The 52,926-nt window shown below is 37.9% G+C and overlaps 3 protein-coding genes across 8 annotated transcripts; 1 reads left to right on the forward strand and 2 right to left on the reverse strand.

Annotated features, from left to right (window-relative positions):
• Positions 1-1,980: 1,980 nt before the first annotated feature.
• On the reverse strand, positions 1,981-23,245 carry si:ch211-137a8.2 (uncharacterized protein LOC777613 homolog). Of its 4 annotated transcripts, none has more exons than XM_026924027.3 (13): positions 23,000-23,245; positions 15,537-15,782; positions 15,199-15,349; positions 14,630-14,812; positions 14,145-14,282; positions 10,406-10,600; positions 8,918-9,140; positions 8,569-8,681; positions 7,748-7,799; positions 7,268-7,425; positions 5,290-5,439; positions 4,816-4,880; positions 1,981-4,075 (listed from the first exon to the last, which is right to left on the reverse strand). In XM_026924027.3, the coding sequence occupies exons 2-13, from the start codon at positions 15,767-15,769 to the stop codon at positions 3,859-3,861; spliced, it is 1,878 nt and encodes a 625-aa protein (XP_026779828.3). In that variant the 5' UTR covers positions 15,770-15,782; positions 23,000-23,245; the 3' UTR covers positions 1,981-3,858. The 4 variants fall into 4 exon arrangements, with proteins under 4 accessions (XP_026779828.3, XP_026779826.3, XP_026779825.3 ...); XM_026924025.3 differs by having other exon boundaries at positions 5,290-5,472; XM_026924024.3 differs by lacking the exon at positions 23,000-23,245 and adding an exon at positions 20,869-21,206 and having other exon boundaries at positions 5,290-5,475.
• A 5,340-nt stretch (positions 23,246-28,585) lies between these two features.
• On the forward strand, positions 28,586-30,469 carry dharma. Its single transcript, XM_034310756.2, has 3 exons — positions 28,586-28,954; positions 29,338-29,519; positions 30,255-30,469. The coding sequence occupies exons 1-3, from the start codon at positions 28,636-28,638 to the stop codon at positions 30,321-30,323; spliced, it is 570 nt and encodes a 189-aa protein (XP_034166647.2). The 5' UTR covers positions 28,586-28,635; the 3' UTR covers positions 30,324-30,469.
• Positions 30,470-30,486: 17 nt separating this feature from the next.
• Positions 30,487-47,996, reverse strand: clip3 (CAP-GLY domain containing linker protein 3). 3 transcript variants are annotated; one of them, XM_034310755.2, is made up of 14 exons: positions 47,847-47,996; positions 44,841-44,992; positions 44,513-44,652; positions 41,384-41,477; positions 40,294-40,455; positions 39,591-39,709; positions 39,223-39,459; positions 36,007-36,142; positions 35,634-35,780; positions 34,820-34,954; positions 33,926-34,049; positions 33,630-33,694; positions 33,125-33,197; positions 30,487-33,015 (listed from the first exon to the last, which is right to left on the reverse strand). In XM_034310755.2, the coding sequence occupies exons 2-14, from the start codon at positions 44,968-44,970 to the stop codon at positions 32,958-32,960; spliced, it is 1,620 nt and encodes a 539-aa protein (XP_034166646.1). In that variant the 5' UTR covers positions 44,971-44,992; positions 47,847-47,996; the 3' UTR covers positions 30,487-32,957. The 3 variants fall into 3 exon arrangements, with proteins under 3 accessions (XP_034166646.1, XP_034166645.1, XP_034166644.2); XM_034310754.2 differs by lacking the exon at positions 47,847-47,996 and adding an exon at positions 47,730-47,818 and having other exon boundaries at positions 30,487-33,012; XM_034310753.2 differs by lacking the exon at positions 47,847-47,996 and adding an exon at positions 47,730-47,804.
• Between the last annotated feature and the right edge of the window lie 4,930 nt (positions 47,997-52,926).

Here is a 52,926-nt window from a genome sequence, read left to right on the forward strand (position 1 = left end):
AAGCCACTAACGTGAGGATGTGAAGACCAACATGTGCCAGAGCATGCTGCTGTAAACGTCATGCCCAGGTAGGTCCATGAAGAGATACGGCTACAGTAGCTAAGCACTGACTTACTATGTACCTCTAACCATGTGACTATGTGAATAGATGAGATAACTAAGCGCGCATCATATAGCAGCACAGGCAGGTTTAAGGGGAGAAGGGGCTAAATCTCTATGCTGTGGTGCTGCCAGCTTGAAACATTCTCACAAGATCCATTCACATAAATCAGGACAAGGAGCAGAGCAGGAGGGGGGACTTGGGGGGAGCCAAGCTTACTGTCATTGTCAACTCAAGAGCTTGGTGTAGGGGAATTAAAGGCTGCTTACTCCCTCAGCAGAAAGTCAGCACATATACAATATGTTCTAATTCAGATTTGAGACATCCATGAGCATTTAGACTGAAAATATTCACTGTTGAAATGCACTCTCCTTCTTTTTTGGGGAGTCATTTAGGTAATGGCACTTCCATGGGACATTAAACGGTATAATTAGGTTTCTGCCTCACTATGTGAAATAGATGGCACTAGAATACTTCGTTCTCATCCAGCCCATGCAGACAGACACTGGCTATAATAAATGAGTTTTGTATGTTCACTTCCCCCTTTATTTTCTCAATCCATTTTTTCAACCCATCCGTCAATCCCAACAAGATGAGATTATACCAGGTCTGAGATCTGACCAAAGGAAGGTCTGGTTAACTGATGGTCACTGAGCTGATGATATGCACCTGTTTAGATCCAGTGAGCTGTGATTATAAAGCGGTATGGCACCCTGCCAGCTGATTAAGCATCTTTTCCTGTTCCTGTTTTTAACATGTTTAGATATTTTATATCCCAGTGCTCTGGTTGATGGCCTGGGCTGAATGCATGACTCGTTGACCTTTTATAGATTTGCTGATTGGTTAACAAGCCCCCAGCTATGAAGGGTTAACTGTGACACTGTAACACTGAGTTGCAGCTGTTATGGCCATCCAAATGTTTGCTGTATTAAAAGGGATGCCGTCCAAGGGATTTCTACGTAATCTCTTTATGTGTGCACAGGCTGTCAATCCTGATCACTGTTGTTGTTGTGGCAGGGCTCTGCTGCATGGGGGGGAAGCGGGGGGTGTAGTCAGGAGCCAAGGTCCCGGCCAATGGTGATCCATTTTGTCGATTAGCACAATGCTATCTCATTATGTTTATTTAGTGCCTCGACCCATTGGTGCTGGCAGAGAATGGAGACAATGAAGCATCCAAATAGGACATACTATCAACATGTACTGCAACAATCGAAGTTCCTAAGATTTTTAGTTCAAGGAGAGGGGACAGAACTGTCTTTTGACTTGGGCTTTGGGAAAAAATGTGAAAATCCACACTGGAGAAGCATAAAACATTCTCTTACAAATAAGCATGTGGTCACAGATAATTTCAGTGCTTGTATATTAAATGGAAACCAGGGGATTTTAAGGTAAGAATGTGCTACCTGGTCATTTTATTGTATGGCTGGTAAACAAAATTCCTCCATCACAGACATGTCAGAAAGGAGGGAGCAATGCTTCCTAATCAGAGTCAGGTTTTCTTAAATCTTATTTTTCCTAATTTTCTGTTAAATATTCACCAAATCAGTTTCTAACTTCTGTGTTCACTGGAGCAATGAGGAGCTGCATGTGTTTATGAACTAATTTTGGTTACATAAAGGGTAGTGGTGCATCAGTTATTGTTGATATTTAATTAGAAACCCATTACTGCACATTTCGCTTTGGATACGTTTAATATTTTATAATGGAAAATTTATATTTATATTTTATATATATATATATATATATATATATATATATATATATATATATATATATATATATAAAATACAGAAAGCAATTTTCCTTATAAAAAGCGTTTGCAGTTGCCATTCTTCCATCTCATCACTGACATTATAATAATTAACTTTATGGTCTACATGCACACTCTGGATTTTACTCCCCACATCTTTGCATTTATGTGTGAAAATACAACATACATACACACATTTTCCCAGTTCAACTCCAAGTAATGGATAGCTATGAGGTTGAAAGGCCAAGTACAAATTCCTCCAGTTAAGAATGTTTATGAGCTAATTCAATTTGAAATGCTCTTTGCAGTTTTCTCCAGCCGTAGCACAAAACACTTATTCAATGTGTTTACTAACTATATCCCCCAAAGAGAATCACATGGTGCATCACTCCACATCACAGCCAACATCACAGCCATGGTTGTCTTTTTTTAAATTTATTTATTATATTTTGAATGTAATATTCCCAAGATGCAAATGATATTTAATGCTTCGGTACATCTCCACAGTACAGATCTTGACTTTAAGGCAGTGTAAGATTTCCCACTGAAGTTTCCCCCAGTCATATTTTTCATACTGCAGTATAATATCCAACAAATCTAATTCCTTGTGATTTGGTTCCAGGCTGTTAGCATAACACATACTGCTCAAAACATCTAAGGCTTTGTTTATATAGGCAGTCCAATCTGATAATTGTCTCATTTTTCCTTGAAATCTCAACACAAAAAATCTGATCTTTTCAGTTCCTATTTATCAGATTTGTCATTTTCAGCAAAAGCTCCTAGGCCGAGAGCTTATCTAAACACACAAATTCACTTGAATCAGGTTTAAAAAATAGATCGGGAAAACCAAATCCGATATGAGCCAGCAGTTTAAACATTATGTTAGGCCTCTCAAATGTTTCACAGTAAAGGCTACATTAGGCACAGCAGGAGGCACAAACCATTACTTGTCAAAGTTTTTGAATTTGTACACAATATAATCGCACAGGCACAAGGTTTCACCCAAGTGCTTCAATTTCTCAAGTATCGGATCTACCAGAGGAAGTCCTGTCCATGAGTCTAAAGTGGACGTGTATTACATAGCCTGATAGCAGTTCCAAAGGTGAATGTTTTGATGCCTCATACCAAAAATGTAGCAATATAACAGAAATAAATTATATTTTGTAACTGGGGAAAGACTTTTAACCTTTACCTATGCATCATGGAATACTGTGAAAACCAGTCAGCAGTTTCTCCATATCTGCATCACATAAAGGTTACCCCATTATCTTCATCATAACCTTTCTGTTCTGATTATAGATCTAAATAGTGAATACCTTTCTACAGAGAACAGCAGCACATCTTTAAGTCATTTAGTTGAAAAAAAAAATCAAGAATCTATTCTTTAAATGCTTAGTCAGCTGAAATCGAGCCCAGGATTGTTACAGTTTATGGACTTCATGGTAAATATGAAACAAGTCTTACGATATGAACACAAGTGGTTTTGCGTCTTATGTCAGAAATCTAAAAACCGCCCTGCAGATTATGCCCATTCTGGAGACAGTGGTCTCACAAACAGTTCACAGCACATACTACAGTTTAATATACTTTATTTATTTTGCTTCTAAAAATATTAATAAATAATTTCTATCTTACTGGATGAAATGGTAGTGCAGTATACAACTCTTCAATCCGCATATTAAGACACTGAATATTTATAATTCCAATGATTCAGTCCTGTACCGAACCAAACCTTTATAATTAATGATAAAGCCTATGCTACTGCCAGGGATATATATCAAAATTGAATGATATGCTCTGAGCCAAATCTTTGTGTCCTCAAATTCCAAAGCGCTTAATAAAACCTGTTGTAATGTGTGAAGTCTTTCACCCAAACTCTGTGCAATTTCTTCAGTTATTCTTTCAGAACCCATGGTTGTAATGTCTCCAGGCTAGTGTCCCTGGTGCTCTGCTTTAACATCTCTCAAATGCAGCAGGGTTTAGGGTACCCGGTGTGTCTCTGCAGTCCTCAGGTTGGAGGGGGTCCGTTGACATAGCACAATGCTAGGTGGAAGGAATGTGCCAGGGAGTTGGAGCGGTAGCATCGGTTGTCCTGGAACACTGAGGGGGGCCAGATGACCAGAACCACAAATAGGGCTAGCAGAATGCAGAGCAGAGCTGGGGACTTCAGGACCTCCAACAGCTTTAGGAGACTTGGTGACCAGAGGTGCTGTTCACTGTTGGCACTGAACAGAGGAAGAAGCAACATGAAAAAGCTGCGGATTCCAGTAATTCTACAAAATGATCAAAATAAAAAATGAAGTAGCTTTCAGTTGATACTCTATCCTTGTGTTTCACATTAAGAGGAGACTATTTATTTAGACACTACATCACATAAAGCTTTGCCCCTTCAGAAACAGTTTGGAGGCTTCGTGAATTTTTAGCATTCAGTTTCTAGAAGAAATCTAAATAGTCAGGTCTGTTACTGATGTTTAGTGATTTGGCCATGCTGCAAGTTAGAACATTTACTAGTTTAATATAAAGTTGAATTGAATTTTTGGAGCAAAATGGATTCATTTCTGAAGAAAATCATGACTTCACTTTATCAAATTATTCTCATAGCACTTTGTCTGTTCAGCAAAGACCAACTGAAAAGTGCCTTTTTCTATGATTTGTAGAGAAACTCAATATGAGATTAGAATCAGCTATGGACATAAAATCCTGTTTGTTGTTCAAGAACCAAAACTAATAAAATGACAATAGAATCAAAGAGAATATCTTCTGTTCTTGAAACGAGACTAGATGTACAGTATATGTGCACACAGTACACTAGGCACAAACATGCTTGCTTACACACACACTCTCTCTCACACACACACACACACACACACACACACACACACACACACACACACACACACACCTACTAAAATTAAACAATATACTGAAATTCACTTCACTAAGATCTGGCAGTTAAAATGCTCACCAGTGTGTCTTAGTGCAGCTGCTGTCCTTCACTGAATCACTGGAGTTCAGTCTCTCCTTCATACACTAGTGGAAGTAAGAGACAAGATTGTAATGACAAGATGGCAACTGGTGAAAATGAGAGACAAGATTGCAAAGTAACCCCACAGGGGCTCGGCTGTTTACGAGCAATTTGCAATCAGACAACATTATGAGCGCAATTATATACAGATGGTTTAGAAGTGCAAAATATATAAAATCAGCTGCCTCGAACGAAAGGAGTCAAATCTGCTACACTCTACTAACTCTATATTTAATATCTAAGTGCAAAAAGGCATTAATTAATCAGTGATGACCTACAGCGTTATTGCACTCTGGAAGAATGAGGTCACCAGGTTCAGTAAAAGAGGAGATAAACAACCTGTGCGAGGGGTGCGGTCTGATGCGTGGGGAGGAGAGAGAGAGAGAGAGAGAGAGAGAGAGAGAGAAAATACACCTGTGGATTTGGGTAACGTTTGGCAGAGTGAGATCGAAGGTCACATGACTTGGTGGAACACATGTTATTAGTGTGCGGTGAGCAGGAGTGCCTCTTGAGAAGCACATTTTCCAGATAGTCAGCTTCCTTCACCTCCTCCCCCTTGTGCTCCTGCATGGATGGCGATGAATAAAAGCTTGAACACTGCTGTGAAGATGGACACAAAGAACAAAACGCTCACAGTCACAGTGCTCTCAGAGACAGACAACAGAGAGCACATTGGATGTGACAGCATCTCTTTGCACCAAAAAGTAACCAAAAACAAACAAAACCTGGCTCAATTAACTAATGAGGGCTTATCTCTCTTTTCTCCACGCTTCTTCTCTCTCTCTCTCTCTCTCTCTCTCAGACCCACACACACACACCTGACACCCACCCACCCACACACACCCACACACACCCACCCACCCACACACACCCACACACACCCACACACACCCACACACACCCACACACACACCCACACACACACACACACACCCACACCCACACACACACACCCACACACACACACACACACACACACACACACACACACACACACACACACACACACACACACACCTGACACCCCTTACTTACTAGTGTTTTGGCCCATTGCTGTGTGTTATTTTATGTTTGTGCCCACAATTACAGCAGCCTTTTAAAGAGCCAGTTAGTGCCACAGCTCTCCTTTCCAGCCATGTAAAGCTGCCAATTAACTGCCAGCACTGAGAAATTAGGAGAGCTGCTTTGAAATTGAATTGGCTTCTCACTTGCTGTGGTTCTTCCAAGACTTCAGCAAGCAATCAAGCCTTTGCATCAGCACAACAAATTCTTCCTAGGAATTTTCCCCCATCACTTCTTCCAGCAAATGTAATAAAAAAGTAGTTTCTTTCAGACTGCTTAATTAGGGGATTGAAAAACTACTCCAATCCCTCCTTAATTATTTTCATGGTGCCACTAAAACATGGCTTCCACTTCATATAAACCATTATAAATTACAGTGTTTACAGGCAAACATGAGTGATGAGTCATGCATAAGCACATGCACAAAAAACAAGGCGGAAGAGACCCTAATAAAGCACAGGCATATTGCTCACATGATATGGCTGTATGCCTTACTGTAATGTGATTTAAGGAGAAATCTCCATCTGCATTTACAGCTAGACTGCAGTCTCTGCAGCACTGTGAAATGAAGCACACCATTGACACTATCTGTGTGGACCATTCTGAAGTGATAAAGCCCGTACTGGGGCCTTTGAAGGGGGAAATGCCCAGGGTGAAGTCATATTGAACTCAAGTGCCCAAAAACAGTTACTTCAAAGGGCCTTTTTTTAAACTGTCATTACTAATGGGACCAACTAATGGACACTTCAGATTTTTGTCCCATCATTACTCTGGTGGTAGGGCAAGTTCAAGTATGAAGCATTACCTTTACATTTAAAGCAATAGTAAATTGCAACTAAAAGAAATGAAACTGCCAAAAATAGTGCTGCTCTGGTATAGTGGTACAAGTTACACTTTCCATTAGCAACTCATAGCTTGTGCATTTGTATTTGTTTACATTTGTAAATTAGCTTCAAAAATCAGGCTAAGTTAACTGTAACTGGTAGCAGTGTGGGACAATTTTCACTGCTTATTCTATTTAATTATTAATTTGCAAGACATGTTCCTGTTTAAACAATAAACATGTTCTTGTTTAAATTAATTATTTATTTAATTAATTGCTTAAACTTTTATCAAGACTCTGAAAAAACAAAGCCACAGCCTGGCTTATAGGTATATCAATAAAACCTTCACAAGGACAACAAAATTGGATAATACATTATACAGAGTATATAGGCTAGGGGCTATAGCGATAATCAAGCTTACTTTATAGTACAGTCTTGTCAAAAGGAAAAAATAAAGGAGAAATAGTCAGGCTGCTGAAGATTTTGGTTGAGTCTGTGCATGATACCTGTGGTGTATGCTCTGTCTGGACAGCTCTAGAGCACAGCCGGGGTGTCTGGACCAGCCAGGCACTGACACGGTCAGATTTAAAGGTGATAGGCTCAGGGGAGTGCGAGTCTGGGGTGGAAGTCTTCCAAAATGAAGCATACAGTGGCCTATCAGCGTCTGATAAGACAAACAAATGTTACATAATGGGGAAGCCTTTGTGTAGTGTGTCCTGGGATCTGTTCTGTAAATAGCTATGCTTCAGACATATATACTGTTCAGGATATAAATCCCAAAATGTTATACTATAAAATGTGCAGGATGGATGATTTTAAATGTAATACAGCAGTCCAATGCAGCATGATCTTAGATGAGAAATATGATGAACCACTTTAGTTAGATTTTAGCGTTAAGGCCACAATGAGAGCAGCGCATAACAGATAGCTGATCATGTCTTAATCTGTGATAAAGAGTGGGGACCAAACTGAGGGCATTGTCTTACCTGGCACAGGAGTCTGGGGTGGAGCCATACCATCTAAGCTACATTCAGTGACCTGATGAGTAAAACAAGTGTTCAGTCTCATTTAAATTTTCCTGACAAAAATATGTATTCTTCGTCGTGCAAATTACAATCTCTAAGGAAGGTGCACGATAAGAATACACATTTTAATTTTCTATGAAAAGGCTGTGGATGCAAATACTACAGTTATTAAACAGATGAGATTTGTAGATTTAATTGATGCTTACACCGTCACTGAAGAAACAGTCAAACACCTCATGAAGGTCAAGAAATCATATTCAAGGTCATAAAATTTAAATGTTTGGTTCAACAACATTCTGTTACACTCCATCAGATTAAATTACATGCAAATGACTGAAAATGTCAAGGAAAACATGCAAGAGGAAGTTGTGGTCAGGAACATACTGTACACAAGATCTCATTCTATCTGATGCCCACACATTTGGATAAACAAAGCCATAAACACATGATGCATGCTGGACACACAAGAAATGCATAGATGCAAAAACACAAATACACGCACCCACCAACAGCCACCCCCACACTGCTACACCCACACCCCCACACCGCCACACTCCCACACACACATTTTCTTTTCAGCATGAAAATTCAAAAGCATGCATCCTCATAATTTTGCAATTCAACTGTGTTTTTTACTTCCCGGAAAATATTCAGACATACATTATGTCAGTATACATTACCATTAGATTATTTAGTATCATTGACTAACTTTGGTTTGGCTGTACTCAGTGTAAGTAAAAGCGGTTACGTCAAACAGCGGTCACCAAGTACAGGAGGCTCACCGTCTGTTGAATACATTTCTCAGTAGCAGCTGGATGCGACTCTGCAGATCTCAGGTAAGCAATCCTCCTCCTCCAAGGATCCTTGGTAAGGAGCGCCTCTGTGCTGTAAACCCCTAGGAATGAAAGATAATCTTTAATGTCCCTAATGCTTCAACAAAGATATGCCTCTTGATTCATATAATTATAAACAATAAATCCTGTATGGGGGATTATATTATGCAATGGGCCTACAAAACATGAAAATAGATTATTAAAGAGATTATGGTGCAACACAACATAAAAATCAGACTGACAGAGCAATCTGAAACGTAATTTTAGATTCATTTTGGGCATTGCTCCCAATATCCACCTGCACCAGCACTGAGGTAGGAAGAATCCGCATCATTAGGGGACATGGAGCCTCCAATGTCCACTGAGGGGTCCCACTCCAGGACCAGCTGCTCTGGGCAAATCTGAGAGGGGTTACCCTGAACTGGTGGTGCAAGGCTGTGGTCCTTAACACTTTCTTCATCCAGCAATGTCTCAGACGGACAGCCAGAGTCTGGACACAGAACCCAGTCCTCCTCAAACACCTACAAAAGGAGAGAGACTTAACACCCACACTTCCTGCCTCAACAGCACTTGTGATTCACCATTTGAGGTCAGAAATTCTTCTTAAGAAACCTATGGTTTGCCTTAGGTATATGAATAAGCACCACATTTGAGAATGACTGAAATTATTCCCCCGCTAACTAACAACCTATACTACATGTACAATATATACATAATCCTCAAATTCACTTTTTGTTCTCCCTGATATACACAGATATATCCACTATCTTCGCACCAGCCCTCTTCCCTCTCTCTGTCTTCTAGTACAAAGCAGAAGAATTCCAGCACTCCAACTTTTGTTCTTTGGTATAGTAATATTTAGGCACTTCCTTTGTTTTAAGAAATGTTACCATATTAAGCTCTTTATAGAACAAGAGTTGAATGGATCTGACAGCCCACATTACAAATTGTGAGAGAACATGGTAAGGGTGAATAATTTAACCATATAAGACTGATTACATTATTCAGAAGTTAAAACCCTCTTTAATCATGCCGACAATGTTTTTTTTCTTCCAAAGTTACGTTTTAAAACGAATAGCTATGATGCATGGTTTCACTCAAGTATTCAAATAACCACCCATCCAAACACTGCTCCAGTATTTAGCAGACAAAATCTCTCACGAAAAAGCTGGAAAGCTGTGGGAAACACACACTACCAATTCATTACTGGATGTCCGGTGTGTGACACCATAACCTTTACATGCCTGCTGTAAAGTGAGCATCAGTGCAGTACATTTTTAGCATGATCTGCCTCAGCCTACACAGACAATGGCCTACACAGAAAACTTATTCACATAGACAGTACATGCATTGTACAAGGCATGCTTGGCTACAAGGCAGCTATTTGAACTATTCATGGATGCATTCATGAATTTTTACCCTGAGTGTATTAGGACATGTGACATTATGAATCTTTATTGTTATATAATTGTGGTGTATTTGCAAAAATTACAGGACAACTTGATAGAGCACAATTACAAATTTGGAAATGAATTCGATCAAACTTTCCCAGAACCTATACATTTTTTATATATTAAAATAGAGACAATAAAATTAGTTGTAATATACAACACAGGGCAGCATATAAAAATATCTCTAGCATCTTAAAGATCCAAACATTATTTCATGTTTACATCAACTGTTCATGATACTAGCCATTACCCTGCACTTGAAATTTCAGTTTGACTCTTGAGCCAAATAATTTTGTAAATGTGTGCATTTGTGAAAGCAGTGTGGTATTGCTCACCAGCCTCATGCTAAGAAGGCGTGTGTGAAGACGACCTAGGCCCTGGAAGACGCGAGCACAGTACAGGAGCAGATCCTGTAGTTCGCTCTCAATGACCTGGGCATCAGCTGGCTCACTTCTTTGGATCAGCTCTTCCCCTTGCTGGAGCAGTGCGTTTAGCTGACCTGCACTTTCAGCCACTGCCTCCTGGAAGCCCTGATAAACAAACAGATGCACGCACATATAGTTCATATAGTGATGTGAAGGTATCCCACATATTAGCCCTTATATGTCAAAGGTCAAATCTGATCACAAAACAAGCATATGCAAATTCCACTGACAGTTTCTTTGTTCCTTAAGTTAATCTTTGGTGTATTTGTAAGATTAAACTCATGTCTGGCTGGTGTGTGTGCAATATGTGAGCATAACATTTTAACCTGAAAAATGTTTGTGTATTCTTAGTTAAATAAGTGAAATCAATATCAGCAGCATAAATATTTATTGCAAGTACAGTAATAGGCCTGGCAGACTAATAAGAAAAACAACAAATATTAATAACCATAACACCCATGCACCCATCATATTAAAATATATGTAAGTTACTTTGGTGTCAATATGTAATTTGTGAATTTTAGTCAGAATCTTCAGACATAATACCTTATACTATAAAACCATACATAATTCATATTAGCACAAACATGGCAGACACCTTTTTATTCATTTTGGTACTCAGCTTTAATACTCCAGTGCTGGATTGATTCCATTTTTGTATTTTCTTATTTGTTCTTCTGTTATATCATTTCAGCATATTCCTTGAAGCACCTCCTCATTCAAAACTTTTGTAAGGCTTATCACTATGTCTAGCACCTTGAAACATGATGCAGCCTCTGGGGGTTCAGGATGGGAACTTGTCTATATTTATATTTATTTATATTTGTTGCTCGAGTTTTAACATAAATCAAAATCTAGCCTTCAGTGGAGTTCATATAACTACACCTGCAGGTGAAGTTGGAAGCTGAAATCTCTCTGATTTCAGTTTTAAACAGGAAAAAAAACAAAACACTGAGCACACTACTATAATTGTCTATATACGGTATGCCTAGTCTACATTACATTACTTGTATGTGTAATGTGTAATATATATATATATATATATATATATATATATATATATATATATATATATATATATATATATATATATATATATATATATATATATATATACATACACACACACACACACACACACACACTTATTATTTTTGAAGGCATTACAACAATTCTTTTATGTAAGAGAGGTTGTAATGCCTTCAAAAATAATTAAATAAAATGTTTCTGCATAAAAGTCAATATTTGGTGTGATGACCATTTGCGTTTTTTTTTTCTTTTTTCTTCCTTCTTCTTAAATAGTAGTCCCAGGTACAATTGGTGCAGTTTTATAAAGAAATTAGTTGGTAAGTTTTACTGAGCATCTTGCAGAATCAGCCACAGTTCTTCTGGAGACTTTGACTGTGGCACTTGCTTCTTTTTTTGCATGCAAAACCTGGCAGCCTTCATTATGGTTTTCTTTTTGTCTGAAAAGTGGTCTCTTTTTTTGTGTTTGGTAATATGTTGCTTTCTTTACTGACATACAAACAATTTTCTGTAACTATTTTTTTTTGGTAAAGTAATGTTTGGAAATCTAAAATGTTTTTACTGACTCAATAATGCAAAATTCATAAAATAAATATCAATAATAAAATTTGTACTAAACAAAATATAGGGTGCCTAAGACTTCTGCAAATTACTTTATATACTGTATATAGACATACCGTACATAAACAATTATAGAAGTGTGCTCCAGTGTTCCCCAGTTTAACACTCCTATGTTTCAACTCCTGCAGGTATTTTCTGTGTGTGTGTATATATTATATATATATATATATATATATATATATATATATATATATATATATATATATATATATATATATATTATATATTTTTATTTTATTACTTCTACATTATTGATTCAGTACAAAAACATTTTAGAATTCCAAACATTTAATTTTGTGCTGGAAAACTAATCTTACCGAAAAATGTTTGTATCCCAGTAAAGAAAGCAGCAGATTACATAAGAGACACTTTTCAGATAAAAAAATCATAATGAAGGCTGCTGGGTTTTGCTGCAAAAATAAGAAGCAAGTGTGACAGTCAAAGTCTCCAGAAGAACTGTGGCTGTTTCAGCAAGATGTTCAGTAACACTTACAGCTGATTTCCTTATAAAACTGCACAAATTGTACCTGAGACTACTTTTTCTTTTTTTCTTTTTTTTTTTAAGTGAAAGATCGTCACACCAAATATTGACTTTGTTTCATTTATTACTGTTTACTGCTCTTTATAGCATTTTTTAAATGTAGAAACATTTAGTTTCATTATTTTTGAAGGCATCTTTGCTCTACAGCATTTCTTTTCATGTGCCTAAGACTTTGGCACAGTACTGTATATATATATTTATGTGTATATGTCGATCACCTGTAAAGTGAATTAGCATGTAGTGACACCCCCAAAACTCCCAAAACTCCATGAAAGTTCTAGTGCACAGACACCTGGGAGCACAAAATGAACAATGTAAAGGCTGAAAACAGACAGACCGCTATGCACAGACAGACCGGCCCATCTGCCTTTTATATGGTGGCATTTCTTTTGTCATAACTGAATGAATTAATTTATGGGTTTGTGTTGGCTCACCTTCTTTACTTTTCATCTTCTTTAATTAATGCCAATAATTCAAAATGACTGGTTTTCATAATTTTTTCCCCCCAGTGATACTCTTAGCACCTGACCTAGTGAACTAGCATGAGGATGTGTTTTTAATAGACACTTCAAAGCAATTCTATAAGTTGTTCTGAAGAAGGGTGTCTGTTAAATGCTGTAAACGTAATAAAAAAATAAGTAATTTAACTATGACAGCATATTCCATGTATAAAAGTGCAGTAATTTATGCAAATTATATGATTTGAAGTTGATCAAGTTGAAGTTTATATTAGTTAGTCTTCTTATTCGTACATTTACACACACTCGAGAGCCTGAGCAGGATATGAAAGTTTTTCAGAACTTGCGAGATTTTCATGAATACCAAATTCTTGTGTAATTGCTCGTACAAACAATTTACAAATAAATCTGTTTGCATCCAGCCTGATAAATGAAATCCATTGTGTATATTATTACTAAAACAAAGGCTCACTAAAGACAAACTTCTTGCATCAATCTTTCCTACACTGAAACTGTGTAAACAATTGATTTTGTTTTATGTCAAATTTTCATTTTCTTCTCACAGTTTATGCCATTTTTGAGGATAACATCTGCACTTTCAGCAACCTGAGATACAAGCAGCTCTAACTCAGCTTCACTGAAATGTTGTATTTTCCCCTTCCTCCTCGAAACTGTAGCTGTAGCTTGCTGAATGCGTTCCTTTTGTTGTCTCTCACAAAATGTGCATAAATTAGGGCATGTTTCATATAACTTAGATGTACATGATGGTAAATTGGGGTGTGTTGTATGCATATTGCGTTCAAATAGGGACTCATAAGTGGGAGCTTGTATTCATGCAGCTGAAGTTCATTCATCAATTGTGCTCAAATCACCACTCGTTTTGTTGTTTCATGACTCAGGCATAGGTTTGCTCAAACACTGCGTTTCAGTGTGCTTAAATATGTGCTTGTTTCTATTAAACTTTGGTAAATAAGGGCCATTTGGTGAAAAAAATTGGGTGTACCTGAAGTTGTCGCATTTTGGCACAGGTACTCATTTCAGAAAAATGCTCCACCTCAGTCAGCTTCAGATCCAAGTCAGCCAGCCAGATGGCCATTTCTTCTCGCTGCCTCTCAAAGTCCTCCCACTGGACCACAAAGTGCTATAGGAAACACAGGCACATAGTCAGTACTGCAGGACTCTGACTGTCCACATACTATTTTATGTAGTACAATCAATGTATTACACCTGAGGGAAAAAAGGAATTCTTATCTTTACGGAAATGTATGAATCTGACACGGTTAGACAGAGATTAGGCTAACAGCATTCAGAGGAGACAGAGGCTAAAATGTCAAACAGAAATGTGTAGTAAAAGATAGACATAGTAGAAAGTTAATGAGATTAAAATGGGGTTAACCTGTTCTTAAGTAGTGGATTTAATCAGGCATTTAGAGGTACATGTATCATTTTACATTCATCTCTAAGAAGAGGTACTGGAGTCCTATGTACCTTCAACCGACGGCACACAGTGTCCAAAGTGGTGCTGAGCCGGTCCCAGCGCTGACTGCATTCTTTGGTCATATCTATCAGCCTGGTTTTCATAGATCCCCTGAACAACCCCAACAGGATGCTGCTTGTCTGGCTCAGGCTGTCCACCTGGGCCAAGCGCAGCCTAGCCTCAGTGCGCAGACTCTGAATAAAAACACAATATGAATGGAAAACCCACCTAGGACCAGCAAATAAGGGTATTTTTGCATATGAATTTGGGGAGAATCATGCGGGTGAGCATGGATGTCAATGAGCTCTTGCACTCACCACTGCTCAACACTGCATGATACGTGTGCCATGATTACGATTTGGGATCATTTAGTTTTACCGCAACTGATTCTAGATTTTTAGGCTTTTATAGTATTAAGTAATGTTTGCATGTGTTAGGATATCTGCCTTCACTGCAGACTATGTCAAAATGTTTGCCAAGATTCTCTCACCCAGAAAACTGACACTGAGCTTTTTATTTCTGTGGTCAGGTATCCTCAGGTAAAAATGTTGGATTAGTATTAGTGTGGTGGCTATTTCACCTCAAACTTCTGCAGCTCCTCTTTTGCTGTGGTGTGTAGCACATGGCTAGTGTTTGGGGAGGCAGCTGATTTCTCTGCCAATCGCAACCAGTCATCCAAACAAGAGTATTCTTTCATAAACTTGTGCCAGAGCATCCACCTCCTCTCCAATCTGATGCACAGGTACATAGACCAATGAGACACAAACTACTAGATATGGACAGATGAATAATACAAACAGATTGACACAACTGCTTACTTTTCACCATATTTGAAGCAATGTACACACAGATCATGTACTATACATGATCAATGGTCAATACATAGCATGCTTATTTCTCTAGACACAAGTTACTTACTGCACACAGCCTTCAAAGGAGAATGTGTCATCTTGGCTTAAGTCTGCTAGTGACAACCAGTCCTGTAGATCGTCATGTTCTGGGTGGTCTTTAACCAAGGCAAATGCTTCGGTGTACCGACCTAAAGCCTTTTGAGTTGTCATGCTGCCAATGTGCTTCTGCTTCTCATTATTCCCTTTATCATTTTCTGTAAGCAAAATCTGAGTGGCTTTGAGCACCGTTTTCCTTGGCATCACCCAGCGTCACCTGTTGGCAAGAAAGAGCAGGATGTGCGATCAATAAGAGGAAACTCAGAGCAATATACAAATTTCTGTGATAGGCCTGAAAATTACAAATGTGATCTGCACTCCGCCTTTCTTTTATCTGGGTCACTTGCAATAAAAACAGAGTAATTACAAGTAAGAAACATTTTAAGTGTATACACATACCAAATCTCTGCATCCCCTTTAAATAAAGTTGTCTTAATTGTCAATGTCAAGATACAAGTTTTCAATGACTTAATCTTATCACTAAGGAAGTTCTCTTCAGCTCTTATCAATGTCAATCTGTGTGCATTTCCACCGACAGATTCCTTATTCATTAATTTTATCTTTAAAGTGTCTCTATGATCAAACTCTCTACGTGCTTAATTCTGCACTTGTTTCTACGCAAATTTGATGAATATGGAGCAATGTTCTCTGTAGGGATAAAGGCTTGGTTCTGTTCTGTCAGAGAATAACAAAACAATGACGCAAGCAAGTTTGGGTTTCTAGGTTGTCTTAAGGTCTGAGCTCCCTAGAAGAAATGGGAGCTACGTTAAGACTACTAACGCTATCTAAAAAAAATCCTACTAAACTATATTTAACTGTTGGATTTGGTTACCCAGAGGTCAAAGAGACTATTCTGGCCTAGAGGCATTAAAAGGGAGCTGGGAGGAGATCCTTAAATCAAGTTCTCCTTCACTTCACAGTATGAAAGCATCAGGTTTCTTATGTTAGGTTATGCAAGGTGGAAAATCAATTTTTCATGTTAACTTTATCATAAAATGTTAGTTAAGAAGATATCTTTAGTCTTTAGCTCATTACATAACCTAGGACAACTAAGGCCAAGCAAGGCCAGCAAGGGCTACAAAGCATTAAGGCCAAGTGCACTAATAACTTAATAACCTCTTCCCTCTTCTCACCCTCCTGCATAGGGATTGAAGAAAATTTATAAATCTCACTAGTAAACAGAATAAAAGCAGGACCCTGGGAGTTAAAATGTTACTATCAACTTAGCGACTTAAAAGAGAGTTTTTTGGTAAAAAACATACCATGCACACCAGCATTACCTTTTAAGATAAATGGATACATTGCAACACTACACAGTTGACACCTCACAGCACCTACAAATTAGCAGATTATTATATTTACAAAAGTATTCTTTAGTTGAAGCTGGTTTGAATGTTTAACCTTCTACCCACAAAATCATTGTATGAGCAGATAACAATTTAGTCTTTGCATGATGAGCCTGGTGCAAAAGCTCAGACGCCTCAGATGAAAAAATGCTTCTGGACTTTGGGATACTGAACTTCAACCATCAATGCTAATAAATCAGCCTTATACCCATTACCCAAAAGAGTTACGAGGCTGCCACCTCAACCCTGGACGGGGAGAGCACCAAATAGATTTTCCTCGCTTTCATACCTCCAAAATATGCCAGACAGAGCAAGATGGGCCACACAGGGTCATGGCCTCTGTCAATCAAAAGTGCTGCACTCAAGTGTCTATGGCTAAAGTCACAGCCTATTTTTCAGCACACAGGAGAGTTTAGAGTGTCTCAGACTGTGCACAAGGCTAATCCCCTCTCTCAGTCACACCCCATGCAGGAATAATAGCACAGACTATGTCTGGGTTTATAAACAGACTTGTCTTCTATCATAACTTGGTCTCTTCAAGCCTTCAGCTCCCATCAGTCAATAACATGAAGCCATCATTTATCTGTAATCTTGCTTTTCACCTCACTCACCCACACCTCAGGTATACTCAGACTTCTGGCTCTGTTGAAATGACTTTCATTTCTCAGGATTTTAAAGTACAGCTATGCAGCAAGCATTCCACAGTGGAACCCATTAGGCCACTGGAGCGAGTCTTGAGGTGCTGGAGTTGAAAATCGAAGTCTGTGGTATTGTTTTTTTCACAACGTGTGAAGAGTCGTGGTCAAGCCTAAGAGAAATATTGAGTGCTATTATGAACATTGTCTACATGTCACTCCTAACCTCACCAGCAGGTACAAGACAGATGTTGAACTGCAGTAGTTTTTCTAACCATTCCTTTGTGGAACAGGGATGTGAACCCACCTTACTAATGCCAAAAGGTATGCATAATGATGGCAGGATGAGGCAAAAATCAGTCCTTCTTTCCCACGCTCATACAGGTCCATCTTATGTTTCAGTCAAGATTCTTCTGACATACACATATAAATTCCATCCCTGGAAATGTTTGTACTGGTCTAATGTCCAGGATAAAGGTGCTGCATGTTCTCATATGTACCACCACAAATCAGTGAGCAAAGCACACACTATGACACACCTATACCGCAGTCAACCCATTCAGTGACATGAGGACTGGTTAAAACTTGTCTTTCTGGAAAACATCCTGCACTTGCTTTGACAATTGGCCTCTTGCGCCAGTACAGACATAAATTAAGCTAACAATAAAGACAAATATTGGACCACTGTAGAGTATGCAATAGTCAAACATTATGGATACCTTATCTTTCATTTAGACAATGTCCAGGGGTTGGCTTTGCTTAAGCAAAGCAGGTGCATCTGGGTACTTTTCCATAACACAGCCTGCATTTGAATGAGCCTCAGATGAATAAACACTCACACTGCTGGGGATCTAGCCTTGGACAAAAGGTGAGGCGGCGATGACTCAACTCCGGTCTGCGAGACAAATAAAAACTAATGATGGGCTCAGTGCATCAATAAAGTCCAAATCACTCCATGACTCTTTTTTTGGTTTTATGGTTTGGCACCAAGCTAACTTTGCAGATGACTCTTCACTGGTGCAGAACACACATATATACACACAGTCAATGAGAATCTCTAACAGGGAATATCACTATTGCTTCTCACTATTGCATATAAAAATGACCTAATTACTCTGACTTTGAAACAACCTCTTAACACATGAGCTTAATGTGACTGTTCAGAAGCCAAAGATTCATTAATGATAGCATTAGCCGCTATTTTATATTTAGCAAGTAGCTTAAAACTTGAAAAAAAAAAAAAAAAAACTAGCAAAAGCATAGAGCTGACTGATAGAGCTATTTAATTAATGCTGGTGGTCATACTTCATACTTCCAATAAGCATATCCTTAACTGCATGACAATCCAAGGGCATCACAGCATCCACATATATCCATATATGCTAAGGTTTCTGTTTTCATTTTATTGATCAGTTTGTGTGTTAGAGCTTTTTGTTAGCATTTCTACATATAACAATACCAGATAGTGAAGCACGATTCATCACTCCAGAGAACACATTGCCACTGCTTCAGAGTCCAATAGCAGAGTGCTGCTACACCACTCCAGTTGGTTCACTACACTTGGCATTGAGCATAGTAATCTTAGGTTTGTGTGCAGCTGCTCGGCTATAGAAACCCGTTTCATGAAGCTCCCGACAAATAATTCTTGTGCTGGTGTTGCTTCCAGAGGTGGTTTGGAACTCTTTAATGAGCGATGCAACAGAGGATAGGCAATTTTTACGTGCACTCGGCAGCCCCACTCTAAGTTTGCATGGCCTACTGCTTTGTGGCTGAGCTGTTGTTGCTCCTAGATGCTTCCATTTCACAATAATAGCACTTACAATTGACAAGGGCAGATCTATCAGGGCAGAAATTTGAAACTGACTAGTAGCAAAGGTGGCATACTAGGACAGTGCTGAGTCACTGAGCTCTTCAATATGACCCATTCTACTGCCAGTGTTTGTCTATGGGGAGTGTGTGGCTATGTGGTTGATTTTATGAACCTGTTAGCAGTTGGTGTGGCTGAAACACCTAAACTCAATAATTAGGAGGGGTGTCCACATACTTTTGGCCATATAGTGTACCTTATTAATTGCTGAACAGAGCAATCATGCAGAGACCCGTGGATTAATATAGATTAGATGGATGTACTATATTCATACCCACTGGACAATATAAAGCCATGTAAACTTTGAAGAAGTATTTTAATGTGAGATGTACTTATATACACTTTGTGAGGTGACAGAGTACCACATACTCCTCTCTGTGCTAATGGGAAGAAAGGCAGAGGCAGCTTAAAGGGGACCAATCTGCATTTCTGGGGACAGGCTCTGAGAGGTGGCGGAGTTGGGAACCCATGGCTCACTCTTCCTCCACATCCATCCACCTCCCTTCTTGCCCACACCTCTGTCCTCCCTTCTCATCCTCTCAGAGACTGCACTCATTGTCTCTTCACTGCCACAAGCCCAAATGGGGAACAAACAGGCCTTTCTCAGTGTCCGGACAGGGAGACGAGGTTGGTGCCAGGACACCTGATCTCCCCCTCCCCCCTGATTCCCATGGAGACCAAGCTATGCAGGAGAAGATACATTGGGGAGAGCAACAAGTAGAGCAAACTCATTTCAACTGCTCCTGCCTCATGGGACCTACTTAAAATACATCATTGTCCCTTTACAGAAAATGTAGGTCCTACACTGTTAACACAGACCCTCTATACACTTATCTGGTCTAAATGCACAGCCTGAGTCTGAAGTATAGGATTGAATATCTACTTACAGTATTTATTATCAGCACATAGTCTTAATACAATGCTTTGGATTTTGCTGGAGGAATTACTTGGTTACCTGATATGTGCAGCATACATAGAGATTAGCAATTGGATGAAGACCAGAAGCAAATCAGACAATCACCAACCTAGAATTATACATTAACCAAACCTAAAACTGTAAGTCCAGCCAAACCTGTAAATCCAGGTGTAATGAAGCATTATGATAGCAAAAACATAGGTTTATATTTCTTCAATTAACTCATTCACAAGCATTCCCTGTTTGCACGGAACTTCGTAAAATGAGATTTACTGTATAGTCACAGATTTCACAAATTCAGATTTCAAGTTTTAGGTTAACTGTATGCAAAATCGAGTCACATGACTCCCACAGGGTCATTTCCAAATTACTAAAATAAAAATATGGACCAGAGAAGCAACAGATCTAGAAATCTTTTTCCTTTTTCTGTCATTTCACATGTGGAATCACTGGAGTTGTGGTTATTTCAGCTCTGCTTCTATTGACAACAGGCTCATAGCAGGTGTAGAGCTGAGGGAGAATAACTGAGCCTCATTCACCTGATGGCTAAGGATTCACTCAAGGACAGACAGCACGTTTCTCTGTGCAGAGTGTGTCTGTCTGTGACGTAGCACCGTCATACCCTGAAGCAAGGGCATTCTCTCTGGAGAGAGAGAGAGAGAGAGAGAGAGAGAGGCAGGCAGACAGACAGACAGACAGAGAAAGAGTTAAAGATCAAGTGTGTGGGTGTGTGCTTCTCAAATCAATTTAGTTAAATAAAACTAATTTGCATTAATAACAGAGTCCTAAATTGCTCAAATCACACTACCATTAAAGCCTGCAGGCAGAGCTGAATCAAACCACTATTCATCACTGAAGGGAGATATGTGTACAGCCACCATAGTGTTATGTTGGTGAAATCTGAGAGCAGGTTTTCTTTTGCCAAGGAGGCCTGGGAGTTTCATACAGCAGGCCTGAAACTGGCCAATAATCACAATGAAGTGGGTGCTCATTAGGGCTCTATTGGATGTCAATAGAACCAAAGAGCATGAACATGAAACTGAAAGGCCAATTAGTTCTGGTCTAGGACAACATTCATGAAGAGAGTTGGAGGAGGGGTCTCTCTAAAAAGAGGAGGGCAGTCTATGGAATCCAGGGTTAAATGCAAAATAATGTACCACTGTATTCTATTATTCATATGGTCATTATTACCATGTTTTCATATTTTATACAACAACCCCATGTTAACTACAAACTCTTACGCTTAAGGTGCTCATTAGAAAAGCTTTACTTACCAAGGCCTAATAAGCACTCTGTAATTCCTTCAATAGATTTAAATCAGAAGCATGAACCGTAGCAATTGTAAATATTTAATCAAACCAATTATAGAAGTGGAAATTGGATGGAATAGACTCTGACATACCACTGCTTCCTAGAGACTGGATAAAGCAAATTTGATGGATTTAGGCAAAAGCAGGTAAATGGCACTATCCTCTTGAGCCTGCATTAGCTATAAACTGTAGAGAGCACAAAAACTGAACTTTGGGAGTACAAGATTATTCAGCCATTTGAACTGAATTATTGAAAATTGAAATAGTGTTTTAAGAGCAAACCGACCCACTGAAAGGATAAACAGACTGTGGCCTGTCGTTCTGACCCTCAGCCAAGTACATCTGCATCATAATTTTAGGGCCTTCTGTTCAAAATGATCTTAGAAACTGCCCACACTATATGTTCCATAAAGTCAACTCAGTTTGGTAAACTGTATCTACTCTCTTAAATGCTGAGAGCACTGAGAGATCAGTGCAGGAAGCTTTTTATGCTGATGAAACAGCAAGATGTGACAACTGAAGCATATACAGTACAAGCATTGTAAAATTGTAATGCCTCTTTTAACTGCATTAAGATTGCTTAGGTAGAGAAAATGTATGCACTGAAAATTATCAAAGCTCCCAATAATGCAAATAGTCTCATTTCAAAGAGCCTGAAGTGTTGAACAAAGTAGAAGCAAGATGTGTTAGCAAAGGTGAAAAGTGTGCTGCCTGAAACAGTGAAAAGAAAAGCCTGAATACTGGATAAGAATACATGCAATTAATGATATTTAATGTAATGCAATCTAAAGGACATTTTTAATAGTCTTTTTTGAAATATTAATAGGTGATACATCAAAAGATATACATGAAAACGTCGGTAAAGTCCAAGTCTCACGGAATACAGTGCACTATATGGCCCTTCACTGATCACACAAAAGGGCTTTCAGCATCACATTTCACAAGCTAGTAAGAATGAATAGGCTAACAGACACCCAGCAGGCAACTAACAGGATGGCTGGACATACACCAAGGATGTCATACCTGCTTTGCCACAGGGAGGCTGTTATTTGTAAACATATGTATAGCCTTAAACAATAAGAACCGATAAAAAGCAAGAGCAGGTCGAACAACAAGCTCTAACATCAGCAGTTATTTAGAGAATACATCACATAAGAACGCCATGTGAAATGAAGGCTAATGAAGATAGAACAAAAACCGTCCTTCAGATACTTTTGGGACAACATGTTCGTGTCGTCTGTGAATATTTAAGTGAACTCTGCAGCCTGTCTCAACAGGGAACTAATGTGTCTGCTTCATGTTGTAAATATTTCTGATATTATCTCTAAGAATAACAGTCGGGAGTAAACACTGCACTTACTTGTAGATGCTCCCGACTTCCTGAAGAAGCTAATTAAGTTCCGTATGACTTGATACCGAACATAAATTCAGTCCTCAAAGCTAAATTAGATGTTACAGATCTTGGTCTTTGAATTATTGACAACACAATGTATATAAACTCCAACTTGTCTTAAGACAGAGCACTCAAACCATACCTTACAAGCACAGATAAGGAAGCAAACTAATGGGAGTTACAGGTAAGTTGAGATATCACCTGACACAGGTAGTCTGAAACCACGCCCCCAGCTCACGTGATTTGCTTGTTATCTTTTTTTTTGTGTTGTTGTTTTAGTGTTTTTTTTAAATTCCCAGTTCAGACAGAGAGTTAAAGTCAGTAGTATTTCCATAATAAATTTATTAACCAGTAAACATAAAATTTACTCGCTGACCCTGTTGTTTTATTGGCTTAAATTAAAAAGTATGGTATGATTTTCCTTCTGCGTAATTGAAACAAAAATATTTAGGCCTGTATAATTATATGACTTATAATAGTAGCCTACTATTCCAAGGAAATTTCAGTGAATCATAGAATAACTTCTCTGTGTTACAACCTGACATTTGAACATAAAGAATGAAATTATTTACAGATTATCTATAGGGACTAGGAAGGATAAGTGGTTGTGAAAAATAGACAGACCGCATTTCAATAAATTAAAAGAAAAAAAAACAACAACACATGGTCGCTGTGCACTTAATTCTTCTTTAATGTTAACCACTTAACAACTGTGTGTGTTTAGCAGGTTTTTTTCTGGAGTGCTGGATAACTGTGTATTAGTAGACAACCCTCCAAGAAGCTTTGTTTTGCTGATTAGAGAGGAACAAAGGAGAAACCCTCAGGGGCTTGCACTACTCTGTGACAAGCACTGGCCCCAAACATGGCAAGACAGAGTGACACCATTTAGCTCCTTTGATCAGAAGTGAAGAGGAGAGTGTGCCAATACACCAGCGTCTCTGAGATCTGCCAGACAACCTTCACTCATGCACCACTCACACAGATAGCCTCTATTAATCTTCCTCCTTACTCAGCCAGTAAGCCCAGAAAGTGGTATAGCTCTCACTCATTCGCTGCATGGGTAGGGATCCTTCTGTGATAATTCACTGCATCCGTCTGAAAGGATTACTCACTCTGCTCATTATGAACAAAACACACTGTAATTATGCAATGGACTGGATTTATTTGCTGTACCCACACTTTAATTATGAAGGCAAGACGAGCTCCCAAAAATGGCCCATTCAGAAAAGCAATAGCACATGTGGCCAATGAGGTGTAAAGGTCGGGAGGTCACAGGCTTCATTACAGAATGGAGCCAAAGGTGAAGTTTATACTCTCTCAATGTCATATAAAAACCAATGGTGTAGTTACATCGCTGATCAACACTATAATTAATGATATGTAAATGTTTATTGCAATCACATCCACATTGGCTGCCTCAGTGCAGTGGTGGCTCAGTGGGTAAGGCTCTGAGTTACTGATCAGAAGGTTGGGGGTTCAAGCTGCCACTGTTGGGCCCTTGAGCAAGGCCCTTAACCCGCTCTGCTCCAGGGGTGCTGTATCATGGCTGACCCTGTGCTCTGACCCCAGCTTCCTAACAAGCGAATATGGGATATGCAAAGAAAAGCATTTCACTGTGCTGTAATGTACATGTGACAAATAAAGGCTGCTTCTTCTGATTACTGATCTGGTTCAGAGACACATGCCCTGGATGATGGAGTTGACATGAAAAACCTACACATACATTACTATATGTATGGGTAGATCGGTTTGTGTAATGTTTGTAAAAGTGCATGTGTGTACACAAATGTTTGTGTTTGAGGACTGGTGTGTTTGGGAGCCCTTCAGCTATAACACAGGTGCACTGATTCTCTTTCTGTTCATGAAAAAAAAAAACCACATTCTCCAACAAAATGACTCTCAGCTTATAGACCTTTGGAGACGCCACGACAAAATATCTTTTTATTTGTTTCTTGTGCACGACTGACTTCAGTTTTTTGTATTTCGAGAATTGTGCCCATTTTGGCTTAGTGGACTGTTCGCGTGCATCTGTCTATAGTTGTGCAACCTTCCGTTGCTTTGCAACTGATAAACAATTCCAAGACTTGGTCTAAATCAGCGCATGGACGGCGGGGAAGCTCACGCGCGCTTAATATCCTCGTTAGCTTCCTCTTGCTCGCAATAATGAAATGGGAGGCACGTGCTCTCAATATGTCTCCATAACGCATCTCAGGGAAAGGCAGACTTTAATTAAAGAATCAGCCTGGTCGCTTACCCAACAGATTAAATCATGTGCACGTCATCTTTAAGCAAAGCATAAATTAACCCAAACGTGGCCCCAATAAATAAATAAACAAATAAATAAATAAGCCTAATTCATGAGCAGGGTTCTGTACATACCTATTCAAAAAGCCCCACTCTTACAATGAGTCATTCAGTGTTTTCATTGTAATTTCGTAATGGTTCTCCTTTAAGGGATTATTTTTTGATATAAGAGCTCCCTCTTCTGGCAGTGCTCTGTACTGCAAGACACCTATCACACAGGCTTTGATGTCATGTCCTCACAACAACTACTTTTCATGTTTGCAATGAGCTCAAATGTTAAATGGATGCATTAACTGATGATGTCTTATTCTGCAGTTTTTTTAGAGGGGTAATGAATGCTTTGTCAGGACAGATGATTGGTGATCAACACCCTGCAGTCTATGATGGCTTGAGACAACAGGACAGCAGTTGTCTTTCCCAGTCATAGAAAATATTTTAGCATAATTCTGAAATTGCTTGTTTCTCTTGCCTAAGGAAAATCCATATGTATATCATTCAAAACTATAAAATGCAAACCAAAACAAATAATCAGTTAACACTGTAATAGGTTGACCCTTAACACAAAAATTTGTTGTTGTACCTTTACTTAGAAGCACTCTTTTTTTTCTATCTATATGAGAGGACACTTTCATGGGACTAAGTCTGGCAACCTGACCCTCAGACTTTGACTGAACTATGTTTAAATGTAATGTACTTGCCTTTAAAAACAAAAAGAAAAAAAAGGGGATAAATCATAAAACCTTCTGCAGACAGCAGGGCAAATCAAGGAAACATTTGATCTTTAATATATTTGCTTTATCTAGGCTAAACTATTGGAATGTAGAGAGTATTATGTACAAAATAAGATGTTATATGTTGTGAACAGTTGCAGTTTCCTAAACACTAATGTGTGACACGTGATGCATGGTGGTAGCAGACATTGTCATATACATTCCTCAATATTTTTACTCCCCTTTGCATCATACTATTTGGCCTTTGGTTCTGGCTCACACTCTTGGACTGAATATGCTCTAAATAGGAGCTTTATCTTTCAGTAAATATGAACCTGTTTCTGTTTTTTATACCAAAGACTAAAGATAACACTCTTCTCTTTCCCAGTTTTTCTACATTTGTCTTAAACTTGTTTAGATGTTGCACAGTTGAATCTATTTTTTGCCATTTTTGGATTCATGTCAGGTTCAGTGAACCCTATGTTGCATGCTCAGATCAGAGCCACTGCTGGGAGCCCTCACTAAAGGCGTGCATTTCTGCTTGAAAGAGGTTATGCCTTTGCTAATTGCCTGTTGGCCCGAATCGAATCCTGACTGCAGTGGTGGATGATCATGCTCATGTGTGCCTGCTACTCACAGAAATGTGTATCAGAAACCTGAAAATGGGTCACATCAATTCATAATTCAATGTTATGCTCAGAGAGATTTTCTTTTAGTCTGCACCATGTGGTGCTGTGCTATTTTCATTGTTAGCCAGTGCTGCTTTGATGGATGTTGATGTTTTTAATGCCTGAGCTGCTGCTTTCATCTTTTACTACTACCTATTGGATAATATTGCATTCTTAATCTGTTCTACAGATCTATAATTTAGTGGTATAAAGCACTCCAAAATTATAGCCAGTGAAAGGGCTGTGTCATGATCACAAATATTTCCATCTTTTCTAAACATTCAATAGCTTTTAAAAAACTACTGAGACTCAGCTGATAATGTCAGTGTGTATTGTTAATGTAATATTTTTTATGCACAGGAATAAAGTCCATGTGGTTATCAACATGGAAACTTTCACAGGAAAGACCTGTGGTTTCAACATTATTTTTCATCTATTACTTTTAAGTTAATCTCAGTTTATTAGCATGTTTTAGAGGAAAATGGATGAGATCCACAATAATTGTCTTTAAATTGGATAGACTTCTCAATTTCTATTCAAAACAGCACTGTCAGTCAGAGATACAGTATAAACATATAACTAAGTGGTATAAGTTAAAATTATTTAGAATTTACTCTATAGCCTAATATTGTTTAATTATGCATATGATTTCATTTTAAACTAATTTTGAAAAACAAAACAAAATAAAACAAAAACTCGAGCTGTTAACGCTTTAAATAATTGCACCCTATGTGAAACAAAAAGATGGCGACATTGTCACTCACTATATTCCACCAGGGGAAGAGACTGTACTTCAGAGCCACTGAGTGCTCTAATTCTTTCAATTAATGAAATAAGCAGCAATTAGTATGTTTTAACCTGTACGAACACCCTTTACAGAATAAAACTGATAAAAAAGAACAAGTCCAGACCCCATTTATTCAAGCTGATCACAAGACTTTCGTCTATACAGCAAGTCGACTTTCATCTAATAAACTTCAGAGAAATTTGCTGCTCTTCATTCGCGTTTGCGCTTTGAACTCCTAACATCAATGCGTGACGTCATCACTCCAAAGCCCATCAGAGTCTGAGGTCACATGTATGATTTAATGCAGACCTATCTGATGTTCCACACGGTTAATAAAGTGAAAATTGGATGAAACTTTAAATTGCATTAAATTATTGACACACTATTATTTTTTAAAAGACGTTTTATTTGGTTTATTTAATTATTTAGCTCCTACAATGTATCAGAATTATATATTAGCTATATTATTTGATTATTACTATCATATCGTCGCATAGTGAGAAATAACTTAGGTTATTGCATTATTTGAATGATTCCTTATGTAATAATGCCTGACATGTGTCACCCATGAACAGCCAAACCAGGGGAAACTGTAAACAGTAACTGCACTGGTTTTAATACAGGATTGGCTACATGTAATCGATTATAGCATATAAACCATAATTATTTTGATTATGCAAACATACTAGAATATATCAGATAAACTAGTATTACAACTTAAAGTACATTTCCTCTTATTATTGTCCATGTATTGTATTTAACATTTCAGATCTCGAGATCTTTAATTAGGCCTACATATAGGCTTACTATAGTTAAGTGTTTTTAGTTTTAACTTTTCTCTTGAACAGAAAAGTGTCAAAGTAATCAAAACTTACAGAGGAAGTACAAAGGATCTCAAGCTCCTTTAAGTGGCATATCAAAAGATAATTGCCTTGTAGTGGACCTTTGAAGAACCTTTGTACTTCCACTATGAATACAGAGGTGATAATTGCCCAATAATGGAGTTATTAATCCTAACCTTGGGCTTAAGATGGTGGAGAGAATAAATATCAACCTTACTTCAGACTGAGACAGAACAGCCTGAGAGTTACCAGAACCACGATTTCATGATTAGAAGATAACTGAGAAACGAACATGGATGCATCGAAGTTCTCCAATTTCACTATTGATTACATTCTGGGGGAAAGAACAGGACCTCACACACATGCAGACCTCTCATCAGCATCGCAGAACTTTCAGGAAGAGTTCAGCAAAGTGAGCCTGCCTTCAGTGAGTGGGTTTAATGCTCAGGCTAGCGGGGTGCCAGTGATGGGTTTCCCTGCGCCCTGCCCGGGCATCTACGATACAGCAGCTTGTTATAACACTTTCCACTGCTGTGGACCTGTCACTTACTATCAGACCAACTTTAACATGGGTTACTGCGGCGGGGAGCACTGGATTCATGGCCAGCCAGGTAAGGCTTATACTTCTAATAGGAACTAATATGTTTACATGCATTTGATTAAAAAAAAAAAAAGTGCATCTCTGCTCATACAAAGTCCTATATTCTGCATATTCTATAAATTCTATACATTCTATTCCATACATTCTATTCTATACATTCCATTCCATACATTCTATTCCATACATTCTATTCTATACATTCTATATTCTGCATGTCGCTGGAATTTTATTTTAAATATTAAGATATAATATTGAATATAGCCTACCATTCTGTTTCTTTGACATAAACTAAGTTATGGATAATAATCAGAGCAATCAGCCTACATCACTCTGCTACGCATATGTTAAATCTATTGGGTCAAGTGATTCATTTACAAATTTCTATTAATACAGATTACGACAAAGAGGAAAGTCATCAGAGTCCGCAGCACAGGCAGCGAAACCGCATTAGGACAGTGTTCACCGAGAGCCAGGTGAAGCAGCTCGATCAGCTCTTCAGCATCACCGACTACCCCACTGCGGAAGCGCGCGCACAGCTGGCGAGGAGCACGGGCCTGAGCGAAGAGACAGTCCGGGTAAGACAACTGCCTTCAGGGCCATTCACACCTCAGCTCTGGGGTATTTGATCGCAGTTTATTTTAAATCAAATGTCTTAATTTATCTGCAGTAGCATTATAACACAGGTTTCTGTAAACATGCGGCAAAACATGAAACATTCACAAGGAGAAGGAAGGCTTGCTAGAGTTTTAGCTGCATTGTAGTTGCAATTTGCCACATAGACAGCAGAGGGCGCTAATATACCAACGTACAATTGACAATACTCTTGTAAACGCAGCAAGACGGCCAACTTATTAACCACCCTGCAGAAAAAAACAGTAGAAACCCTCACAGAATTTGTAATGATTTTCATGGTTATAATGGGAATTGTATTGGTTTTAATGGAAACTGTAATGGTCCCTGTGGGTCTCTACTGGTAATATCTTACCCTCTATTGGTGGCATGTTATATCTAGTGGATACCATTAAGGACCAATAATGATAATGGTAATGGTTTTAATGGTTAGCTGATAGTTTGTAATGGTATTTATAGTGGAAACCATTAAAATTTCTTTAGAATGGGATGGTTTCTATTGTTTTTCTTTTCCAGCAGGGAAATATGTGATTTTCTCCAGAAAACCTGCAAATGAAATGAATCCTTACTTTATTTCTTGATAGTATGAACTGTATGTAGCACTGTGCTTGATGTGATTTCTTAAGTTTCCTTGTTTGAATGTAATACTGAATATTCTTTTTTTTCTCTCTTTCTTATAGGTATGGTTCAAAAACCGCCGGGCTCGACGCAAGAGGCAGAAAACCACAAGTGACTCAACAGAACCTTAAACAACTTATCTTATTATTTTTTTATTTAGAGCAGAACACTTGTTTTAAACAAAATAAAGCTTGATGTTTCACATAAACTGCATTGTTGTTTTGTACTTTTTTTTAACCAACAGGTACATTCATGTATGATTAAGTTTTCTACAAATCACAACAGGAAACCGTGTACGAAACACCAAATGTTTATTAATGGTATATCTATTAATGGTATATCCATAAGGGGAGAATTCCCACTTTATGTTATTAACATGCTAATACACTGCTGAAAAATAAGAAAGCACAAATTCATAATAACAGCATGCATTAGCCTAGTTAGCAAACCCAGAACTGACTCCAAGCATAACAATCATCACAAATATTTCTTGTAGTAGATAGTTCACATGAACACATAAACATGGATATTGTCACCAGGTTGTCCAACTGATGCACATTAAAAAATACATAGTGAAATTATCAAAATATATCTTCTTGGACAAATAAAGGTTTACAAATCAATAATATCAAGTAGCCTACATGACTGTGTGGATTAACAAAATGCATTAACTACTTAAATTTTTTTCCATCTCTTGATCTGTAAGGAATGAAACGGAGAGATATTTCATACGCTCTAAACCGCAGTTAAAGTATCTACCAACAATTTCTTTTGCAAATGAATGAAATGAAACATGTTTCGAAACTGAAGTCACAGGATTTTGATGGAACATGTATAGTATATTTTACTGAAATATGTATAGTTTAAAAAGTCACCCTAAAACAATACACTTGTCACAAATTGCCACATTTCAGTGATTGTGTTCACTACTGGTTATACTGTAGGACATTTCGCACTCAATCTTAAATGCCTTTCACTAGTCTCATACCACTACAGAGACAATGTTTGCACTACACAAAGTCAATAATACATGAATAAGTTGCAGTATGATAACACTATGGAAAAAAAATATATCTAGATCTGTTAAAGCAGTGTTGCTTTTGACTTTTTTTTGCAGTTCTGTTGATCAAGTTGCTCATAGAAAAGGTGCACAAGCCAATTTTGTCTTTTTCCCCCTCACAGATTGCCAATAGCTGTAGACCAATGATGAGTCCCAATTCCTCTTAATGCTGCTTGTGATGAAGGTAAATGACATGACCCAAAGCAGTTAAATTAGATAAGGGCAGAAAATTGAGAGACTGGAACTCTCTGTCATGCTGTGCTTACGTACACTAATATGTCAGCCGTATTCAAAGAGCAAGTTGACGTAGGTTAAATATTGCTGTTTATTTATCTAAGCACTTGCTGACAAATATTTACACACTTTTCTGACTGCTAGAAGTGTTGAAGTGGAGCATTAATAAGACCTTTTAAAACTGAAATGAGATCTATATATAGAGACGTTTCAGAAAATTATGTACAACAATTTATTGTAGATTAATTAAGTATTATTGGATCGTTAACTCATGAAATGATACCTTTTTAAAATTACTTTCCAAAAAAAATCTGTTTCAGTGTCACTCCATTATATAATTTGACTGATTAGTTAATTAACTGAACATACTTATTCTTTACACAGGTGATTATACTAGGATAGTATTTGTCCTATTTTTTGGTTTACATAGAAAATTACAGAATTATATGAGTTTATTAATTAACCCTTTAGCGTATGTAGTGTACTGTGGTAGTATGTATTATTATTAATTACAGGATTATTAATTGCCCTGTATACCCATGTCTGCCCATTGTCATGCAGAGCACAACAATATGAATATAATGCACACTTCCATTGTGAACAGCAATTATAATAACAATAAATCCTGTCTCCTGTAGCTTTAGATAATGTGTCGTTACTTTATGTCATTGCATGTGCAAATTTAACATCTCTTATAATGACATTAATTATCCATATACAAACAACAACTACTGAACTAACTAATGAAAAGGCATTTAAAAGCTTGGTTTTCTACTGAACACTGAAATTATAACAGTGCACAATGAATCAACAGCACCCACAATCAATTTTAGGCCAGGGCATGTGGGTAAACTGAATAAAGCTGCTTCTTAAAATAAAAAGACACAACCAAAGCCCACAAAGACATCTGCCTTTATGTTTTTGTGGCCTTCATTTTAGGGTGATTTTTGGCAACATAAAATTATCTACATTTTTTGTACTAATGAATGGCTTTTTTTAGGGTTACCTTTCCCTAATTCAGAATTCAAGATACCTTGTTCTTTTACTGATCATTTAACAAATGGAATGCAGGACACTGTTTCTTTACAAGGCACTAGTTTTTGCTATTGAACTGCAGTCAAAGGGGAGGCTGGGAGAGGGACCTTGCACATTTGTGCCTCTGACAGTCTGCATGATTCTTAGAGAAAAGCCCAGGTTAAGGATGGACGGCTGCTCAGGCAGTGCTAGCTCAGTGCTTTAAGGTTTTGAGCTAGTTATAAGAAGATTGGGAGTTTAACTGCCAGAGAACTGACGAACCCTTGAGCAAAACCTTTAATCCTCAGCTCCATGTTGGGATTATACTGTATCTCATTTGTAGGTCGCTTTGAAAAAAGCGTCTGCCAAATGAATAAATGGATGGACAGTGAGAGGGGAACTGTATCATTTGGGAAGGAACAGAAAGATGGGGTGGGAGGAGTAATAAGTAGTGAGTTTAGGATTGCATTTCTGCACGTAGCATCCAGGGGAACCAGCAGCAGAACAGCAACCTGCTGAAACAGGGTAAAAAGGTCACAGGTGAGGTCCTGGTGTTATATTACTTCAGGGTTTTTAGAGTTTCTGGAAATATATATTACTGGAACACATGGCAGGCCAGCATACCTGGATATGGAGTTCTCGGATGTGATGTCTTTGGGAGACCTCACCGCACTGAAGTTACGCTTTGGCTGGGACACTGGGGAATTCACAAGAGAGGATTGTCATCATAATATCATTACTAATAAAAATTATTTAATGTTTATGAAAGTATAACAAGTCCACATGCAGTGGTCTATGAGAGACATCTGAATTTCCTATATACTATATTCTGACAGTCGAATCAGCAGAATCATTACAATATCTGTTATATTCTATAGCCAACAGGTGGGGTTAAATACAAAAAATGTATACATAAAAATAGAATATACGGTCTATGCATATCTCCAAAGCAAATGAGAAGTAAATGTGCCATATTTGTATAAGAAACAGTGTTACATATAATGCATATACAGTATGTTGAAATTTGCATGCTGGTCTAAAAATACCTCATACACAGAGAAGACATATGAACTGAATGAAATATTTTAGTAGATAGACAGCAAAAGATGAGCATGCTCCTTATACTTACTAGTCACCTGGTGAACTTTCTTCACCAGCTTCCCATCACCCTGGGATTCTTTCGGTCCTCCAATTCTGCAGATTACAAAAGTTCAGTGATGCTTTACAATCATACGTCTTAAAACAGAGCAGAGCCATTTACCAGTGCCACTGAATCTTTTAAAATCTCACTGGTGGGCAGTGGTAGCTCAGTGTTTAAAATGTTGGAGTTCAAATCCCAGCACTGCCAAGCTGCCACTGCTGGGCCCTTAGCCCTCAACTGCTCAGATGTATAAAAAATGCTACTAATAACTGACAATATTTTACCTCTGAACGCGTGAAGGTGGTGCAAACACTCCATATTTGGGCAGGCAGCTGAAGTAGCGAACTCCAAACACAGAGCCATCATGTTTCCCAGTGGGCTGCTCCAATTCCACACCAAACCAAAAGCCTAGGGAGAATCCCAGACAAACACAGATATCGTGATCAGCGTGATCCTTATGACATGCACTGTATTTATAATTGCACATAATACAGACTGCCAGAATTTTTTAATCTATTTGTTGTAATTCAAATATTTATGTGCACAGGTTGATTTTTTTGACCTGGTTTTGCTCAAAGGATTTTAGTTTGATGTTCTTAATGTATATTTATAAATGCATTTATAAAAAATGGCTTCTAAATATTTACAGTTTAAGGCAAGACTTGTTTATTCAAGTATTTCCAATGAATATGGTCACAATCCACAGTTATTTAATCGATCCTCATAACCAAAGCTAAGGTCAGTGCCACAATCAGCTGAAACTAATGTGAAACTAAGACTGGCACTAGGAAACTGTAATTAAGACCTTTCGCTGCTCAGGGTGTTCACGCAGGAGCTAGAGCAGGAGGAAATTAGGAAGGAGGACAACAGAGGCCTTCAAAGCACAAATATAGCTAAAGCCTAAACTGAATAGGCCAGTATTAGATATGAATTCCCATTCCATAAAAGATTATCTGTTTGGTGATATATAAATGATAATGCTATCTGAGTGGGATTATAGCTAAGAAGTTAACAAAAATCACGCATGGTCTGGGAAAACCCATTAGATGTGGCTGAATTCTGGCAAACAGCCAAAAAAGATGAAACTTTGGGTTTCTAAAGTGGCAGCTGAGGCGAATACCAAAATATTGTCTCTGATTCCAAGAAATAGCTTGTAAATGTTTCAAGAATTGACATACCTGGTGCAAAGTCTGTTTTGCCATAAAAACGCACAATTCCTTGCTTCTGTCCAGCCACTAGAACCTGGTCTCCCACTTCAATCTTCACTCCATCAGGATCCAGACTGGCCACTGACAGAGATTTCCTCCTCAAAGCTAGAGGGAAAATGTGAGCATGGTTTGGGGAAAACTGTGTTTTACCATCCAAAGCCTTTCTCTCATAATTTTAATTATCCGATGAGTCTAAGGTTCTAGCTCTCCAGTACAATAATTAGTTGCTTTAATTACAGTGATTAGCAGTAAAATAGACAAATTTACTAGATCATTATAGTACTAGAATATAGTTATTTAACTACTAATAATTATAATAGTAATAATAGATATCTTTTATGTAATATCGCACAAGCATGAGGCTGTGATTTGGCTGTAGTTAATCACACATTGTGAGTGTGATATTGCTTTTATACAACAGTTCTATACACAAGAAATTAATACAGAGTAACTGACACAATATGGCCAAATTTATTTTTTTTTAATTTTTGCTCCATCAATGAAAATATTTCATAAAGAAGCCACAGCTGGATAGTGTTGTGTGCTGCCATGCACACAGACTCACTGACAGCCTGTAGTAAGTAATGGTAATTGGAATTGGAAATTTATGTAGTGATGACAGACAAGCACTGTGATATGCATGGTGAAACGTACCAGTGCTGTTATACTAAATACCAGCATTCTTTGAACGCCGTTTGTCCAGTCAAATTAGTGGATTTGAATTAACTGTTGCATAACAGAAAATATGGTAACATATATTTTGACATTTTCATATTTTACTCACACTTCTCACGATCTTTCTCTTTCTTCTCTTTCTTGATTTTGCCAGTGACACGGGAGAAGTCCATGCGGGGGGTTTTGGGAGTGGAGGTGACTGAGGAAGGAGTTTGATCCACAGCTTTTTTGATTTTGGACACAGGGGCAAAGATTCCTGCAACATAATAATAATAATAATAATAATAATAATAATAATAATAAATGTTTTATTCTTTTATTAGAATTTATAATAATAATTTTTATTAAACAGTGTCTTTCTCTAACTTAAGGTCACTTTACAAAATCCATGACATGAGTTGTGGAAAAATAAAGGTAAAAATCAGTAATTAGTATTTAATGAAAATTTCTAGACCAATATTAAAGGATGAAGATGTGCGTACCCAGTTTGGGAGGGCAGATGAAGTAGCGGACTCCACCCACACTCCCATCATTCTTGCCCTCTGGCTCATCCAGCTCAATGCCCACCCACTGACCACTAGCAAACTCAGTGGTTCCACAGAAACGAAGAGTGCCCGTCTGAGGAAGAAAACAGGCTATATATTAGGCCAGAGAAATGAGCCTGCATGAAAAAAAATCTTTAACTCTGGAACTCTGGTTTAACATTTTCTTTTAAATTTTAACTAAGGTATAAAATGTACTAAGGTACAAGCTGTCTTGTTAAATTACTTTTTATATAAAATCTGCAGTGATCTATATATACATACATACATACACACATATATACATATATAAACCTTATTGATTTACAGGAATGCCTAATTAGACAATTGATGCAATACAGACAGATAAATGTTACAGCACTGTGGTGAATAGAGTATGTTATTATGTGTTGCTCTGTCTGTGTTACAGTGTTCAGATGAGAGGGCCAAGGACCCTTATTAGGGTTTCCTTTACAACACAGATGAGTAAGAACACATTTATTTTGTTTTTAGAAAAAAAATGCTTTCGGCATTCTGGTACTCAGTAATATTAACATGACAATTTAATATCCAAGAAATAAGAACAGGGTGTACTGTTTTAGGAAAATCATCAACAATGGGGTGGTGTGTTACCACCTCAAAGTTGATTATTTTCCTATAACAGCACACCCCACTACATTTTATTTCTCTGGTGCCATAGTGATATGCCAATGCAATTGTCAAATCAGTGAAATTAATAACAATTATTAATTAACAATGTTCAACTAAGTTCAGTTGCTGATTTAACCAGGTTCAGTGACTAAACATGCTTTGGACATGCTAGGTGGCACTTTGTACTTTGTGTTGTACTTTGTTTGTAACTGGAACAGATGTACTCTGTACTAGTATTGTGTCCTTGCACTCCTGTACCTAGTAAGATACAAATTGAGAACAAATAAAAAGGTCAGTGACATGAAACCCATGAACCTACTAAAGAAATATCTGCAGGATTATGCAGGATTACGTGAATCATATTTAAGCAGATGCAAAACAGTATATGGGTAAACTAGGGAATGCACATTGGGTGGAATGGAATACCAGGCTATTGCTGAGCATCTCTTTCTCCCTCTCTCTCAATCCACCTTTCAGCATGTTTTTGTGAGGTGGGAGGAAAACATTTGTGGACATGGGAAGAACCGGAGAAATGCCTGCTGAAATATGAGTATACGCTGTGCTTTTGTAAATGCACTTTAACAATGGGGAGGCAGCCAGTCACGTAGGTTCTCACACCCTCTTTATTGAGAGTCAGAGAGAGACATATATTGTCTTACTCCTGAGAAACCTGCCTGTTTCAAAAGAGGTGCTGTGGCATGAAATGTGATATCATGTGCCATGCATCATTTTACTCTTAAAGAACACAAGCTTTTAATGTAGAGTCTGGAAGCGGTGTACCTAGAATTAAACTTGGTATATATACTGTGCATGCATGCACACAGGTGATGTAAAGATGCATCATAGCAAGATGCATCACGATGCAAAAATTTGTGCACTGTGGAAACGCACAATTCACACTGTGGAAATTAGCATTCTATTAATTATGCATCTAATGCAATTGCACTCTCTGAAAACCAGACGTCCCAGTCCGTGACCAGATTACAATGACCAACATGCATTACATGTTATACAGTAACACCACCATGTTATGAGAGTTAAAAAGAGCGCTTCAGCAACTTTCAAACAACACCAGCCCCGTGCCACTTCCATCTACAGTGCACGAGAAAGAGGTTGCGGAACCTGGACATTTTAGCTGACTTTGGAGCTCTATTTCCAAAAATGATGCCTCAGGCACTGTTACAGAGCTCATTATGTCTCAATCACTTTCAGACTTTGTTTATTCAATCAAATTTTCAGGAGAATTTTAAATTATTTATTTATTTTTAAGATATGGTGAACCTGTAGTACACTTTATTTACAATATTAATCCTCTGTTATTTTTTTTCTTCATTCAAATTTTGTTTAAAATATTCTGAGAATCAAATTTAATTAAATTGTGAAGCCGGTATCATGAATCGAATTGAACCAAATCGTGACCAGAGTGCATCGTTACACCCCTAGTACACACACATACATACACACACACACATTTATGCAACTACTTTTTTCCTGGTCAGGGTTACAGTGGATTTGGAGTGTATCCCTGGAACACCGGGTGTGAGGCAGGAATACACCAGGATTTTGATGCCAGTCCATCTCAGGGCACCATGCACACACATTCATATATTCATTAACATCTATGGGAGTTAAGACTAGCCAATGCACCTACCAGAAGGTTTTTGGGAGGTACAAGGAAAGCAGAGAACACTGAGGAAACCTATGCGGAGACTGAGAGAACATGCGAAACTCCACACAGACAGTTACCTGAGCTCAGGATCAAACCCCACTATCCACTGCTACTTTTTAAAAATATTAATTTATAAATTCTAGGCTTCCAAGCATCCATCTTCTAATTGTTACAGAGAAATGTTTGTATGTCTTTTAAGAAAGTAACACAGTAAGCAATTTACAGCTTTTTAGATAAAACCTAATGGAAGCTGTTTGGTATTATTTGCAGAAACAGAAGCAAGTATGAATGATAGCATCTCCAGAAGAACAGATGCTTGGAATCACTTACCAACCAATTTTGCACTGCATAACTTATCTTCACAACCTATCATGCTACTGCAGCTATCTATTATTGCTCTTGCTGTCAATAGATAGTTAGCTAGCTAAATGCTAGCTAGATAGACTGAAATTTGCCCTGATAGCATTACTCATACTAGAGTTTACTGACAGACTGTTGACCCACAATTTGGGTGCATCACTTACTGTACAGGTGTCATGTGACTCCCGCACTTGAACATTTCAACAGTGTAAAGTCAGTCAGTTATATACTACTTCCTACTGTATGAACAATACTAGTAACTGTATACAGTAAGAACTGTAATTTCTACTGTATAATGAACAATACTAACAGCTAATAGAGCCAGATGGAATTCAATTAACACTGACGTAGATTTTTGTCCTTCAAAAAAAGGAAACTTAACCTGCTCGGTGCCCAGTAACTATGCTGTAGTGGTCTTCACTGGTCCTTTTTCATCCCTCTATTTTAGTTTTTGTCCTTTTAATTTTTATTCTTCTGTGTTTGTGTTTCCCACTCACCTTCATGTCATCCAGAACCACTCGGTCACCCAACTTCAGGCCGAGAGAAGACAGCATGAGGTTGCCAGGAATGTTGTCATAGTTGGGCAAGGTGACACGGGGAAGGTTACAGCTGAGGGGCACAGCATCTAACAGTAGCTGCTTTAGCTCTTTAGCCACCATGGCTGCTTCTGCTTTATCCAGACTCATGTCCATGGGATCAGGAACCACATCAGCAGGGACTTGGCCCTTATCATTCTGGTGAAGTTAGTGGAATGATTTGGTGTAAAAAAAAAAAAAAAAAACATTAGCTGACTGAAGAGAGCTAAACAGACTGATGAGAGCTAAACAGACTTTTGAAGAGAACTAAACAGACTCATGACTCATACTCTGACAGTAGGGTTGGCTCCATGCTCCAGAAGACACTTGACAGCTCCCAGGCAGAGGTTGGAGGCCGCAATGTGCAGGGCAGTGCCATAGTAGAAGTCACTGCAGGTAGAGTTGAGTACTGCAGAGAAAACAGACGAGCAGGCATGTTATCAAACTAATGAGCTGCCCCGCAGCTTTAAATGCTCATTAGTTGCTTTATTATCGGCTTTTCATGGAATGCATGACATTTCCAATTAAATTATGACCTTATATGTTGAGACTTAAACGGTATGATTATATTGTATTTTCTTTGAAAGTAAACATCAATATATAAACAGGGACCTATAAGTACAGCGTAAGGGCTATATTTTCCTGTAGTACCTCCTGATCATGCTCAGAGCCATGAAAACTACATTCTGAAAAAAGTAATGACGCATTCTGCACTGAAGCCATGCACAGCGAGAGAGAGAGAGAGAGAGAGAGAGAGAGATCATACATATCTAAACACATTACCAGTTAAATACAATAAAGAAGCTGCATAAGCGTGGAGTTGACCTGTTCTTATTGCTTCAGCGTATAGTTCATGTGGATTCTTTATTGTACACATTACCTGGTAATGTGTTCAGACATGCAGACCTGGTCAAAGCGACAGTTTGGAACATCTCTAACAGAGCGATGCCAAGATAAACAGGGTTTAAATGATGTGTATGTGTATAACCTGACCTTTAGGTTTAGAAGCTTTAAGCAGAACCCGGATCAGCTCAGGAACATCAAAGTAAGCAGCATAGTGGAGTGCATTCATGTTGGTCCAACGACTGCGGAGGCTGACATCTGCACCCAGAGCTATCAGCTGATTGGTCAGCCTGAGAGCTGCCTCAGGGTCTCCTGACAATCAATAATGAAATACAATTGTATACAAAGTTAGTACAAAATACAATTCTTTCCAAAAAATTACAGTGATATGCCAAATCTGTCCAGAATGATTTAGTCCATAACAAACAACCTTCACAGCATGGGTGTCAAAATCAATGTTCGGCTTCTTCTGAGTACTAGCACCTGCTTCTCATTCACATGCCGTTTAACAGCTATGTACAAAAGAACCTTCTTACAGACTTTAGCAAATCCTTACAGTAAAGACTGTTCAATCTGGCCATAGGGACAGTATTACAGAAACACCCTAACTGTAAATATGTTGTCTGTTTGGTAACCATGAGTACTACACTTAGGATCTCATTTAGGACGATAGTGATTACAGAATAACTGTTTTTTCTTAAGTCCAAACAGAAAAAGAGGCTTACAGAATCTGCCTAACTCTCCAAATTCTCTAAAAATGTCCTAACTTCACGATAACCTGAATGTTTGCTTCTGTTTTAAGTTTGGAAAAGACTGCTGTTATTCTTGTACTTAAATTATGTATCTCCTTAGCTTTTAGTTATTTCATGCTTGTGTTACTTTACTGTCTGGCTGCTTTGTGTTCATTTAGTTTTTGTACTCCTTCACACTTCCATGCTTGCAGCCAGTCTACTTTCATTCATTGTTAGTTTGTCTTGTTATCTCTTTCTTTACACTGTAAATAATTCCTCATGCACAAGCGTCCACAAGGGATACTGCAGTATCTACTGTCCTATATGGCACCCAATAGCAGTTGTATCCATGTGCCAAAGTAGTGCTTGGATTTTAAGCTTATCTTCTTTTAATAAGACTATTAAACAAGCAATAACTAAAACACACACAGCAAAATTAAGAACTTGGTCTGATGAAAAGACCTTGATATGAGAGGACCTAGAGCCTGAGACCATGGCCAGTCACTCACCCACTCCATGAGCCCCTGCTTTGCAGCTGTAGTGCAGCAGGGTCATGTCCGTCAGTCCATCGCGGTCATTAACATGACATCCACGCTTTAAAATCTGGAAGGCAAGAGCTCAGGTTTACGTTTATGGCATTTGGCAGACACCCTTACCCAGAGCGACATACATTTATCTCATTTATACAATTGAGCAGTTGAGAGCAGAAGTGCCTTGCTCAAGGGCCCTGTAGCTTGACAGTGCTGGGACATGAACTCATGACCTTCCAATGATTAGTCCAACATCTTAACCACTGCTGTGTCAGTGCTGAGTGATGGGAGAGGAAAAGAACAACATCTGCTCATGACTATACACTGGAAAAACTCTTGAGTGGCCATTAACAGGATTAGCTCTTTACACAATAATGAAGGATGTGATGAATTAGCAGGTGTGATGGATGAAACAGGAATACAGTTCTGCTGAGTCATTCACACAGCTGTATCAGTTTCACTTTCCACCAGACTCTCAGAGATCACTTAGAACGGGCAGCCATTTTGTATAAGGATGTGAGTGTGGGTACATGGAGGATGGTGTTTGAGAGGATGGCAGCGCTAAATAGGCTTGCAACATCATGTGAAATATAAACTGTATGATCATACAATTGCACCCTCTAGCAATTTTTGATGACTGACCCCCTTGACCCCGAGAAACCAGATAAACACATGTGGCTGCCTATTTCGGAGCTGTAAAGTTTTCAGTTTTATTGCCCCATAGATATGTTCATATTTCCTGAAAAAACATGCCTGCAGCATTTAAAACTAATTTTCTCTATATATTAGCTGTTTACTGTCCACACCTGCAACAGCTGAGCTAATTGTAAGTTATGTCCATGCCAAAGACAAGTTTCAGCTGGTGCAAATTTGACAGAATGAATAATCAGGGTGTATGCTAAAACAAAACTAAATAAAGACCCCTATGCCTAATGAGACAGTGCCCCAACCTCACCAAATAGGTTAAACTGCATTTTATTCAGCATGGGGAGTGAAGGTATCTCAGGGAGAGATAAGGGAGAGATGATTTCATTTCGAACAAGATACCTGTGACATAAAAAAATGGCACAGACATAAAATAATATGTAGTCATGTTTTGTTGGACTACATCTAATTTACCCAAAAATTCAAAACAAACCTGTACCAGAATGTACAGCCAGTAGTCCTTTCAATGCTTTATTCAATGCTTTATCCCTGCATTTGCTTTGAACAGAATCAGTTTTAGCCAGTTATATTTCCTTAAAATTTAACCAGCTTTTTCATAGCTTTTTTATTTCAAGGGCAGCTCTTTTCAGACTATAGGTTGCTACTGGTTAAATTTTAAGGAAGTATAACTGGCTAAACTGATTCTGTTCAAAGCAAATGCAGGGACAGTGACAATTCATTTAAAGCATGGTTACTGTTACTAGTACTTCTGTTTTTCTTTAAAAAAAAAAAAGCATTGAAAGGACTACTCGCTGTACATGCTGGTAAAGGTTTGTATGGGTTTTTTGGGTAAATTAGATGTAAAGTAATGAGTAACAGGATTACTTTTTTTTCCAAGAAGCAAAGAGTAACTTAATCCCATTACATTTTGAAAGAAATAATTAGTAATTTGTAATGGATTACTTTTTTGAGTACTATCTCAACACTGGGTCCTCTTTGCTTTTTGGTCAATAGCACCCACTGGGCCAATTCCTAGGCACTGTAAAAGAGTAGCTCCTCTCACAGATCTGTCCAAAGGAGTGATTTAGAGCAAGACTCAATTTGGAGGACAGGCTAATGGAGTAGGCTTATCATCTTAGCCATCAATCTCTGCACCAGCTACTCTAGCGGTAGTCTCAAGAGATACAGGCAACACCATACACCTTTATCGATCCTCATAATATCGAAATCATTGTGTATGTTAGTGGTATAGAGAGATCAAGATCCACACATTACAAATGAGGCATTTTCAATTAATAATATTGAAAACTAATACACAGAATTAGGAATCAACAAAAAAATTGATCCCCACATCCCAAAATGGAAAACAAAATACATATTTGAACAACATGCATCACAATCCACATCACTTAATGAACATGTTGAGGCACAACAGTTATGAATCCCCTGCACTGAACAAGTAAGCACTTGTATTTCAACCTCTTCATATATTATCAAATTATGCTAAAATATGTCATTGCAGTTGTTAGCAACGCTGTTACTTGATATCTGACTCACTATAGAATTCATTTCCATCCCAAACCCAACAGAACTCATCCTGCTAATCAATTAAACTGAATGTCTGTAGTCGATCTGTTGTGCTATGGGTTAAAGTTTATTCAGTAAACTGCAGTTTAACTGTTGATGAGCCATGGATAGAAGTCGTAAAAGCAGAAAAATAACACCACATTTTAAGTTGGTTTTCCTGGTCATCAAATATTGTAATTGACCCCTGTAGTCTCTAAAGACTCCTTACCTAATATATATGCATGGGCGAGCAGTGCTCAATGGCACAGGAACGCAGCATGACTCTACAAACCACTTTCTACACAGCATCAGAAACCCGACTCCTCGTAGCAGCCAGATAAATACATCGATCCTTCTGTCCAAAAGGGCAACAACCTCAACTCTACAAAAACACACTATTAAAGATAAAGACAAAAGTCCACAATCTCTGTCAATAAGTAAATGAGTGAAGCTTAAATTTTAAAAAGACTTCAAATCTCTGCAAATATAAACAATGTGAAGACAAAATTCTGATGAATTGGTTGTATCACACTTATTGCACACCTATAAACCTAAATTGGTCCTCTGTTCCCTGTAATACAAAGCCAACGACGCATGCAATTTGATAAAGTACATGGCAAACTGCACCTGATGCAAGCGGTATGAAAAAATGTAGTTGGCACTGTGTCTAGGTGAAACCATATAATTAGAAAATACATGGCAATTTAATCCCCTTTAAACCTGACAAGTATTATTTTGAATAGAATAGAAAAGATGTTGCTTACACTGCATGCACGGGCATGTTTTAGACCATAACAGATTGTTTGTAAAGTTCGCCTGCATACTTGCATTTTAATGTATTTTGACCTGTAGTTTTATTGTTATATTGGTGTGCAAAACACAGGGACTGTCTCTCACCTCTTCGCCGATTATGTCAATCTTGTGCTGCACTTGTGGAACCCACTGACGGATGATAGCAAACAGCTCAGGAATGGTGGTGCAGGGATCCATCAGAATCTCCAAACAGGCTGGGTCATTCGGATCAAAGAACGTGAAGGCTGAAACAGCAATGAAGTATAAGTGGAATTTTTACTGAGTACGTTTTTTCAATTGAGTGACAACATTTAACTGAAACACAGTCAACTAATTCTAATGTAATTTCCTAGATTTGCATCATTACTCTTATAAAAGCGTACACATTTCCTTTCATTACACCTGTAAGGATAAAACATGTCCAGACACGCACCATAGTCTTTGGGGAGTGGGGCTTGAGCAGAGGGGTGGACTATGGGTTTCTTGCGAGATTCATGTTTTGGACTGGTACACTCAGAGGTAGGCTGGGCCTCCTCTACATCGGCAGTATCCTCTTTAGTCATTTTTTTCAGATATGACTGTGGCCTGGAAATAGAACATACAGAGAATCAGACAGCAGCATGGTGTAACCACTTTAATAATTCAGCGAGTGGTGATACCACGCATATACCTCTCACAGTTTGTTTTCTGATGTTGGTGGTTAAAAAGAAAATACATTTAGTTGTCTCAAAGGTTTCGCACAGAGGCACATCACCACAAGTGTCAGCCCGAGTGGTACAGAAGTGATTGAAGACCATTTGGCTTGACCTTTTGAAATTTATGTTACCATAGTTCCATTAATAAATATAAAAACATACAACTTTTCAGTTCAAATAATCAGCACCTGACTATTTTAGCTTTTTGCTATAAGCACAAATTACTAAAAAAAAAAAAAAAAAAATGTATATGATTATATGACCCTCGACTAACTCATACAAGTGGACTGGACAATGACCAAATTCCTTCTTTTGTTGTGAAAACACATACTTGTATGTAAATGTAAATGTTTTTAAATGTATTTAAAAACTTTTTTTTTTTAACAATTCCTTGACTGGTCTCCACAAATAATATCCTGTCTTATTAATCATGAGACTTGCCTGGCTGTTTGTTGAAATCCAACTGTAAAGACATGTTCATGTGGTATTTACATTATTAATAAAAGCCAAAAACCCAGATGTCTGTTGAGGTTTCTGGTGCTTTTTTTAAACAGTCCTGACCTATATTATTGTCAGAGTTTGTTACCTGCCTCAGATAATAGGCAGTATGAATACTGAATTCCCAGGGTAGTGGAAGCTGTGACTAGTGTCTACCCTGCAAAAGTAAGTAGAGCCTGCAGTCTGGAGTCTGGGAAACATGGAATGAGTCACTGATCACTGAATTATCAGCTACAATGCTTACAAGAAGCCATTCGACCATTTTAAAAAACTGAAATGCTGATTGTTGGGTTCCCTGTCTGTTAATGCTCAGTAATTATTTCAGGAAATGAGAGCCATGAGAGCCATGCTACACTAAATTAAACATTTCTTCAGTAACACATAACCTGTACAACAATGTGATGTATATTTAAATAACAACTACAAGTGTCTACTAATTCTGACTAAGTCTATCCCAGTCAGTAATGAATTGCAAAATAAGAGAACATGATTCTAGGAATGATATTCAACACATATGATTCCACACCACATCAGATTTCCCAAGACCTTTAAAGTACATGATCAAATTCATAGTAATACTGTAATCGCATGTACTGGATTATGGTGAACATGTTAGAGAACTCTGGTCAGTAATACTGTACAGAATTCAACAGTAAGACAGTGGGGTATCTGTTATTAATGACTGACCTGTGTTCCGCAACACATAATCCAGTACATCTGCTTCAGAGAACATCTTAAATAATTAAGTTTGTTGTTATATTTTTGTCTAAACTGTAACTAAATCAAACAGCACCTGAGTTACATAAGATCTAAAAACCTCTGAACAAAGAAAATAGTTATATATTAACACTAGATTCTGCAAAGCAGTTATATGGGTTAATAAATAAGCTTCTTATTTTCCAGTCTGACTTTACTCAGGACAGTTCACCATTTCATCCTTGATAAATAGCCCCTGCCTGTCCCCTTTTCAGTATATCGTTACCTAGCTTTAGCATTATGTTCATAACAATAGTTATATTTACTACATATTGATAATATAACATATTATAACAATAGTTACATTTACTACTTTTTAGACATACTGCATGAGCAGCAACAACATGATCCCATTACCAACACATTCTCTGTACCAGTCCCAGGAGACTCAGGGCACAAGGCAGGGGACACCCTGGACAGGGTGCCAACCCATCACAGGCCACAATCACACACACACACTCACACACCCATTCACACACTATGGACAATCTGGAAATGCCAATCAGCCTACAACACGTCTTTGGACTGAGGGAGGAAACCGGAGTACCTGGAGGAAACCCCCAAGGCATGGGGCAAATTTGCAAACCTCATGCACACAGGGCGGAGGGGAGAGGGGGGATTCGAACCCCAAACTTGGAGGTGCGGGGCAACAATGCTAACCACTAAGCCACCACACCCCCACCAACACATGCATAACAACCAATGTCGAAAAAAACCCAAAAAAACCAAAAAAAAAAAACCTAATAATTTATTCCATGCAGCTCCAGCTGCTAAGCACCGGTCTGGTGCAGATAAAGCTGGTCTTCTGGTTTGTTCACTACAGTTGGAATGCATTATGCAGGTAAACAGCTGTTTGTTAAGCAAACAACAATAACAACAACAACAAAAACTATAATAATAATATAGCACTCATTATACTGGTTTTACTTTCTTTAGGAGATAATAATAACAACAACGACAACAACAACAACAACAACAACAATAATAACAATAATAATAATAATAATATTAATAATAGCTGCATTAACCCCAAAATGACCCATTACTTTGTCATTGTGGTGTGGAGTACATGTAATTTAAGCTAAATAAATATTTACCAGAATTAAAAATAAAATGTAACCTTGTTAATATTACTGTTAATATACCTGCTAATGTTTGTCAGTATAACTGAGTTATCAATCACCACAGCACACAGGAAATAAACCAGTCAGTAATCAGAAAAGAGAAACGCCCCATCTACTGCGTAGAAGAGCAAGCAGCTGGGTTTCATGTGCAACCTCACCAAATACAACACCGAGCTTCGCATGAAAAAGATTCCTATTTCAACCGAGTCGCAGGTGAACCTCTGCGTTCTGATATCGTGTACATCCCACCTTTCTTCCTCCGTGTCAACAACAGAACATGGATGCTCCATGACGGAGAAAACAGCGTCCAACCCGCTTCCCCTCTGCATCACAAACACTGGCTCAGTGTGCAGGAATCTGACATACCTGATAACAAGCCGCAAAAACCCCAGCCTCTCTTTATTAACCCGCTGTTTTCAGCTGTGGCTCAGACAGAAGAACAGACAGATAGAGAGATGGAGAGATGGATGGATGGTGACTCGATGTGGATGCTGCTGTTGCGTTGCCCTTCTCTCTGCTTGCGTCACTGATATGACTCATGCCTGGACCACACGGAGAGCCAATCACAGCCCCGCAAACAACCAAGCATGATGCTGCTTCTAGAAACCTCACTCACACACCCGGATGCCATTTGCATTTAATGTTATACACAGTAGATAGACATATCACATGCAGGAAGGATTTCTGTGGGGTAATGGGGTAAAGTCAAATTCCGTTTATTTAGTCACTTATGATTGTACTCAACTCACTTTAATAGACACAGCAGTAATATTCACTCCATTATATTTATTCTCAGTACAGTTGGAAAATTAAAGTAGGCCAAAATAATGTATCCTCAGCTGAAAATGAAACGTTGCTTTCTAATCTGACACACATTAAAAAAAAAAAAAAAAAAAAACTATGCTAATGTGACAAATGAAAATATATACAGTTGGGGTCATGAGTTTACATAAGCCTTGCAGTATCTGCAAAATGTTAATCTTTTTTTTTAAATTTAAAAAAAAAAAAATTGTAAGTTTTTTTTTTTTCATTTAGTACTGCCCTGAATAAGTTATTTCACATAACAGATGACAAACAACAAATGAGCCTGTTCAAATGTTTACATACGCTTGATTCTTAATACTGTGTTGTTACCTGATGATCAGCGACTATTTGTATGTTTTGTGATAGTTATTTATGATAGTTGTTCCCTTATTTGTCCTGAGCAGTTAAACTGCCCACTGTTCTTCAGAAAAATCCTGTCAAAGTATTGTGACTAGTTTTGTCTTAAGGAGTTTATTCATGACAGATACTACAAATATGAACAACACCCATTAAGAACCACAGTGCATAATTTACTCTGAAATCTTTACTGTCTTCTCAGTCGTTGAGTGTACAGTAGAATCTCATTCTGTAAATTCAAATCAGCCTATAATTATTTCCAAGTGAGTCCAGAGTGAGCCTCAATGAATAATTCTGTAAGAGGGATAGAAATGGAAGTTATTTAAAATGTATGAATTATGGGTTTGAGATTCAGGACAATGTGACACTATTTTAGTTTATTAACTAATGGCCATTTGTTAACTAGGATATTTGTGATTTATGACAAAATTGTTTCTAAATAATATTGATTACAGTACCACCAAAATAAAGCAGGTTGAAGCAGAGCATTGCAACAATAACTTCTCAAGTTCCTCCACTGTGCTGTGGGAACAATTCCATAATGTATCATAATTTTGTAACAATTATGTTTTTGTTTAAGAAAAGGATATATTTATTTAATCTATGAATAAGCCTATATACACACACACACACACACACATTTATATATATATATATATATATATATATATATATATATATATATATATATATATATATATATATATATATATGAGATTAAGCCAACAAAATTATACAAGGGTATACAACTGTATTGAAAATCTTAATGGAATCTGCATTATACTGTACATTTACTTGAGTTTGTTGTATTTAATCAGGTTGATGACATTGTCTTTTTCCTAGACACAGTTTGGAAAACAGATGAGTACATTATTACAGCACAGGTTAACTATATTTTGGAATAAAAATATGGCTATTTACTTTTTCACTCACAGACTACACAATTTGGAATTAATTAGTTTACATGGGTGGCACTGCCGCTAACAGCTCCTGCATTTGTCTCTGTTACACCCTACACTGGGTGTGGGTCTGTGGCCTAACCAGTCTTTGAAACAGTCCTTGAAAATCAAAGATGTGCAGCCAGAAGTAGCATGTTAATGCAAAGGTATTTACTGAATCCTGGAAACTGCAAAAATAAGAGCAAAGAGTATTTTTCCAGTTGACAGGGACAACAGAAAACAGGCAGATATCAATTAAAAATAAGACTGTAGTTGGGCACCTGCAATCTGCATCATAGACTTCACAAAAAAAAAATAAAAAAATCTCATAAGACCCCATTTTATTCTGTCAGCTCCTCCTTAACAGGACAGTTCCATTCCATTACCAAATAAATGCCAATTCACAAAACACAAAAGTCATTTTATTTACATTCAACTACAATACATTTAACAGTAGAATCACATTGCCCACCAGTGTCCAAAACTGCACAGTCTTTTATCAGTGGTAGTATTCGTGTTTATTTATTTACACTATGATATCCCTGACTTAGACATTTAAGAGTAACCACAAATGGAGAAACCTTGTATGTATAATAGTTACAGTGTCAACCCAATAACTAGCACAAACCCAGCACTGATTATGGGTAAAGTGAATGCACACACATAAAGCTGCAGATGCTTCTCATACACACACATGAACACAGACACTAGCATACTAAGTAGCTGACAGTGACTAACTTGTGGCTAACTAGCCTACCACGTAGCTGCAATATACATAGGTAAGATGTCTTTGTGTGCTGAAAATGGCTTGTGTGTACATGGGCGTGCTTATCGTGAACAAGTGACAGAGCCCTCTGTCACAGTCTCATACCCACTGCCAACTCTTCTTCATTCCAACATTGTAAAGGTTCAGTCTTCCTTTTCAAAAGATCTGGAACCTTTTCTTCCCAATTCTGATCCTGCTGTACCAACTCAACAAAAGAACTTACATTTTTCTTTCTAGATTTAACAATAAAAATTAGCAAGAAACAAATTATTAGCATGTTATTCTTAACATCTTGAATCCACTTCCTCAGCTCGTCAACAAGATGAGAATGGGAAATAGGACAAGCGGTCCTAGCGGACATGGGGTCATGGTCACAAAGTGATGACTTTGCTATTGGTACTTTGCTATTTGTTCCAAAGGCCATCTGCATGGTGGTCTTGAACATAAGGGAGTAGAACTGTAACAGATAAACTAAAAGTGTCCTTGGGTAATGGAAGGGATGGTATTTAAAACAGCGTCCTTTAGGAGTTACAATGTTATACGCATTACAGGTAGGCCCGAGTGTGGATCTGAATGCAGAGGCAGCTACTCCTTAGGGGCAGGTGGGGCCACTTCTCTGCTTAGTGTCAGTATAATTATTTTTGCACCTATTGGTCAAAAATAGGAATTGCAACAAGTGCTAATAGAGGTCCATTGGGGTAGGAATCACACTGCCCCATGCTTGGTGGGGGATGGGGGCATTGTGGGGAGAGGAGCAGTGGACAGAACAGTTAGTGACAAGGTTGCAGAGTTTAAACAAACTCTGTGGTCACCAAGATCTTTTATTATAGCATATAGTCAGAATTAAATCTAATAAAGTGCAGACAGTGTGTCTATAATGTACAGAACCATATCTATTAGAAGTTATATTGCAAAGAGTGGGAGAGGGAAAGGGGATTATGGAGAGGATAATGTCTGTACATCAGAAATGTATATGCACCATGGTAACCTTGTTTTCCTGCAAGGACTGTGAAAAAAAGACGAAAAATATGTCTACCTTTTCCCATGCCTGAATATTTTGGGCTAGTTTCAGGTCTTTTGTGTGGGTTTGAGATGTAGTTGGGATGGAAATTTTGCTGAAACTTGTCAAACCTGTCAACATGTCAAGCAGTGTTTATCTGTCACCACCAAAGGTGGTGTATACAGCCAGTACTTATATGGAGCAGATAATGTGAACAAGGAGCTCAGACTGACAGTGTGGTGAATCAATGCCACAATACCATGAGTAGGATTTAATTTGAAGTATTAAGTAAATTCATTCCTTAAAAGACAAGAGGATGGACACAAATGACATTATCCATAATTATAACAAAATTGTTCTTGATTACAATATCTGCCATGTAAATAAAACCATCAAAATACAGAATACAAAAAAAAAATAAAATAAAATAAAATTGTATCCTCAAAACAGAATGTATAGAGATCCATGTTAAAGCTGAACCTCTTTAAGAAGGCATTTAAAGGACATTATATTAATGTCTTAGTGTGTTTCTAAATGTAATACACACCTAACAACAGAGGGCTTTTTTAAATACTACATCATCCCTGTTATGGCCTCTACCTGTATATTTACATGATAAGAAACCTTGCTATTTATAACTTTTGGAACTAATATTAATATTATATTTTGTGAATAAGAACAAGAGGAATAAGAGGAAAAGGAATAGCATTGCAATTTTATATTTCCTGTTAGTTTAAACCTATTATTGAATGTGTTATGCAACTGAAAGGACCAATCCAGAATATTAGTCCGAGTAATGCCCCTGCTAATAATAAATAATAATTCAAAAAAACTATATACAATAAATAATAATTCAATAAAATTATATATAATAAATAATATTGCAGGTACTTATTCTGCAATTTTGGATATTAAAAATGCATATTAAATATTATATTAAAAATATATTAAAATTGGATTAAAAATAAAAAAAATGTTAAATATATTAACGATATTTATTAAAGATATTAAAGATATTAAAGATAATTTAAAAGAGACTAAAAAGATATTTAAAAATGGATATTAAAAATAATGCACAGTCCAACCTGTTATGCCATTTGGTCTTATCCCTGTTGCTGACTATTATGGTGTTAGCATAACTAAAGTACTGCAAAAGTACACATTAATAAAGTTACTGCAAAAAGTCGTATGAGATGACAAACACAGCATAATCACTTGTAGTATTGCGTTATTAAAATATTATCCCTGCCCTGTCTGAGGCTTCTGTCAGGTGACTTTTCACGAGCAGAGGCAGCAGCAGAGCTGCGCGAGGCGGCAGAAAGGGGAGGTGCAGGCGACCACAAGGAGCCGCTGAACAGTTCATTTTCGGTGAGTGTGGCGCGCGAGACAGAGCGCGAGTGCCAACCTGTCAGACTGCGTCACGTGAACTGTAAAGACCTGAAAGCGTGTGTGAAAGCTGCGCGCGCGGGCGGCGCCTGTACGGACTAGACCAGTGGTTATGTGGAGAAGGGTTTTGCTATATAAAAATGTGCTTGTGGAATTTTTGCCATTTCAAAATCATATTTCAACATAAAATCAAAG

The sequence above is a fragment of the Pangasianodon hypophthalmus genome, chromosome 14, assembly GCF_027358585.1.
Source record: "Pangasianodon hypophthalmus isolate fPanHyp1 chromosome 14, fPanHyp1.pri, whole genome shotgun sequence".
NCBI classification, from domain to species: domain Eukaryota; kingdom Metazoa; phylum Chordata; class Actinopteri; order Siluriformes; family Pangasiidae; genus Pangasianodon; species Pangasianodon hypophthalmus.

Coding starts and splice junctions, on each gene's coding strand:
- si:ch211-137a8.2 (XM_026924024.3), bottom strand. CDS start 15,769: ATGCCAAGGAAAACGGTGCTCAAAGCCACTCAGATTTTGCTTACAGAA. Junction 5,476..7,267: donor AGACAGAGCATACACCACAG/GTATCATGCACA, acceptor CCATCTTCACAG/CAGTGTTCAAGCTTTTATTC. Junction 4,881..5,289: donor AACGTTACCCAAATCCACAG/GTGTATTTTCTC, acceptor TACTTCCACTAG/TGTATGAAGGAGAGACTGAA.
- dharma (XM_034310756.2), top strand. CDS start 28,636: ATGGATGCATCGAAGTTCTCCAATTTCACTATTGATTACATTCTGGGG. Junction 28,955..29,337: donor CTGGATTCATGGCCAGCCAG/GTAAGGCTTATA, acceptor CTATTAATACAG/ATTACGACAAAGAGGAAAGT. Junction 29,520..30,254: donor TGAGCGAAGAGACAGTCCGG/GTAAGACAACTG, acceptor TCTTTCTTATAG/GTATGGTTCAAAAACCGCCG.
- clip3 (XM_034310754.2), bottom strand. CDS start 47,809: ATGCAGAGGGGAAGCGGGTTGGACGCTGTTTTCTCCGTCATGGAGCAT. Junction 39,710..40,293: donor TAAAGCTTCTAAACCTAAAG/GTCAGGTTATAC, acceptor TTTTCTCTGCAG/TACTCAACTCTACCTGCAGT. Junction 34,955..35,633: donor AGAGAAAGATCGTGAGAAGT/GTGAGTAAAATA, acceptor TTTTCCCTCTAG/CTTTGAGGAGGAAATCTCTG.